Below are 72,089 nucleotides of genomic sequence, written 5' to 3'. Positions count from 1 at the left end.
TTCAACAAAGTCCGACAGAAGAAACGGTAGGCAGTTCCCATCTAACAACATAAACATAGTACTTAGACCAATAATATTATACGAGGACAATAAATATAGACACACAAAAAACACTATCTAGTTTTTGATACGTACAAGGTCGGAGGAGCACCCATCTGAATCCACTGATGGCTCATGCTAACTTGCCCTAATATCGCTTCGAGAAGTTTCTTCATGGAAAAATTTAAATGAGAAATTTTACCGATGTCCTGTGCCAAGTCCAAAGTTCTAGGAGGTCTCTAATCAATGATTGTACCCAAGGGATGAAAGAGATTACGAAAGGGAAAACGAGAAGCAGTAAGCCGAATAAACTCATTTTTCCACCCTCTAATGGATTCAGGGAGGCCCTCAGTGAAACTTTTTCCTCGAGAACAAAAATAAAACCATGAATCGTTGCTGCAAATCCAAAAAAGTACTGGAACAAAGCAACAATGGGAATGACAAGGAAGCATGACACAACAGTTCGAAGCAGATTATTTTCGAGATCGAGTTTGGTTTCCGTAAGCCTCGATAATCTACCCAAAAAGGGAGAATGAGGGACTCTCAAATCAACCTTACCGAAGGGAGGATGATCAATAGTACCAGTCGGACCATGAATATCAGCACCATCTTCATCGATAAGATAATACTTCTCAGTCACTTGGGCTAAGCGCTCGCGAGTAACAGTGGACGAAAGGATAGGCATAATAGAGCGCAACATTTTTACAGGAAGCAAGAAGCAAGAGAGAATACCAGAAGAAAGTAACCGAAAATGTAGTGGGGAAGAAACAACTGATGTGACAAGCATTTATAAGGGAATCAAGGTGGAAATACCAACTGTTGACTCCAATAACCACACGGACACAAAAGCGCATGTATCTAAACGCTAGACGCCTTGATAACCAGGCCCTCGAAAAGGCACATTTAACCCTAATTATTACAAGCATTTCAGCAACCGTCTCTAACAATTAGGCTGGGGGGCTTAATGGTGTATGGGGTCAACCCACACACAAACAATGAATAAATTAAGATCAGTCCACAACTAACCAATGGGCCCATATACTTAGCAGTTCGGGAGTCCTCATATCAAGCTAACCGACCATACAAAGACCGGATACCAACATATTAAAAGCAAAAGAAATTGTTCATATGGATTTTAAAGCAATATCCCAGAAAACACAGAAAAGACAACATTATAATATTAAAGGGTATTTCCCTTCCAACCCTTGGACATTTACAACACCCGTTTAGGAAAGCAAGCAACTGGACCACTTCTTTTGTATATAAGGTCGTTGATATGCATCAACAAGGTAAGGAACACAACTCATGCAATTTTATTGCCCCTTCTAAAAGACGTTTAACTTAGGCATTGAAGAGCAATACCGGGGTCCACCCCTCGGTTTCTCTTTCTAACACCCCCTCCCTTTCTTTGTATTAACCGGCGTTGCCCTCTCGACGTCTCTCAACGAGATAAAAAAATGATCATTTGAACGTTGGTGCAAACGGTCGAATTGAAAAATATCTATAAATACCTACCATCTCACCTAATTTTATTCACACCATTCTTTACTTTCTCTATATTTTATACAATTTCAAAACCTCTTCAACAAATAAAGGGAACAAAACCCAAATACCCCTTCATCAAACCCAAACCCACACTCGAACACAATCTCCCATACGAGATTTGCTGGATATGAGGGTTATATTAACCTACTAAACACCCAATGATAGCCGCAAATACCATACAAACAAATGTTTGTCAATACCGCCTCACATCCTACGCAATTTCCTTCACCAACATACTTCCAAAAAAATGTTTATGGGCAACGACCAAATTTATAACAAAACCTTTTTGGTATGCCATCTTCCGTACCAAATTTGCAATTCTTAGGACAAACACCGAAGGTGTGACACTCGACGATCTTGAAATGGTGCAAACGTTGAAGGCGAAGACTCGCAAAAAACTAATGGCAAAATTTAAATTGTTAGGATCGTTGTATGTTTTTAATTTATAGTAACTTTTTTTGGTCTTGTAATATTTTCATTTCCAATTTAAATGTTATGTTTTTATTTAAATAGTAAGTTTTTGTTCAAATGGTATATTTTATAAAATTATAAAATTTATTTTTTATAATTATTGAAAAAATGAAAACAGGAAAAAAAAAGATAGAGAAACTCGAAAAAAAAGACTTGGAAATTAAAGCGGTGTGGTAACTATTTCCATAAAAAATGGTGCTGTTTTGAGAGTGATGCAATGTTTTAAATAACTTTAGGATGACTTGACAGCAATATCAAATCTCAAGTTTTTACGAGCCGTGTTGAGTCATGTCGTTTGTAAGGCGTGCCTTAAGACGTCAATTATATATATATATATATATATATATATATATATATATATATATATATATATATATATATATATATATATATATATATATATATATTCAAATAAAAACCAGTGTTGCAGAAATCGGCATTGGCGGCCGATTAATTGCTTGGCGGCCTCGAATCGATTACGATTAGGGTGTTTGGCGGAAATTGGTCAAAATCGGTCAAACTCGGGCTTGGCGGTCCTCGGCGGTCATAGGCGGGAAATATTTAAAAAATTCAAAAAAAAATAATTTTCAAATAGTACACAAAAATTTTAAAATTCTAAAATTTTAAGCTTTCAAATTTTAAAATATTATACTAAAATTTTTAAAATTTCAAAATTTTAAAATTTAAAATTTCCAAATACTTAATTTTTTAGGAAATATTTTTTTTTAAATAATTTTATTAATAATTTAGGGTCCCCGATTAATCGCCGCCGAGTCTGATTAATCGTTTATCGCCAGTCGACCGCCGAGCTAACGTCGAACGATTTTTACAACCTTGATAAAAACAGTAAATATTGTGAGAACGTAAAAACACTATTTTTATGTTATTATTCTGTAATGAATATTGTATATGTGTATTGTTAAAGTAATTCTAATATGAATATTAACTTTTTATTAGTGATATATATTCATTACAATGTTATTATTCTATTATAAACTTATGTATGTTCATTATTGTAATAAATTTTAATTTTAGTTTTAAACTTTGATTATTCATTTATTCATTGCTGAATAATGACATAAAGCTGTCGATACCAAATTTATTGCAGAATAATAACATAAAAAAGTGTTTTTACGTTCTCACACTATTTACTGTTTTTATTTGAACTATTCCCTATATATATATATATATATATATATATATATATATATATATATATATATATATATATATATATATATATATATATATATTCTACTATTGTTCACTTTTATATACATATATAACTTAAGGCAATATTTTGTTAAAATGTGACGTCAAGTAAAAGCATCGGAGTCATGATGCATCATGGCGAAACCATAATAAGCTTTTTAGAACCTTGAAGTGAGGTAACATATGATGTGACACAAAATTGGTATGGAGGGGATGACCCATACCCATCGGACTTAGGAAGAATTTTGTATATGTTTTCTTAATTCTTAAAGACCAAAATTTATATTTTTCAAACTTAATTTCTAAATATCATATTTACCCTCTTAAGCCTTTAAAATATCATATTTGTCTAAATCTTTTTTATAATATTTATAATAGTTTATAATCATTTTTATATCTTTGAATTATTATAATAATTTTAAAAAGTTGACCATATTGTCCCTATGTCTAATTTGATGGAATGCCTATTTCTAAATTGTTGAACGTCGTTTTCATGAAAAATACATTGCATCATCTTCAGTCATTTTCCCAAAATGCATATATTGATTGCTTTCTTTTTATTGTTGTTGCTTATTGTTGTAAATAGATGATACTTTAAATATTATCCTTGATATTTTTATGTTTAAGGACTGCATATATGATATTTTGATATTTATGAACACATATAATATTTTTGATATTTAAAAAGGATATATACAAATATATAATATTTTAAAAGTTTACAAAAAATTAATATGATGTTTTGATGTTTTGAAAAAAAATATATATAAAATTCTTCTAATTTCTTAATATTTATGATTAGGAATCTCTTTCATAAATTGCACCATTTTTCAACAATATTCATGACAATTAGTTTTAACCATTGGTTCATATGTTCTCGTGTATAATAATAAAATATTCTAACAAAGTTTTATAATAGATAAAAGTCTATAAAACTATATTATACTTACATTTGGTTATAGATTAAGTTAGTATATTTTTTATATCTCTTACCATTCCTTTTTTAGAATCCTAAATAATTTCCCTTATCTAAAGGTCTTTCCTATAATTTGAATTTTGTTTGTTTTGTTCATCCTATTTGTGTCGGATTTTCCATTAATTCATTTTGCAACTTAACACCAATAAAATAAACGGATAATGACTTAGGAGGGTTATTAGGTTTATAGTTTGCCCGTATTATGTCACTAAGGTTTTTTTGTGCGTATTAGACCAATATGGTTGTTATTACCGTTTAGAAATAGTCCTTTTTACTGGTTTCTTACTGTTTAACCGGTAAAAATGGCTATTTCTAAACGGTAATAACAACCATATTGGTCTAATACGCACAAAAAAAAACCTTAGTGACCTAATACGGACAAACTGGAAACCTAATTACCCTCCTAAGTCATTAACCCTAATTTTAAAGACATTGAGAATATATGACCATCAACAGTAAACTAGTTCGTTTAGAACTCGCGTCGTCCCATATCGACCAGAAGAAGAACCTGCTACTCCTCTATATGACGAAGCTCTTCATCTATAGTCGTCCCTTCAGGGACATCCGATAAAATTGGAACGATACAGAGAAGATTAGCAATTCTTACGTTTCAGTAGATGAACTATAGAAGTCATGATCAGACAACATGTGGATTCCATGGTCAGATTGTTCTTCTTGTTGATGTCTTCAACCATTTGTGGCAAGTAAGGGTGATATTTCTTTCTATAAAGTCTCATTTAAGTTTTTTACTTTTTCTGTCATTAAGTTTCATGCTTTATAAACTTCCGTTTATGTGTTGTATATAGTATGTATGTGTTTGTTTATGTGTTGATTTTTTATTCATTTTGCAACTTCAGTTTCTTAGTTCATGTTGTGGTTTTGGTGTTTATAAAATAATTGATAATAGACATCCTTTGCAAGTCCCTGTTGGTTTTACATTTCCATTCGTTATCAAATGTAGACATTGATGGGAGGTCTCAAAGTGAGATTGTTTTTGTACATATGGATGTGTTCATGTAAACATTTAAATGGCAAAAAAGAAGTTATTGATAAAAAGTTGCATATTTATGTAATGAAGATCATCAATCATATGAGTTTTGGACTTGGAAATTCTGGAAGGGTCGTGTGATAAGTTTAAATGGAAGCAACTATTTTCAGTCAAACAAGTCAGTCACATTAATTAGTAAGCATGTTTTCTAAATAATTAGGGTTAATGACTTAGGAGGGTAATTAGGTTTCCAGTTTGTCCGTATTAGGTCACTAAGATTTTTTTGTGCGTATAGACCAATATGGTTGTTATTATCGTTTAGAAATAATCCTTTTTACCGGTTAAACAGGAAGAAACCGATAAAAAAGACTATTTCTAAACGGTAATAACAACCATATTGGTCTAATACGCATAAAAAAAAACTTTAGTGACCTAATACGGACAAACTGGAAACCTAATTACCCTCCTAAGTCATTATCCCTAAAATAAAACTTTATTTTCCTTTTCTTTTATTTTCTTGCTTTGCCTGGTTTCTTTAACAAAAAAAATTCGAGAACATATTATTAAAAGTCATTAGGCCACTGTTCATCCAAAGATGCCATGAGAAATTGAAAAAAAATATATATGAACAAAAGACATTATTAGCGGGACCCTTTGATTGTCCTCTTGTTATTGTATTTGTCTATTTGAGTAGTTTAGCATTTTGCTTAAATTATTGAATATACCAAAGTAGTAAAACCACTAAAATTTATTAAAGAATACCCAAGTAGTAAAATTATTGAAAAATACGGAAGGTGTAGGACCTCCAAAGTACACAACACTCAGATTTCATGTGTAGGTGGTTTTGGAATTTGGAGTTATCAATATTAATTTGAAAATTATTGAGTTTAGTTTTTTGTTATATTGCATGATCTGAAGGTGCACATTATACATTCTCATAAGCTGATTTGATCTGGAGATCCAGGGCGCTGCCCTCAGTGGGGGTTCTAATGGGCATAGCCCCTAGTGACGTCTAAAGGGAAGTGCTAGGGTCTAAGGGACAGAGTCCCTGACGTCAATCCTTCCGGCCAGTCAAGAGGGACCGCCATTGCGGTATGCAAGGCAGTTCCCCAACCTGAAAAAAATATATCTATAGCATAACAGGTATATCTCAGATTCCTTGATATTCATCCCCTTTTCTAAAACAGTCTTCTTTTTCTTGATAACAAATCCTAAGGACCATAAATCCATAATCCATATGAAGCAATCATTTTACATGGTTTGTTTTTTATGAGATCGAAGTTCATTTATTTTTCTTTGATAAAGTAAAAAAGATTGTCTTTATGAGAGGTACGTTATACTATATATGTAATTTTAACCAATAAAAATACCTTAAAAATTATATAGGGTGTCTAAATGATAAAATAAGGTGTCCATTTAGCCAACCCCTATATTTATACGTATTTAGGAGAGGATGACATGTATTTATGAGAATCAGAGAATGATCATTGAAGTACCGTGTTACAATCACAAAAGTGGTCCTCATCTTTATGTTCATTGATTTTGAGAACACCACGCATGTGAAGATGTCTATGTCTACTTGTTCTTTTACTTTGCTTTGTAACATCATTGTTGAGGACCCAATTTGAAACAATTATTTATCTGTACCATGTAATGATTACATTATTTAAAGTTTTTGCTTGATTTTAGTTCTTTTTATTACTCTTGAAAGTAATTTTATACATGAATTTGTACCCTGTAATGATTACACATGGTTTTTAACCTTGAGCAGATCCAACGTTAGCTCCAAGACGTTGGTCTCTAACTAGAAAAGTAAATGCTAACCAACTATTACAATTGCTAAAACATTGTGTTCATAATTTAACCTCAAAAATGAGTGCACCTTAATACTATCAAAAAGAGAATATATCACTCCATGCATATCAAACACGACATTATTACGACATCTCCACAATATTCAAACATTAGTGACGGTCATAACCTTTAACCACTTCCTTTTGTCAATCTCAAAATGACCATCATCAACCAAGACAGGTACTATCGAATGGAAGACGAGACATGCAAATTAATCTCCCGTAATCTCCCAAATCTAGACCAAATATCCACCTCCATTGAACACGTGAAAAGAACATGACTCACGGTTTCTACACCAACCCAACAAACCGAATATAAAATGGAATCTAACTCGAACCCTCGTTTAGACAAATTAAATCTAGTAAGAATCCTCTCCAATGAGGCTCTCTAAATAAAGATGTTGACTTTTATGAACCATTTTGTTCTATCTAGTTCAATGTTATCACCAACGATAGAAACATCATCAATGTGTTTTCTTGTAATGCTCACAAAGATATCACCCGAATCGTCCAACGACCAACACCTGGTTCGATATATAGCATAATCTCTATAGATTAACCAAATCTTCCAACTTAGTATGATCGGATTGTCACCTTATCCCTCTTCTCCACTACCACTCCCAGTTCTCATCAATTTAAACAACCAAAAGAAGAAGATTTGTTACTATCGTCTTCAACCAAAACAACCCATTAAACCTATATTTGAAGGCCAAATTCCCCATCCAAATATCATGTCAAAACACACAAGATAATTTTCATTAGTCTTCTTTCATACCAAAAATCATCCAAACAAAATTATTAGTAGATCAAAATATTGGGGAAACTTGTAACATGACATCTTTTCAATCAATAGATCTAGCCATTTGAATAATTGTAACTCATATACCATTTATTGTGAGAGCAACCAAAAAGCAATGAAAATCGACATAGATAATTAACATGATTAGGTCGATGTGACCTAAGACCACTTGCAGGAGTCATAGAACTCTTCTATTAATCAACCATTATGAAAGTGATACATTTGAAAACCTAGCTACAAATACTTATAACCGTAAAAACCCTAACAACTCTTGGGTCAGACCCATATAGGAAAAAATATGGAATAACCAAACACTTATCCATTCAAAATCAACATTCCTTTTTCTTCACTTCGTTCCGAGTTTGGTTATTTATTAAGATCACCAAATTCTAAGTCACACTCTAACAATAAATTTAATATATTAAATATATGTACTTAATATAGAAATTAAATCAGATAATGAAACTATTCATGATCCAACATCGTCTCAAGAAATATAACTGAATTAAAACAAACGTCTATAGGTAAAGAGATTAAAACTATTTTAATAAGGCTTTATATGTTTCTTATCCCAAATTGCTCATCAAACTTAACAACGAGAAAACAAACATGTATAACTAAAATAAGCTTAGACCATATCCCTAGTATTTATTATCTCGTGTGTTCTTTATTGATATTAGAATTGATTTTCTTCGGTTTTAGAATCGGTCAAAAGAGCCTCAGTTCTAGTTCTCGGATTGGCTTCGTAAAGCTAAGAGGGGTATTTGATGTTTACTCTTACTATTAAACAATAAATCAACATGATTAAAAATAAATAGTTATTTTGATCCTTATTAATTTGAGTGCTCTCTTTAAGATATATTATGATTATGTTATGATTGTTTTTCATAAACATGATGGACTTAAAAAATCTGAAATGTCGATACCATGGCGTTAAAGGAAAATGGTGGTTGGTGGTTGGTAGTGAACCATCAATCATGTGTGAAGCATTTTGGGCCTTGGCCCCTACCGACGGATTATATAAATACAATGGCCATAATCTATTCAATGTGAGGCACCTAGTTAAATTACATTATCTAGATGATTATTTTGTTAAATTATACTATTATATAGTATCTTGACTATGACATAATTACATAATAAACATATACCATTTTGGTTTGAGTTTTACAAAACTAAGACATTATAGTTTAAATACAAATTGTTATGAAGACATTAAAAAAAACAAAATAACTTAATCATCAATAACGTTAGAGTATGGTTTTAAGTTATTCCCAAATGATCCGGAAAGATGTTAGGTCTATATATGAATATGTAACACACTATCGTAAGTTTGTTACATACTTATGTTTTAAACGTTACATAAACAATATAATTCGAATGTTTATATTGTATACAATCAATGTCAAGTTTATATATTATGTTAAAAAAACAATGGTGAAACTAACTTCCATAAATAGTACGCATTGTCATAAATTATTTGCGGTGTGGGTCACCCCATTTAGTGGGAAAACATGTTCTTGGGCTCCACCAAATGGGTATCTAAAAAAGTTATTCCCACATAATTAAGAATAATTATAATTATCAAAGAGTTACAAAAGTTGCTCTTGAATTATTTAATCAATTTGTATATTTTTGTTTAAAAAAAGTTTACATTTTTACCTAAAATGATGGAACATATTCTGTAATGCACGAAAAATTGGAATGAAATCTTGATGGGAAAACAAAGTTACGATCATTTACATCGATGTATATGAGTTGGTAAGTAAATAAGAGATAAATTTAAATATGAAAAGATTTTAATACTTTAATTATGTTTCAATCGATATTTTATAATTTATATCAATAATATGGTCCCATTTTCTAGGCAACCCCGATATCAACACAGAGTTGACAATATCTAATGTTATCATAAATTGTTTTCCGCTTTTGGAATATACAAAAAGAATAAAGATAATTAAGTATTAATTTAATTGCACCATTTATTTTGCTTTTATTAGTGTCTACCCCATGATTTGATCAATATTGTTATTACAAATATCTGCTTGAAATGGTCTTGTTCCCACTCTTTTGGTTGATCAAAAAGTCTTTGTAAGTGTATTTATAGATCCGGAGGGGGTGAATATGTTCTAAATTGTTATGGTTTTTGTGTTCATTTTGAATTAAGTTAGATGAAAAATAATACATAAATACATGCATGCATGTACACTGTTTTGGTTGAAAATTAATGAAGTAAGAATCAATCAAATTGTATAGGAGGTTGTGGTGTTGTGATCAAAATGAATATGCTAATGAAGTATAAATGACACAAGCGGTTTACAAGAAAAGTCATTGATCATTGCTAGGATCTCCGACATAAAACATTGGGAGACGATAATGATCACTTGTCTTGTTGTGTTTGTTAATTTCAAAGTAGGTTTACAGTGATAATGAAAATAATATGAGTATAAGTGAATTAGTAGAGCTTTCATGTGTGTGTAGTGTGAGATTTACAAGTGGTATTTATAGTCTAAGCTAAATAACAAGAAGGACGATAATTCTAGGATCTTTGGGATGAATATTTACATGTTGTTTGAGTTGATATTCCCAAATCTTAAGTTTGGTTGAAGTGGTTCTCCGTTGAGAATGGGTCTTATGTTGACTAATTTTGTACAAGTGAGAAAAAGAAAGAAGAATATAGTCGCTAAAAGTGTTAGAAAATATTAATAATAATAATCAGGATCCTGTGATATGTTTAAGGATCTCGAGGCTTCAGAAATATTAAGGATCCTGAATATGATTATGGGATCTTGCCCCTAACAATTGCTCCCAAATTATACATGCGAAATATTAAGGTTAATTTCCAATATTGAAGGTATAATTTTTTTTTAAAATAAAAGAGAAAATGAATTTTAATTCAAACCCTAATTGGATAGGATTTATCGATATCATTATGCAGTCAAATCACACACACACACACACACACACACACACTCTCTCTCTCTCTCTACTGTCATTTAGGTTAAATAAAGGTAATCGGATGACTTCCTTTACCTTCCCCAATATTTCTCTTGATCATCTCCGGTCACCGTCACAAGTAATTTCTCTCTTCTTTTTCTTTCGTATTCCTCTTTTTCTGATGATGGGCAAGAATGCAACTCGTTCCCGTGCCAGCATCACCGTCCGTTCCGAGAATGAATTCATTGATCAAGGGATCCTGACTTATGATGCAATATGTTACTTTGATGATGAAGACATGCAGTCTCTCAAAGCCGACAAAGCTTTTCCTTCTTACGTAATCTTCAAGTCCTTCGAGGCTTCTATTAAGCTTGATTTTGTTTCTTCTTCCTGGGTATGCTTCCCTAAGTATCCCTTTTCGTTGGGTCTCAAATACCCTTTCTCGAGCATTGTTTCTGATTTCTTCCATGCCAACAACCTTTCGTACATTCAAGCTATGTCTGTTATCTGGAGGATTTTATCTTGGATTGCTCGAGTGAATTGCTCTCATAACCTAGACATAGGTCTTACCAAGTTGGCTTATGTTTATGATCTTTCTACTTTTGGGAATTCTCATTCTTTTGCTCAAAGTTAAAACCAATAAATCTCCTCTTATCCTGAAATCAAAACACAATGATGAAGCACGGAAAGAAAAATACTTTTTTGTGAGGCGTGACTTCATTGTTGGCGGGGATCTCTTGCCCACAGCTTGGGTTAACAAGGGTAGGATTTATTTGTTGATCTTGAGGATCCAATGATTTACTTTTCTTATTTTGTTCTTTTTGATGCAAGTTTCAAGTTTGGAAAAGCTTTTTCTGTTGCTAAGGACACTGAGGATAAGATCACGAGTTTCCTTGCTTTACCTGCAGACGTCAGATCATTCATGTTTGAGTACCCCTATCCTTCAAGAAGGTTCATCTACCATTACTTTAATGGCCACCGGTAAGGATCCTTCTTAGTGTATTTATCTGTTTTAACATTAGGATCCTGAACTTATGAAGATCCTTCTCAATATGTAGGATCCAAAGCTACTCGTTCTAGTGCTCGATTTTCCTTATCTGATCTTGAAGATGACATGTCTAGCGGAATGCTTGTGGTGAAGAAGGAAAAGATACCTCCCTCTCTCCCTCTTAAGATGACTCAACTTGATCTTGCTGTGAAGACCCCGACATCTCGCAAGAGGAAATCATCCGATGCCTGGGATCTTGAGAATCTTGGAACAGAGGAGGCGCTAAAGAAGCTGATCTCCTTCTCCCGATTCATAAGTATTCTTATGTTCTTTCCATTTAATTTTATTTTTTACTTATCCTTGCTCTTCTTAGGTCGTTGATCACGTCTCTTGCTCTAATGAGGATCTCAAGGCCAAGCTTGTTCAAACAAAGCATGCTCTGAGAAAGCAGGAGGAAATCAACAAGGAGCTCCTGTAGAGTGTGGAGAAGCTATCCAAAGAAAAAGCTACAAAGGAGGACGAGCATGTGGTTGAGATGGACGAGGTGATTGCGGAAGTGAAGAAGAGCGTTGTTGTTGCTATCTGGAAGGCAAAAATTAAGCTTGTGGAGGATCTTGAAAATGCGGGATCTTGGAATGTAGTTGGATGGCACGAGGCTCTGGACAAGTTAATTGGCAAGCCTATTGATGCCAGTTAGGATCCTGCATTACAGCCAAAGGAGGGAGGAGAGAAGAATAAGACAGAGGTGGCTCCGGGTGGTGGTGATCTATCTGTAGCTTAAATTTTATTTAGTTAAAAACAACTTTAATATTTTGGGTATGTAAGACAATATTTCACTTTTCTACGAGGTTGGTGGGCAACCCCTTTCAATTTTACGTTGTAACACCCAGTTTTTAAAGTACTCGGTTTTGGTTTTAGAGGCCAAGGGTATAGGCGATTCGGCCTTTTATGGGTCTCAGGTCTTATTCGGAAGGTTTTAGGCTTGGGGGTGTGGCTAGGAGCGTAGGGCTTCCCGCCACCTTTTCGTGGATATAAAGTTCGTCAGAAACGGACTTAGAATGAAGAAGTTATAGCACTTTGAAGTTATGGGCAATATTGGTCCCTAATGGAGAAAAGTGGAAAGAAGGTACCATGCATGCAAGGTGGCAAGCGCGGAAGTACGCCCATCATAAGCTGGGGGTACGCCCAGCGTAGAGGAAGCAAGTGGACATGGGTGTGGGAGGAGTACTCCCAGCGTACGCTCAGAGTTCCTAAACCCTAATTTTGGGGCTAAGCACTATATAAAGAACATAATGCCCTAGATATCAGCCTCCCTCTCATTCTTAGACAACCACAACGAAACCCTAATCCTTCCTTGAGTGTTCTTGGAGCTTAGGAGGCCATTAGAGAGCATTTTGGTGTTGTGAAGCCATTTTCCAAGCAAGTGAAGAGCAAATCAAGGTGGTGGTTCAAAGGAGAAGTTGTAGATCCGAGATTCTTGTTCCATTTCAGATCACCTTGAGGTATAAAGCCTTAAACTTTCCTCAAGTATGCTTAGATCTAGTGTAGTGATGTTTTGGACCATTTTGGTCCCAAGAATAGAGCTTTATGGTTCAAATCTGATTCCTAGGCTTAGAGTTGCCACTCTCAGTGCTAAATGAGTCCCTAAGGCAGAAAGTTGCCATCTTGGATGTCTTATTGGGTTCATGCATGAATTAAGATCACTTTTATGAAAATAGAATGCCATTTTGGAGTTTGGGCTTATTAGGGTCATGTAAAGTCACCAAGTCAGTGACTTTATATATTAAGATGTTGAAGAGGACTTGGATCTGTGATTATAGCCGTTGGAATAGAGTATTAAGTGCTTAATGGTAAAAGTGACTTAACAGAGAAGTACGATGGGCGTACATGCAGGTACGCGCAACGTACACACCATGCAGCCTATATGCTTAGCGTACAGAGGAGTACGCCCCACGTATTCATCAGATATAGGCTTGGCGTGTTTTGGGCCTCGGATTGGGCCATACATTGGATTTTGGTTCTTTGGGACTTAATGGGCCATCAGAAGTCAGATAATTTGGGCCAAGAATATGTTTAGGCTTAGGGTAAGGCCCATTAGAGGGATTGGGCCCAATTTAGCAAATTAGGCCATTAGTGGGCTTGGGAAGCTTACCTAGTGTTGGGCCTTTTTATATTATGATTTTGGGCCTTAGATATGGACCAAGTTGGACTAGGGGTAAAATGGTCATTTTACCCGAAGGAGAATTATTGGTTTGTACTAATTGTTATTTTGGGTGATGGTAGCTTGGGGATTCGAGAGATCGGCAGTTTGGGGATCTGCTAGCTAGCAGCAAGAGGTTTATTCACAGGATTCTACAGTCAGCTTGTGAGGTGAGTTTTCTCCTATAGGAACGGGTCTAAGGCACTAATGTTGGCCTGTTTATGTATGTTAGTGTATACCGGATTTAGATCCGATGTCGGTGTTAGCCCGATGTAGTTTATATGCTTCCGGATTACGGTCCGATGTTGGGCAAGGCCCGAGGAAGGTTTATATGTATGTTTCCGAACTACGGTTCGATGTCGGGTGGTACCCAAGGAAGGAATGCATGTTTAGTTATACTTGTTGTCTTTGTTATACTTGTATGTGCCTGGTAGGGAGGTGAGTGTGGGCGGGGGCCTGTATCTCATCAATAGCTGAGTGTGGACGGGGTTCCATATCTCATTATTAGCAGAGTAGGGGTGAGGCCCAAGATAGGCGGGGCCTTGAGATTAGCAGTTACAGTGTTGTGTTTGTCTGTTATGTACTAGTATGATTATGAATATATGTTTGTATGTGTATGGCGGGCGGGGCCCAGAGACAAGCGGGGCCTGATAGAAACAGATCTGTATACCGAGCGGGGCTCGATGCCAGGCGGGGCCTGATGCCGGATTCGTCCGATGTCGGGCGGGGCCCGAGGTAGCGGGCTAGGCCCAATGTATGTGGTTATGTGATTATGTATATGGTATGTGGTAGTTTGGGGAGACTCACTAAGCTTCGTGCTTATGGTTTTCAGTTTTGGTTTCAGGTACTTCTAGTAGTAGAGGGAAGAGCTCGGGATGACTGCATTGCACACACCATGATGATTTAGCCTGGGATGATTACTCTAATGTTTTGATATGATACTCTGATAATGTTTTGAAATGCTTGACTTATATTTTGATGAAATGATTGATAACTCTTGTTTATTAAATGGTTTAAAACGAAATTTTTGGTCTAGAATTTTGGGATGTTTCACACGTCATGGTTTTTTTATATTCTTGCTTATGTGGTTGATTTGCTTGACATGGTTATAGGTCTTCTGAGGATCCTTAGATAATGAAGATCCTAAAAAGTTCAAACCTAATAAAAACTTTTTAAGATCTTAATAACCTAAAAATAGTTAGTTATCAATTTGGGATCTTAAAATAGTTAAGATCTTTAGGGTAATAAATCTTCATTTATTATGTAGGAAAAATAATTCTAAAATATAGATAGAACCTGGTGATCTTTGGGTTTTATAATCTTTTGACATAGGAGAAGTCTTGAGTTATAATCCTTTGAGTTTCGTATGATCTTGAAGTTTGCATGTGGAAGGATCCATGCTTTAGGAGTTCAACGTAGAACATCCTTATTTGGGTTTTACTTAGTAAACCGGGGAGGATCCCACCTTAGGAGTTAACTGGGAATAATCCCAACTTAGAATATAACTGGGAAGGATCTCTATTTGTAACATGATAATGCGTTAGTGTTATAACATGATAATGTGTTACTGGGGAAAACCCAACTCCAGATAACACGTTAGTGTTATAAACCTTAGGTTTAAACGTCAGGACCTTAACATATGTTCAGAAATAAGAGGGTTGCCAAGTCACTGAAGCGTGAAATGATCCCCTTATTCACATCCCATAGTAAGATTTTGTGCATCCAAGCGAGGTGTAGAAACCTTAAATCGTATGAAAGAGGTAATTAACTCTTTAAACCTTAGAGTGGATTAAGTACCCTTAATCGTAGAAAAGATGATCAGTCTCTATTCGTAGTTACCAGGACACTTGTGTGACACAATCCTTAAGATAATAGAACGATGTAGCTATTGGGACCCTTGAGTGCTAGGATCCTCGAATGTCAGGATCCTTATTTATCAGGATCGTTGAGTTCCTGGACGAAACAAACATCGTCTTAGGGTGGGAATTAGCTTGGCTAATGCCCTTACGATGCTTAAGTTAGTAATGGTTTCTAGAAGAGTAATAAAAGAACTAGATAAAAGTATAGGGTAGAGAGAATGTACCTTGAGTTCGTCAAAAATGATTTATGCAACTTACATGAAATATGCTTTCAGATGAATGGCATTCCAGGATCTTGGTAAGATGTTCCTGTGACATCCCCATTTTCACTGCCAGAAAAGTTCGATTCTGTTTATGCTAGTTTGAAAATCAGAGTAACATTTTAAATAAAGGTGTTGCGGAATTTGTCCCAAAACAAAATATGATAAAGATTTATCAAAAGCATTTCCAAAGAAATGTATTTCATTAAAAGACTCGGGATGTCATGTTCGATACAGATCAAAAGCATAAACAGTACAACATAAGCCTTACTACATTATTTCGTATTTACAGGCCTATAATCTCTTATCTCTCATCCAAACATCTATGCTCATGCGCCACTACCTGTAATACAAGAAACTGAGTGGGTCAGGCTTGGGAGTCTGGTGAGCACATAGGGTTTTCAACCCACAATAAATAAGTTTATTAACTTTATCAAACCAAACAAACCCGATTACCCGTTCCCGTTATGCTCACTTTACGTCCCTAAAACATCTAACACAAGGGACCTAGTCTAAGGACTTTCATCGGGGTGACAAAACATGCTTCGAGGATTCCTCAGCAATTCATGTCAAATAAGGCAACCATGTGGGGGATGGAGTATTGCTGGTAAACACACAGTTCAAATAAACACCTACAGGCTGCGAGCCTTCTAGCGTTCCACTGGACTGTCTAGAATAGTCCGTGGTCGTCATCTATACTCCGCTAGATGACTGGATCATCAATAACATCTATAACGAGGCCTCTCCTTATTTTACTTTGTCACACAACAACTATTACATCTACCCATGTTTTACCCAACACATTTTGTAGATATAAAATACATATATATAGTTTAAATCATTTAAAACATGTATAAAATCGTTCATCCAGCATAGATAGCAAGTATACAGATAATATGCACACACAGCACATAATTTATATAAAATACTTCATATCTATGTGTAAGCTGAAAGTAACTATGCACTCACCTGAAAGGTGGTGACTCTGCACTCGAACAACGCTTCGTTATCTCAAAATAAGTTTCCCTCGACAAAACCTAGTACCAATACCTCTAGGGTTTAGTCTAACGTTAACCGCGAGTAATTTAATAGTCTAGCTATTATTATTATTATATAAGCGTTAAACAACACTCTATATAACTCATAATAATAGCCCAAATAATTATTTTAAGGTCCTAATAATGTTACTATAATTATATAGAAGCTATATTAAAAATTGCGTAGGCGTAGCTCACTTACAGCGGGTTTTCTTAAAAACCGCGCTTTGCTCGGAGCAGCGTTTCCGAACCGAAAGACCCTTTTTCTCGGGACTCCGGGAGCCTCGGGACTTCCTTCGGGGGCTAGGGTTTTCACCTAGGCTTTAGGGAGGATTAGAAACCCTAGAGAGAGAAAGTAGTGAGAGAAAGAATGAGTTTTGGTGTGATTTCCTCGGCAGCCTTCGCAACCCTTTTATAGGCGCCAGCCTCGGACGTACGCTGGGCGTAGTCCTTGGCTTACGCGGGGCGTAACTTTGGATAAGGGTCCAGCTCGAATACAGCTGGCTCGCAACCGGACTCTGAAGGGATAAGGCCGAGGTACGCTGGGCGTACCCAACCTCGGACGCGGGGCGTAGCGAAGAGTGACGCGTCGTTCATCGGATGCAAGGCTTGATCATCATCGGACGGCCCAGATCGAGCCACGTCATCACTTATCGCAACAGGTTTCGCAAATTGCACCCTCAACTTCAAAAATTCGTATCTTTCGCATACGAGCTCTGTTTTCAATGTTTTTTTTATATCCACGCGTAGGCGGGAACGTACTCTACAACTTTCATTTAGACTCCGTCGGCTAATTTTGACTTTATTTTAAAAGTTATATTTTTAACAGGCCGGGACATGATTGGTCCGTTAAAAATTCATAACTTCTTCATCCGACGTCCGTTTTCGTCTGTTTTTTTATCGTTACGCTACTATTAACGAGATCTTCGATTCTCGTTTAGGTTGTGTTGGCTAAAAACCATTCGATCTAATATTCGCACTTCGGGCTGTACAGCGCTAAGTCGAAACTTCGAAAAATCATAACTTCCTCATACGAAGTCAGATTTAGGCGTTATTTTTATGGAAGCTCTCAGTTTAACATATTCTACGACTTTCGTTTAGGTCTCTAAGGCTAAAACTTGCTCTATCGTAAATTCACTATTTACGCTTCCCGGTGTCGTGTCGGTTCCGTCGCGAAACTTCGACGGGTCATAACTTCTTCGTTATAACTCGGATTTCGGCGTTCTTTATATCCCAGAAATCCTTGTTTCGACCACTACAACTTTACGTAAAGACATCGGGCTTATCTCTCACTATAATTTTGACGCTTATTTTTATCCTTTATTTATTATTCATTTATAAATAAGTAATAAGCACACAAATACACATAATTCACTTAGTATTCAAATATTTCATCTTTATTACTTCAAAAGAGTTACAATAGGTGACCTAGACTATTACATCATATAAAATGCTTAGCCCTGAAACACGGGCGTTACAATTCTCTCCCCCTTAGGATGATTCTGTCCCGGAATCATGCATCAGCAAACAGATGTAGGTAGCGACTCATCATGTCACTTTCTGTTTCCCAAGTGAGATTCGACCCATTCGAATGTTTCCGTCGGACTAGCACTAGGTCGACCATCTTGCGTCGTAACTTCTTAGTCTTACGGTCAACAATTGCCTCGGGCTCTTCGATCAGCCTCTTATTCTCATCCATTCTTAACTTTGAGATTGGAATTATGTCAGGAACTTCTCCCGTGAATTTCCTCAGATAACACACATGGAAGGTGTTATGAATACCATCGAGTTCTTCAGGCAATTCCAGCTTGTAAGCTTGGTTCCCAATCTTCTGAAGAACTTTGAACGGTCCAATAACCCTTGGACTCAACTTTCCTCGTTTTCCAAATCTTATAAGTCCCTTCCATGGTGAGACTTTAAGCAAAACCGAATCCCCAACTTCGAAGGTCATTGGTCGTCTTTTCTTGTCAGCATAGCTCTTCTGACGATCCTGAGCTGCTAACATTCTTTCCCTAATCTCCTTCAACTTTTCAACAGTCTCATGGACTATCTCGGGGCCCATAAACTGCTTCTCTCCGACCTCAAGCCAACAAGACGGCGTACGACATTTCTGTCCGTACAAAGCTTGATAGGGTGCCATTTTGATGCTCGAGTGGAAACTGTTATTGTAGGAAAATTCTACCAGAGGTAAGTGCTCATCCCAGTTACCTTGGAACTATAGGGTACATGCTCTCAGCATATCTTCAAGCGTTTGAATCGTTCTTTCGCTCTGACCATCAGTCTGCGGATGGTAAGCTGTACTCAGACACAACTTCGTACCCAGTTCCTCTTGTAGGCTTCTCCAAAATCTTGACGTGAAACGACTATCACGATCTGATACAATCGTTAGAGGAACACCGTGAAGTCTCACAGTTTCCTTCACGTAAGCATTTGCAAGCTTATCCATAAACCACCTTTCGTTGGCAGCTATGAAGTGTGCACTCTTTGTGAAACGATCCACGACTACCCAAATCATGTCGTGACCGCTCTTCGTCCTGGGTAGTTTAGTCACAAAATCCATGGTGATGTCTTCCTATTTACCCATGGGTACAGGTAAAGGTTCTAAACTCCCATACGGTTTCTGATATTGTGCCTTAACTCTTGCACATGTCACACACTCGGCCACATACTTCGCAACATCGAGCTTCATCGTCGGCCACCAGTAGTAGGGTTTTAGGTCCCTATACATTTTAGTGCTACCGGGATGAATTGAGTACATGGTCTTGTGCGCTTCTTCCATCAGAAGTTCTCTTACTCCTCCTGTCTTAGGTACCCAAATCCGATCTTGGAATACCTTCAGTCCTTGACTGTTTGTACCGAACACTAACGTTTTACCCAAACGTTCTTCTTTTCGGCCATTCTTCTCTGAAGCTTCATCTTGAGCTTTCCTGATACTTTCCACAATCGTCGAGACAACTTCTATTCTCAACGCTCTTGGCCTTTTTCTCTCAAGGTTGACTTTTCGACTGAGATCATCAGCGATAACATTTGCTTTACCGGGGTGGTAAAGTATCTCACAGTCGTAGTCCTTGAGTAACTCTAGCCAGCGTTGTTGTATCATGTTCAACTCCTTCTGATTAAAGAGATACTGAAGACTCCTATGATCAGTGAAAAGCTTGCACTTTGTGCCATAGAGGTAATGCCTCCATATCTTCAAGGCAAAAACTACCACTGCCAACTCCAAATCATGAGTGGGGTAGTTCTTCTCATGCTCCTTCAATTGTCGAGATGCATATGTTATCACCTTTTCTATTTGGGTCAGAACACAACCCAACCCGACTCCAGATGCGTCACTATAGACCGCGAAGTCTTCAACTCCATTGGGTAGAGAAAGAATCGGTGCTTCACACAATTTCTTCTTCAACTTCTCGAACGCTTCTTCGTGCTTCTCACTCCATGTATAAGTAGCTCCTTTGTGGGTCAACGCTGTTAATGGAGAAGCTATCGAAGAAAAGCCTTGGATAAATCTTCGGTAATATCCGGCTAATCCTAGAAAGCTTCGAATCTCCGTGGGACTCTTTGGTCGTTCCCACTTCATCACAGCTTCGATTTTTGCAGGGTCAACCATTATTCCCTCCTGGTTAACCACATGAACCAAGAATTGGACTTCTCGGATCCAAAAATCAGACTTGGAGAACTTTGCATACATCTTCTCCTTCTTCAGCACTTCTAATACTTCCCGCAGATGCTTTCCATGCTCCTCTTGGCTTTTCGAGTAGATGAGAATGTCGTCGATGAACATTATCACGGATTTATCGAGGAATGGTTTACAAACCCTGTTCATCAGATCCATGAATGCTGCTGGAGCATTGGTTAGTCCAAACGACATAACCAAGAACTCGTAGTGTCCATATCTCGTTCTGAATGCAGTCTTCTCAATATCCCGATCTCTCACTTTCAGCTGATGATACCCTGACCTAAGATCGATCTTTAAGAAATAGCTCGAACCTTGTAGCTGATTGAATAGGTCATCAATCCTTGGCAAAGGGTACTTATTCTTTACCGTTTCCTTGTTCAGCTCTCTGTAGTCTATGCACATTCTCATGCTTCCGTCTTTCTTCTTTACGAATAGCACCGGAGCTCCCCAGGGTGATGAACTAGGTCGAATGAAACCGTTGTCCAACAGCTCCTGAAGTTGCGTCATGAGCTCCTTCATCTCCGTCGCAATCGGTAAGGTGCCTTTGCTATCGGTGTTGTACCTGGTAACAAGTCTATCTGAAACTTCGCTTGTCTATCAGGTGGTAATCCGGGAAGATCTTCGGGAAAGACTTCCGGATAATCACACACAACCGGTATATTCTGCACCTCTTTATTTTCCTTCTTAGCATCGACTACGAATGCCAAGTATGATGCACATCCCTTGGACAAACATTTTCTGGCTTTTATCAGGGAGATGATTCCAGAATTTGCTCGGCGTTTGTCCCCGTACACCATAAATGACTCTTTTCCGGGTGGGTTTACCCTTACTATCTTCTTTCAGCATTGAATCTCAGCATCGTTGGCGCTAAGCCAATCCATACCCAAAATGATATCGAAACCGTTCAAATCTATGGGTAATAGCTCTTCGTGGAATTCGTTTCCGTTTAGGTCGATGATGATGTTCCTAATACGGTTACTAATAGGTACGAACTTGCCACTGGCAACTTCCACAATTAGGGCATTATCAAGTTTTTCTACAGGCAATGCTAATTTCCCACCAAATTTATGCGACACAAAGGAGTAGTTGGCTCCGGAAACAAAAAGTATATTGGCAGGCAATCCATTTACAAGAAAGGTACCTGAAGCGACGTCTGCTGCCTCCTTCGCAGCCTCGAGCGTCATCTGGAAGGCTCTCGCCTTCGGCTTCGGTGGAATGTTGGGCCTTGCCGTGTCTTTCTTCTTCGGGCAATCCTTAGCAATATGCCCTTCTTCACGGCACTCGTAGCACACCCTCTTGTTGATGGTGCACTCATTGCCATAGTGCCCCGTTTTCCCACACTTGTAGCAGGTCACTTCCTCGCTACATTTTCCCGAGTGCTTCTTCTTGCACTTCTCACACCATTTTGCTTCGTTCCCTCCTCCTCCAAACTTCTTGGAACTGAACTTGCTCTTCTTATTGTTGGTTTTAGCAGACCCCTCAAATTTTCTCTTCTCGCCAACCTCAACCTTGCTGGCAGCCCTTCCTTTAATCATATCCTCCACAGATTTGGCAGCCCAGATAGCTGGCTCCAGAGTATATGCCTGACGTACTGGCACTGCATACTCCCATGGGAGTCCCTTAGCGTACTTGTCGATCTTTGTCAGCTCATCCGGGACAAGACGCAAGACAAACTCCATCTTCTCTGTGAAGTGGTTTGTGTATTCATCGATTGACATGCTTCCCTTCTTCAGGGTCAGAAACTGGTTCTCTAGCTCGAGCAAGTTTTGGGCTGAGCAGTACTTGCGCTTGAATTGTACTAAAAACTCCGCCCATGTTAGCTGCAGGGGCTCATTGGGGCTCAAGGTCTTCCCCAGGGTGTTCCACCAGCGTACTACTCCTCCTCGGAACTGGCGTACTGCCAAAGTGGTTTGCAGCTTGCCTCTGCAACCGCATGTCATAAAATCTAACTCCATTTCTGAGATCCAATCCATGACTCCGATCGGATCTTCCTTTCCAGTGAAAGTCGCTTGCAAGTCAGAAAATCTTTGTACTTGCATCCGTTTCTCTCAACTCCATCATCTTTGCCGTTTCTTCTATTTACTGGGGGATCAGCTTGGCCCACTGACCTACTGTAGTTTCCTTCCTCCGATTGTTCGGGAATCGGCTCCTGTTGTACAATGGGCACGGTGGCTTCGTCCCTATTCTCTTGCATCATCTGCCTCATTTCTTCCCTTTGTTCAGCTAACATAGCCTGCATCATGGCTTGTACTCCAGAAATGATGATTGGCTCAGGTGCAACTTCTACTACGACTGGTATTTGCTGTATCACTGGGGGTTGATCTCGGTTCCCATTTGCATTCACGTTTCCGCTACGGGTCCTTTCCATCTTTATCTATACACCGAATAAGGTGAATTTAGATCTTTATTTAGGACTGACGTTCAAATCATCCTTATCGCTCCGAAACGTTTAGATGTTAGTTCTAATATCGTAGTCGTACATTTAGAATCCTAAACACATAAGGTTTCCAGATCCGGTCGGCAACAGACCATAGATCCGAACAAATAACAGCATATCAGGCACAAAGCATTTAGCACATAAAAGCATTTTAGGCACAATTCCTAAAATAAGCTAGTGCTCACTCCTCACAATCATCGCTTAGCATTCTAAGTTTAAGTATAGAAATCCTACAAATTCCTAGTTCGCTTAAACTAATGCTCTGATACCAACTGTGACATCCCCATTTTTACGGCCAGAAAAGACCGATTATGTTTATGCTTGTTTGAAAATCAGAATAACATTTTAAATAAAGGTGTTGCGGAATTTGTCCCAAAACAAAATATGATAAAGATTTATCAAAAGCATTTCCAAAGAAATGTATTTCATTAAAAGACTCGGGATGTCATGTTCGATACAGATCAAAAGCATAAACAGTACAGCATAAGCCTTACTACATTATTTCGTATTTACAGGCCTATAATCCCTTATCTCTCATCCAAACATCTATGCTCATGCGCCACTACCTGTAATACAAGAAACTGAGTGGGTCAGGCTTGTGAGCCTGGTGAGTACATAGGGTTTTCAACCCACAATAAATAAGTTTATTAACTTTATCAAACCAAACATATCCGATTACCCGTTCCCGTTATCCTCACTTTACGTCCCTAAAACATCTAACACAAGGGACCTAGTCTAAGGACTTTCATCGGGGTGAGTGTGGGCGGGGGCCTGTATCTCATCACTAGCTGAGTGTGGACAGGGTTCCATATCTCATTATTAGCAGAGTAGGGGTGGGGCCCAAGATAGGCGGGGCCTTGAGATTAGCAGTTACAGTGTTGTGTTTGTCTGTTATGTACTAGTATGATTATGAATATATGTTTGTATGTGTATAGCGGGTGGGGCCCAGAGACAAGCGGGGCTTGGTAGAAACAGATCTGTATACCGAGCGGGGCTCGATGCCAAGCGGGGCCTGATGCCGGATTCGCCCGATGCCGGGCGGGGCCCGAGGTAGCGGGCTAGGCCCAATGTATGTGGTTATGTGATTATGTATATGGTATGTGGTAGTTTGGGGAGACTCAGTAAGCTTCGTGTTTATGGTTTTCAGTTTTGGTTTCAGGTACTTCTAGTAGTAGAGGTAAGAGCTCGGGATGACTGCATTGCACAAACCAGGATGATTTAGCCTGGGATGATTACTCTAATGTTTTGATATGATACTCTGATAATGTTTTGAAATACTTGACTTATATTTTGATGAAATGATTGATAACTCTTGTTTATTAAATGGTTTAAAACGAAATTTTTGGTCTAGAATTTTGGGATGTTTCACACGTCATGGTTTTTTTTATATTCTTGCTTATGTGGTTGATTTGCTTGACATGATTATAGGTCTTCTGAGGATCCTTAGATAATGAAGATCCTAAAAAGTTCAAACCTAATATAAACTTTTTAAGATCTTAATAACCTAAAAATAGTTAGTTATCAATTTGGGATCTTAAAATAGTTAAGATCTTTAGGGTAATAAATCTTCATTCATTATGTAGGAAAAATAATTCTAAAATATAGATAGAACCTGGTGATCTTTGGGTTTTATAATCTTTTGACATAGGAGAAGTCTTGAGTTATAATCCTTTGAGTTTTGTATGATCTTGAAGTTTGCATGTGGAAGGATCCATGCTTTAGGAGTTCAACATAGAAGATCCTTATTTGGGCTTTACTTAGTAAACCGGGGAGGATCCCACCTTAGGAGTTAACTGGGAATAATCCCAACTTAGAATATAACTGGGAAGGATCTCTATTTGTAACATGATAATGCGTTAGTGTTATAACATGATAATGTGTTACTGGGGAAAACCCAACTCCAGATAACACGTTAGTGTTATAAACCTTAGGTTTAAACGTCAGGACCTTAACATATGTTCAGAAATAAGAGGGTTGCCAAGTCACTGAAGCGTGAAATGATCCCCTTATTCACATCCCATAGTAAGATTTTGTGCATCCAAGCGAGGTGTAGAAACCTTAAATCGTATGAAAGAGGTAATTAACTCTTTAAACCTTAGAGTGGATTAAGTACCCTTAATCGTAGAAAAGATGATCAGTCTCTATTCGTAGTTACCAGGACACTTGTGTGACACAATCCTTAAGATAATAGAACGATGTAGCTATTGGGACCCTTGAGTGCTAGGATCCTCGAATGTCAGGATCCTTATTTATCAGGATCGTTGAGTTCCTGGACGAAACAAACATCGTCTTAGGGTGGGAATTAGCTTGGCTAATGCCCTTACGATGCTTAAGTTAGTAATGGTTTCTAGAAGAGTAATAAAAGAACTAGATAAAAGTATAGGGTAGAGAGAATGTACCTTGAGTTCGTCAAAAATGATTTATGCAACTTACATGAAATATGCTTTCAGATGAATGGCATTCCAGGATCTTGGTAAGATGTTCCTGTGACATCCCCATTTTCACTGCCAGAAAAGTTCGATTCTGTTTATGCTAGTTTGAAAATCAGAGAAACATTTTAAATAAAGGTGTTGCGGAATTTGTCCCAAAACAAAATATGATAAAGATTTATCAAAAGCATTTCCAAAGAAATGTATTTCATTAAAAGACTCGGGATGTCATGTTCGATATAGATCAAAAGCATAAACAGTACAACATAAGCCTTACTACATTATTTCGTATTTACAGGCCTATAATCTCTTATCTCTCATCCAAACATCTATGCTCATGCGCCACTACCTGTAATACAAGAAACTAAGTGGGTCAGGCTTGGGAGCCTGGTGAGCACATAGGGTTTTCAACCCACAATAAATAAGTTTATTAACTTTATCAAACCAAACAAACCCGATTACCCGTTCCCGTTATGCTCACTTTACGTCCCTAAAACATCTAACACAAGGGACCTAGTCTAAGGACTTTCATCGGGGTGACAAAACATGCTTCGAGGATTCCTCAGCAATTCATGTCAAATAAGGCAACCATGTGGGGGATGGAGTATTGCTGGTAAACACACAGTTCAAATAAACACCTACAGGCTGCGAGCCTTCTAGCGTTCCACTGGACTGTCTAGAATAGTCCGTGGTCGTCATCTATACTCCGCTAGATGACTGGATCATCAATAACATCTATAACGAGGCCTCTCCTTATTTTACTTTGTCACACAACAACTATTACATCTACCCATGTTTTACCCAACACATTTTGTAGATATAAAATACATATATATAGTTTAAATCATTTAAAACATGTATAAAATCGTTCATCCAGCATAGATAGCAAGTATACAGATAATATGCACACACAGCACATAATTTATATAAAATACTTCATATCTATGTGTAAGCTGAAAGTAACTATGCACTCACCTGAAAGGTGGTGACTCTGCACTCGAACAACGCTTCGTTATCTCAAAATAAGTTTCCCTCGACAAAACCTAGTACCAATACCTCTAGGGTTTAGTCTAACGTTAACCGCGAGTAATTTAATAGTCTAGCTATTATTATTATTATATAAGCGTTAAACAACACTCTATATAACTCATAATAATAGCCCAAATAATTATTTTAAGGTCCTAATAATGTTACTATAATTATATAGAAGCTATATTAAAAATTGCGTAGGCGTAGCTCACTTACAGCGGGTTTTCTTAAAAACCGCGCTTTGCTCGGAGCAGCGTTTCCGAACCGAAAGACCCTTTTTCTCGGGACTCCGGGAGCCTCGGGACTTCCTTCGGGGGCTAGGGTTTTCACCTAGGCTTTAGGGAGGATTAGAAACCCTAGAGAGAGAAAGTAGTGAGAGAAAGAATGAGTTTTGGTGTGATTTCCTCGGCAGCCTTCGCAACCCTTTTATAGGCGCCAGCCTCGGACGTACGCTGGGCGTAGTCCTTGGCTTACGCGGGGCGTAACTTTGGATAAGGGTCCAGCTCGAATACAGCTGGCTCGCAACCGGACTCTGAAGGGATAAGGCCGAGGTACGCTGGGCGTACCCAACCTCGGACGCGGGGCGTAGCGAAGAGTGACGCGTCGTTCATCGGATGCAAGGCTTGATCATCATCGGACGGCCCAGATCGAGCCACGTCATCACTTATCGCAACAGGTTTCGCAAATTGCACCCTCAACTTCAAAAATTCGTATCTTTCGCATACGAGCTCTGTTTTCAATGTTTTTTTTATATCCACGCGTAGGCGGGAACGTACTCTACAACTTTCATTTAGACTCCGTCGGCTAATTTTGACTTTATTTTAAAAGTTATATTTTTAACAGGCCGGGACATGATTGGTCCGTTAAAAATTCATAACTTCTTCATCCGACGTCCGTTTTCGTCTGTTTTTTTATCGTTACGCTACTATTAACGAGATCTTCGATTCTCGTTTAGGTTGTGTTGGCTAAAAACCATTCGATCTAATATTCGCACTTCGGGCTGTACAGCGCTAAGTCGAAACTTCGAAAAATCATAACTTCCTCATACGAAGTCAGATTTAGGCGTTATTTTTATGGAAGCTCTCAGTTTAACATATTCTACGACTTTCGTTTAGGTCTCTAAGGCTAAAACTTGCTCTATCGTAAATTCACTATTTACGCTTCCCGGTGTCGTGTCGGTTCCGTCGCGAAACTTCGACGGGTCATAACTTCTTCGTTATAACTCGGATTTCGGCGTTCTTTATATCCCAGAAATCCTTGTTTCGACCACTACAACTTTACGTAAAGACATCGGGCTTATCTCTCACTATAATTTTGACGCTTATTTTTATCCTTTATTTATTATTCATTTATAAATAAGTAATAAGCACACAAATACACATAATTCACTTAGTATTCAAATATTTCATCTTTATTACTTCAAAAGAGTTACAATAGGTGACCTAGACTATTACATCATATAAAATGCTTAGCCCTGAAACACGGGCGTTACAATTCTCTCCCCCTTAGGATGATTCTGTCCCGGAATCATGCATCAGCAAACAGATGTAGGTAGCGACTCATCATGTCACTTTCTGTTTCCCAAGTGAGATTCGACCCATTCGAATGTTTCCGTCGGACTAGCACTAGGTCGACCATCTTGCGTCGTAACTTCTTAGTCTTACGGTCAACAATTGCCTCGGGCTCTTCGATCAGCCTCTTATTCTCATCCATTCTTAACTTTGAGATTGGAATTATGTCAGGAACTTCTCCCGTGAATTTCCTCAGATAACACACATGGAAGGTGTTATGAATACCATCGAGTTCTTCAGGCAATTCCAGCTTGTAAGCTTGGTTCCCAATCTTCTGAAGAACTTTGAACGGTCCAATAACCCTTGGACTCAACTTTCCTCGTTTTCCAAATCTTATAAGTCCCTTCCATGGTGAGACTTTAAGCAAAACCGAATCCCCAACTTCGAAGGTCATTGGTCGTCTTTTCTTGTCAGCATAGCTCTTCTGACGATCCTGAGCTGCTAACATTCTTTCCCTAATCTCCTTCAACTTTTCAACAGTCTCATGGACTATCTCGGGGCCCATAAACTGCTTCTCTCCGACCTCAAGCCAACAAGACGGCGTACGACATTTCTGTCCGTACAAAGCTTGATAGGGTGCCATTTTGATGCTCGAGTGGAAACTGTTATTGTAGGAAAATTCTACCAGAGGTAAGTGCTCATCCCAGTTACCTTGGAACTATAGGGTACATGCTCTCAGCATATCTTCAAGCGTTTGAATCGTTCTTTCGCTCTGACCATCAGTCTGCGGATGGTAAGCTGTACTCAGACACAACTTCGTACCCAGTTCCTCTTGTAGGCTTCTCCAAAATCTTGACGTGAAACGACTATCACGATCTGATACAATCGTTAGAGGAACACCGTGAAGTCTCACAGTTTCCTTCACGTAAGCATTTGCAAGCTTATCCATAAACCACCTTTCGTTGGCAGCTATGAAGTGTGCACTCTTTGTGAAACGATCCACGACTACCCAAATCATGTCGTGACCGCTCTTCGTCCTGGGTAGTTTAGTCACAAAATCCATGGTGATGTCTTCCTATTTACCCATGGGTACAGGTAAAGGTTCTAAACTCCCATACGGTTTCTGATATTGTGCCTTAACTCTTGCACATGTCACACACTCGGCCACATACTTCGCAACATCGAGCTTCATCGTCGGCCACCAGTAGTAGGGTTTTAGGTCCCTATACATTTTAGTGCTACCGGGATGAATTGAGTACATGGTCTTGTGCGCTTCTTCCATCAGAAGTTCTCTTACTCCTCCTGTCTTAGGTACCCAAATCCGATCTTGGAATACCTTCAGTCCTTGACTGTTTGTACCGAACACTAACGTTTTACCCAAACGTTCTTCTTTTCGGCCATTCTTCTCTGAAGCTTCATCTTGAGCTTTCCTGATACTTTCCACAATCGTCGAGACAACTTCTATTCTCAACGCTCTTGGCCTTTTTCTCTCAAGGTTGACTTTTCGACTGAGATCATCAGCGACAACATTTGCTTTACCGGGGTGGTAAAGTATCTCACAGTCGTAGTCCTTGAGTAACTCTAGCCAGCGTCGTTGTCTCATGTTCAACTCCTTCTGGTTAAAGAGATACTGAAGACTCCTATGATCAGTGAAAAGCTTGCACTTTGTGCCATAGAGGTAATGCCTCCATATCTTCAAGGCAAAACCTACCACTGCCAACTCCAAATCATGAGTGGGGTAGTTCTTCTCATGCTCCTTCAATTGTCGAGATGCATATGCTATCACCTTTTCTATTTGGGTCAGAACACAACCCAACCCGACTCCAGATGCGTCACTATAGACCGCGAAGTCTTCAACTCCATTGGGTAGAGAAAGAATCGGTGCTTCACACAATTTCTTCTTCAACTTCTCGAACGCTTCTTCGTGCTTCTCACTCCATGTATAAGTAGCTCCTTTGTGGGTCAACGCTGTTAATGGAGAAGCTATCGAAGAAAAGCCTTGGATAAATCTTCGGTAATATCCGGCTAATCCTAGAAAGCTTCGAATCTCCGTGGGACTCTTTGGTCGTTCCCACTTCATCACAGCTTCGATTTTTGCAGGGTCAACCATTATTCCCTCCTGGTTAACCACATGAACCAAGAATTGGACTTCTCGGATCCAAAAATCAGACTTGGAGAACTTTGCATACATCTTCTCCTTCTTCAGCACTTCTAATACTTCCCGCAGATGCTTTCCATGCTCCTCTTGGCTTTTCGAGTAGATGAGAATGTCATCGATGAACATTATCACGGATTTATCGAGGAATGGTTTACAAACCCTGTTCATCAAATCCATGAATGCTGCTGGAGCATTGGTTAGTCCAAACGACATAACCAAGAACTCGTAGTGTCCATATCTCGTTCTGAATGCAGTCTACTCAATATCCCGATCTCTCACTTTCAGCTGATGATACCCTGACCTAAGATCGATCTTTGAGAAAGAGCTCGAACCTTGTAGCTGATTGAATAGGTCATCAATCCTTGGCAAAGGGTACTTATTCTTTACCGTTTCCTTGTTCAGCTCTCTGTAGTCTATGCACATTCTCATGCTTCCGTCTTTCTTCTTTACGAATAGCACCGGAGCTCCCCAGGGTGATGAACTAGGTCGAATGAAACCGTTGTCCAACAGCTCCTGAAGTTGCGTCATGAGCTCCTTCATCTCCGTCGCAATCGGTAAGGTGCCTTTGCTATCGGTGTTGTACCTGGTAACAAGTCTATCTGAAACTCCACTTGTCTATCATGTGGTAATCCGGGAAGATCTTCGGGAAAGACTTCCGGATAATCACACACAACCGGTATACTTTGCACCTCTTTACTTTCCTTCTTAGCATCGACTACGAATGCCAAGTATGATGCACATCCCTTGGACAAACATTTTATGGCTTTTATCAGGGAGATGATTCCAGAATTTACTCGGCGTTTGTCCCCGTACACCATAAATGACTCTTTTCCGGGTGGGTTTACCCTTACTATCTTCTTTCAGCATTGAATCTCAGCATCGTTGGCGCTAAGCCAATCCATACCCAAAATGATATCGAAACCGTTCAAATCTATGGGTAATAGCTCTTCGTGGAATTCGTTTCCGTTTAGGTCGATGATGATGTTCCTAATACGGTTACTAATAGGTACGAACTTGCCACTGGCAACTTCCACAATTAGGGCATTATCAAGTTTTTCTACAGGCAATGCTAATTTCCCACCAAATTTATGCGACACAAAGGAGTAGTTGGCTCCGGAAACAAAAAGTATATTGGCAGGCAATCCATTTACAAGAAAGGTACCTGAAGCGACGTCTGCTGCCTCCTTCGCAGCCTCGAGCGTCATCTGGAAGGCTCTCGCCTTCGGCTTCGGTGGAATGTTGGGCCTTGCCGTGTCTTTCTTCTTCGGGCAATCCTTAGCAATATGCCCTTCTTCACGGCACTCGTAGCACACCCTCTTGTTGATGGTGCACTCATTGCCATAGTGCCCCGTTTTCCCACACTTGTAGCAGGTCACTTCCTCGCTACATTTTCCCGAGTGCTTCTTCTTGCACTTCTCACACCATTTTGCTTCGTTCCCTCCTCCTCCAAACTTCTTGGAACTGAACTTGCTCTTCTTATTGTTGGTTTTAGCAGACCCCTCAAATTTTCTCTTCTCGCCAACCTCAACCTTGCTGGCAGCCCTTCCTTTAATCATATCCTCCACAGATTTGGCAGCCCAGATAGCTGGCTCCAGAGTATATGCCTGACGTACTGGCACTGCATACTCCCATGGGAGTCCCTTAGCGTACTTGTCGATCTTTGTCAGCTCATCCGGGACAAGACGCAAGACAAACTCCATCTTCTCTGTGAAGTGGTTTGTGTATTCATCGATTGACATGCTTCCCTTCTTCAGGGTCAGAAACTGGTTCTCTAGCTCGAGCAAGTTTTGGGCTGAGCAGTACTTGCGCTTGAATTGTACTAAAAACTCCGCCCATGTTAGCTGCAGGGGCTCATTGGGGCTCAAGGTCTTCCCCAGGGTGTTCCACCAGCGTACTACTCCTCCTCGGAACTGGCGTACTGCCAAAGTGGTTTGCAGCTTGCCTCTGCAACCGCATGTCATAAAATCTAACTCTATTTCTGAGATCCAATCCATGACTCCGATCGGATCTTCCTTTCCAGTGAAAGTCGATGGCTTGCAAGTCAGAAAATCTTTGTACTTGCATCCGTTTCTCTCAACTCCATCATCTTTGCCGTTTCTTCTATTTACTGGGGGATCAGCTTGGCCCACTGACCTACTGTAGTTTCCTTCCTCCGATTATTCGGGAATCGGCTCCTGTTGCACAATGGGCACGGTGGCTTCGTCCCTATTCTCTTGCATCATCTGCCTCATTTCTTCCCTTTGTTCAGCTAACATAGCCTGCATCATGGCTTGTACTCCAGAAATGATGATTGGCTCAGGTGCAACTTCTACTACGACTGGTATTTGCTGTATCACTGGGGGTTGATCTCGGTTCCCATTTGCATTCACGTTTCCGCTACGGGTCCTTTCCATCTTTATCTATACACCGAATAAGGTGAATTTAGATCTTTATTTAGGACTGACGTTCAAATCATCCTTATCGCTCCGAAACGTTTAGATGTTAGTTCTAATATCGTAGTCGTACGTTTAGAATCCTAAACACATAAGGTTTCCAGATCCGGTCGGCAACAGACCATAGATCCGAACAAATAACAGCATATCAGGCACAAAGCATTTAGCACATAAAAGCATTTTAGGCACAATTCCTAAAATAAGCTAGTGCTCACACCTCACAATCATCGCTTAGCATTCTAAGTTTAAGTATAGAAATCCTACAAATTCCTAGTTCGCTTAAACTAATGCTCTGATACCAACTGTGACATCCCCATTTTTACGGCCAGAAAAGATCGATTCTGTTTATGCTTGTTTGAAAATCAGAATAACATTTTAAATAAAGGTGTTGCGGAATTTGTCCCAAAACAAAATATTATAAAGATTTATCAAAAGCATTTCCAAATAAATGTATTTCATTAAAAGACTCGGGATGTCATGTTCGATACAGATCAAAAGCATAAACAGTACAGCATAAGCCTTACTACATTATTTCGTATTTACAGGCCTATAATCCCTTATCTCTCATCCAAACATCTATGCTCATGCGCCACTACCTGTAATACAAGAAACTGAGTGGGTCAGGCTTGGGAGCCTGGTGAGTACATAGGGTTTTCAACCCACAATAAATAAGTTTATTAACATTATCAAACCAAACATACCCGATTACCCGTTCCCGTTATCCTCACTTTACGTCCCTAAAACATCTAACACAAGGGACCTAGTCTAAGGACTTTCATCGGGGTGAGTGTGGGCGGGGGCCTGTATCTCATCACTAGCTGAGTGTGGACAGGGTTCCATATCTCATTATTAGCAGAGTAGGGGTGGGGCCCAAGATAGGCGGGGCCTTGAGATTAGCAGTTACAGTGTTGTGTTTGTCTGTTATGTACTAGTATGATTATGAATATATGTTTGTATGTGTATAGCGGGCGGGGCCCAGAGACAAGCGGGGCCTAGTAGAAACATATCTGTATACCGAGGGCGCTCGATGCCAGGCGGGGCCTGATGCCGGATTCGTCCGATGCCGGGCGGGGCCCGAGGAAGCGGGCTAGGCCCAATGTATGTGGTTATGTGATTATGTGTATGGTATGTGGTAGTTTGGGGAGACTCAGTAAGCTTCGTGTTTATGGTTTTCAGTTTTGGTTTCAGGTACTTCTAGTAGTAGAGGTAAGAGCTCGGGATGACTGCATTGCACAAACCAGGATGATTTAGCCTGGGATGATTACTCTAATGTTTTGATATGATACTCTGATAATGTTTTGAAATGCTTGACTTATATTTTGATGAAATGATTGATAACTCTTGTTTATTAAATGGTTTAAAACGAAATTTTTTGGTCTAGAATTTAGCCTGGGATGATTACTCTAATGTGGTTGATTTGCTTGACATGGTTATAGGTCTTCTGAGGATCCTTAGATAATGAAGATCCTAAAAAGTTCAAACCTAATAAAAACTTTTTAAGATCTTAATAACCTAAAAATAGTTAGTTATCAATTTGGGATCTTAAAATAGTTAAGATCTTTAGGGTAATAAATCTTCATTCATTATGTAGTAAAAATAATTCTAAAATATAGATAGAACCTCGTGATCTTTGGGTTTTATAATCTTTTGACATAGGAGAAGTCTTGAGTTATAATCCTTTGAGTTTCGTATGATCTTGAAGTTTGCATGTGGAAGGATCCATGCTTTAGGAGTTCAACATAGAAGATCCTTATTTGGGTTTTACTTAGTTAACCGGGGAGGATCCCACCTTAGGAGTTAACTGGGAATAATCCCAATTTAGAATATAACTGGGAAGGATCTCTATTTGTAACATGATAATGCGTTAGTGTTATAACATGATAATGTGTTACTGGGGAAAACCCAACTCCAGATAACACGTTAGTGTTATAAACCTTAGGTTTAAACGTCAGGACCTTAACATATGTTCAGAAATAAGAGGGCTGCCAAGTCACTGAAGCGTGAAATGATCCCCTTATTCACATCCCATAGTAAGATTTTGTGCATCCAAGCGAGGTGTAGAAACCTTAAATCGTATGAAAGAGGTAATTAACTCTTTAAACCTTAGAGGGGATTAAGTACCCTTAATCGTAGAAGAGATGATCGGTCTCTATTCGTAGTTACCAGGACACTTGTGTGACACAATCCTTAAGATAATAGAACGATGTAGCTATTGGGACCCTTGAGTGCTAGGATCCTCGAATGTCAGGATCCTTATTTATCAGGATCGTTGAGTTCCTGGACGAAACAAACATCGTCTTAGGGTGGGAATTAGCTTGGCTAATGCCCTTCCGATGCTTAAGTTAGTAATGGTTTCTAGAAGAGTAATAAAAGAACTAGATAAAAGTATAGGGTAGAGAGAATGTACCTTGAGTTCGTCAAAAATGATTTATGCAACTTACATGAAATATGTTTTCAGATGAATGGCATTCCAGGATCTTGGTAAGATGTTCCTGTGACATCCCCATTTTCACTGCCAGAAAAGTTCGATTCTGTTTATGCTAGTTTGAAAATCAGAGTAACATTTTAAATAAAGGTGTTGCGGAATTTGTCCCAAAACAAAATATGATAAAGATTTATCAAAAGCATTTCCAAAGAAATGTATTTCATTAAAAGACTCAGGATGTCATGTTCGATACAGATCAAAAGCATAAACAGTACAACATAAGCCTTACTACATTATTTCGTATTTACAGGCCTATAATCCCTTATCTCTCATCCAAACATCTATGTTCATGCGCCACTACCTGTAATACAAGAAACTGAGTGGGTCAGGCTTGGGAGCCTGGTGAGCACATAGGGTTTTCAACCCACAATAAATAAGTTTATTAACTTTATCAAACCAAACAAACCCGATTACCCGTTCCCGTTATGCTCACTTTACGTCCCTAAAACATCTAACACAAGGGACCTAGTCTAAGGACTTTCATCGAGGTGACAAAACATGCTTCGAGGATTCCTCAGCAATTCATGTCAAATAAGGCAATCATGTGGAGGATGGAGTATTGCTGGTAAACACACAGTTGAAATAAACACCTACAGGGTGCGAGCCTTCTAGCGTTCCACTGGACTGTCTAGAATAGTCCGTGGTCGTCATCTATACTCCGCTAGATGACTGGATCATCAATAACATCTATAACGAGGCCTATCCTTATTTTACTTTGTCACACAGCAACTATTACATCTACCCATGTTTTACCCAACACATTTTGTAGATATAAAATACATATATACAGTTTAAATCATTTAAAACATGCATAAAATCGTTCATCCAACATAGATAGCAAGTATACAGATAATATGCACACACATCACATAATTTATATAAAATACTTCATATGTATGTGTAAGCTGAAAGTAACTATGCACTCACCTGAAAGGTGGTGACTCTGCACTTGAACAACGCTTCGTTATCTCAAAATAAGTTTCCCTCGACAAAACCTAGTACCAATACCTCTAGGGTTTAGTCTAACGTTAACCGCGAGTAATTAATAGTCTAGCTATTATTATTATTATTATATAAGCGTTAAACAACACTCTATATAACTCATAATAATAGCCCAAATAATTATTTTAAGGTCCTAATAATGTTACTATAATTATATAGAAGCTATATTAAAAATTGCGTAGGCGTAGCTCACTTACAGCGGGTTTTCTTAAAAACCGCGCTTTGCTCGGAGCAGCGTTTGCGAACCGAAAGACCCTTTTTCTCGGGACTCCGGGAGCCTCGGGGCTTCCTTCGGGTGCTAGGGTTTTCACCTAGGCTTTAGGGAGGATTAGAAACCCTAGAGAGAGAAAGTAGTGAGAGAAAGAATGAGTTTTGGTGTGATTTCCTCGGCAGCCTTCACAACCCTTTTATAGGCGCCAGCCTCGAACGTACGCTGGGCGTAGTCCTTGGCTTACGCGGGGCGTAACTTCGGATAAGGGTCCAGCTCGCATACAGCTGGCTCGCACCCGGACTCGGAAGGGATAAGGCCGAGGTACGCTGGGCGTACCCAACCTCGAACGCGGGGCGTAGCGAATAGTGACGCGTCGTTCATCGGATGTGAGGCTTGATCATCATCGGACGGCCCAGATCGAGCCACGTCATCACTTATCGCAACAGGTTTCGCAAATTGCACCCTCAACTTCAAAAATTCGTATCTTTCGCATACTCTACAAATCTTAATATCCACGCGTAGGCGGGAACATACTCTACAACTTTCGTTTAGACTCCGTCGGCTAATTTTGAATTTATTTTAAAAGTTATATTTTTATCAGGCCGGGACGGGATTGGTCCGTTAAAAATTCATAACTTCTTCATCTGACGTCCGTTTTCGTCTGTCTTTTTATCGTTACACTACTATTAACGAGATCTTCGATTATCGTTTAGGTTGTGTCGGCTAAAAACCGCTTGATCTAATATTCGAACTTCGGGTTGTACACCGCTAAGTCCAAACTTCGAAAAATCATAACTTCCTCATACGAAGTCAGATTTGGGCATTCTTTTTATGGACGCTCTCGTTTTAACATATTCTACGACTTTCATTTAGGTCACTAAGGCTAAAACTTGCTCTATCGTAAATTCACTATTTACGCTTCCCGGTGTCGTGCCGGTTCCGTCGCGAAACTTCGACGGGTCATAACTTCTTCGTTATAACTCGGATTTCGGCGTTCTTTATATCCCCGAAATCCTTCTTTCGACCACTACAACTTTATGTAAAGACATCGGGCTTATCTCACACTTTAATTTTGACGCTTATTTTTATCCTTTATTTATTATTCATTTATAAATAAGTAATAAGCACACAAATACACATAATTCACATAGTATTCAAATATTTCATCTTTATTACTTCAAAAAGAGTTACAATAGGTGACCTAAACTATTACATCATCTAAAATGCTTAGCCCTGAAACACGGGCGTTACAGTTCCCTTCAAGGGTAGCTAGCCAATATGGTCCTTTTCCTGCTTCTGAGTCGATGAGATATGGCATTCCCATTTAGGTGACAATTTACCTGCGTTGGGATCCATGGTATTTTGGAATGTTTTCCTAAGAGCCAATTCTCCTACCTGGAATCTTCTGAATTTGATGTTCTTGTTGTATACCTTTGTGATCCTTTGTTGATGAGCTGCAATGCGGATCTTAGCAAGATCCCTAAGTTCATCGATAGTATCAAGATCCTAGGCTAGGACCTTATCATTGTTTTATTGATCTTACAATTGATATCTTGCTTCTAGGATCACCACTTCAGTTGGGAACATGACTTTTGTTCCAAATATAAAAAATATGGAGTCTGGCCTATGGCTATTTTTGAAGTGGTTCTATCTGCCCATAGGACGAAAGGGAGTTCTTCTGCCCATCTTCCTTTCTTTTCTTCTAGCCTTTTCTTCAAATTGTTGACTATGATTTTGTTGCTAGATTCTGCTTGACATTTGGCTTGAGGGTGAATATGAGTGGACATTATCATTTTAATTCCCTAACTTGTGCAAAAGTCTTTAGTCATCTTGCTTTTGAACTGGGATCCATTGTCACATATAATTTCGGCAGGGATCCCGAGCCTAATCAGGATATTACGTTTGATAAACGAGACCACTTCCCTATCTCTTACTTGGACAAAACCCTCAACCTCGATCCATTTCGAGAAATAGTCTGTCATTACTAGCATGAAGACTTTTCCTCCTGGCGCCTTAGGTAATTTTCCCACTGTGTCCATCCCCCACTTCATGAATGGCCAAGGGGAGGTGATAGGATGTAAAGGTTCCGCGGATTGATGTAAGATGTTGCTCTGTCTTTGACAAGCATCACATCTTTGAGCATGTAACACTCTGTTTCGGGTTGTTTCCTAATGCGGGGCCGCGACCTAAAGATCGAGTATCATAAGGCTTCAGACTTTGGGGAAAAAGAGCTTTTGACCCATTTGGTAATGGATAATGTAGGTTATGGGTACCGAGTGTTCGGTTTGTGTTTTGGAGCCAAAGGTATATCGGTAAATAATGATGCGTGCCTTTCATGAATTTTGGATTTAAGTTCGGAAGGTTTTAAGTCAAAGGATAGTGGATAGGATCATAGAGCTTCTCTGTGGATATAAATATCATCGAAAGTAGAGTTAGGACGCAAAAGTTATGGCCATCGATAGGTCGGTAAGGAACATGTCGTGTACGCTTGGCGTACATGGCTGGAGTGATAGCGAAGGCTCCTTCGCGTATGTTGGGTGTACTAGATGTACGTTGGGCGTACGCGACTCAGTCTCAAACCCTAATTTAGGGTCTTAGACCCTATTTGATGACATTAAATCATCTTCAAATCCTTTTATCTTCAACCTCCATCCCATTAAACCCTGATAATGAAACCCTAGCTTCTTCTTGAGTGTCCTTGAGCCTTGGTGGTTAACCTTTGGTGTTTTTGCTCACTTTGAAGAAAAAGGAGCTTGGTGCCCATTAATATGTTAGGAACTGAGTGCCCACGACATGGCGACTGGGATAAGGCTCGTCTGTTTTGTCGTTTAGCGGCCATGACGTGGCTAAGGATAACTACGACGTGCAAAAGTTGGAGGTTGAGTTTTGACCGTTTGATTGTTAACTTTAACCAAGTTTGAATTTAGGTCATCTAAGGTAAATTGGGTAGTATTTGAGTTGTGATTGAGGAGTGTTCCTTCTTTTGCTATATAGGTGAATTGTAGAGTCGATACTCGGAGATGTCTTCTTTTCAGCTATCATTTTGGTTTTTAGGTGAGTTTTCTCACTATGTCTATGGGTTGAAGTCACCAAAGTCAGCCCATTCGTTGTGTTATGTACTTGATGTAGGAATATTATATGATTAATTGTTACATGCATATGTCGACATATTCGGATGGTTGGGTTGAGGCGGGAATCCAACAAACCCAGATTGTTGGGTTGAGACTTTATGCCAACAAACATGGATGCTTGGGTTGAGACTCTATGCCAACAAAGCTGGATGGTTGGGTTGAGGCTATGGCCAACATACCCTATATTCATGCACTATAATATCTTTATTGTGGAAACAAACATGGATGCAGAAACAATATCTTTAATGCGAGTGTATAGTCCTGCCGAGCTCTTCTCATGAACAACCTGCAAAGCATTTAATCCATAAATCTAAGCATAAAACATTGTGATTTCCCCAGTATGTCGTATAATCCATCATATATACAATGCATACAAGCAAAGTTCTCAGCTCTAGCGCCAAAACACCCAAATCCCCTAATCACAAACATATCATACATAATGGTCCATAATGTGTGAATGCTATGGTCCTCTTACAGTCTTACAATCACTCGTTGATGCAGCCCTACTGTAGTCTTATTTGCTATGGTTCTCCCATAGTCTTACGTATGGTTGCCATGGTCCTCCCATGGTCTTTCTGTCATGGTCCTCCCATGGTCTTTCATACAATTTCCATGGGCCAAATCCTGGTATTTCATACAATACATAAAGTTATATGTAGTTAGGAATCAAATAGTAAGTCAAATAGATGATCCACCCGAAAGCAATAAATCAAACAAGAACCATGCAATAAGTCCTTGGGTCAAGAGTTTTCAGACTATCTAACTTGACAACATATAACCAACACTATCATTAACGTAACCAAACATGACACCTAACAAAATTATACAATCAACAGGCTAGCATACAATGACACTAAGTGTCCTACACAACACATACATAACAAGGAGTTAACATATTCAACCATCATATTCGTATTATAATAGTACCACTATCCTAACATACAAAGGATATATAATATCATATGTGGCATAGTGAGAAGACTCACCTCAATCGCAAAACCGGAGAAACACTGCTACACTCTCAACTCCTCACATTGATCATACTCGCGAACCAACAATCATTAAATAAAGATCAAGCCCCTAAAGTGTCTAGGTTGAACACCTACACCCCATACTAATAACTTTACTTATATTATTTCCATATAATACACGTATTATACTTTATTTATACTTTTAGTTCATATCCTTCTTGTATCATAATGTTGTACACACATTCTCATATATAATTATATTAGCGATAAACCACACACTTTTATACATCTCTCTACACTTAAGGGGTTGTTTGGTACAGGGAATCCGGAGTAGAGAATGAAACTTTTTCCATTTCTCTTGTTTGGTTAGTACTTAAAAATGGGGAAATGGGAAATAATTCAATTCCATTTCCACTTAATTAATTCTCTTTATTTTATAGAGAAAATGAGAGAAACAATTTCTGGGAAATAGAAAAAAAAAGCGGAGAATTGGGCTCCAAAAAATTGGTCTCACGTTCGAATTTTCTCAAATGATTTCCGATTGAGTTTGTTATGAATTCATAGAGTTCGATCATTCCTCATTCATGTAATTCTTCACCATAAACCCTCCTGATGCTCTGCGGCTTCCTCCCTCACGTTAAATAGTAATTGATCAAACCCTACTCCTGCTTCTATTGTCGATCAATTGAAGGTATGTTTTATTTCGTTCTCATTAATAGAAATTGTTCCTGTCTTTTTTCTTATTTGGTTCCAATTTGATTTTTTTGAAAACCAATTGTTTGTTAGAATCTGTTATTGTGATCCAATTTGAGTTTCATGTACAAAAGCAATTTCACTGTTCAATTTGCGGAATTTCAATTTGCTCCATTGGAATGTTCACGACTTCACTTCTTCTTTGTCGATTATGTCACCATCATCCTCCAATTCAAGGTATGACTATTAATCTTGCTTTGATAAAACCGATTCTTGATGTTTGAATGCTATTTTTATGTTATTTGAAGGTCAATTTTGAGTACTACATTCGATTTGATCTGTAACTGGTTTGTGATTGAGTTTCATGTAGAAAAGCAATTTGTTTTTTACAATTTCAGTTTTTTTATTTTTATTTTTTTAAATTTTTTTTTCTCTTCTTTGAACAACCATAAAATCTTCATATGATATCGGAATGAGTAGATTGTTTTTCTAGATTGTAGTTCTCTATATTGACATTGTTTTAGGCTTAAAAATAGCTTAATTGATTAAGATATGGTTGAGTTATACAGCCGTAAACAAGCGTTGTTACGACTATTGTAAACTATTTCAGCATTTTGTAAATTTTTTGTCCAATTTTGAACTACCATAAAATCTTCATATGATATCAATATTAGCTGTTTTTTTCACTACATTGTAGGATAAAAAAAACAACTTAATTGATTAAGATTTGGCTGAGTTATACAGCCCTAAACAAGGGCTGTTAGGATTGTTGTATAATATTTCAACATTGTTTTGATTTTTTGTCCAACTTTGAACCATTATAAAATCTTCATATGAGCTCGGAATGAGGTGATATTTGTTCCAGATTGTAGTCCTCTGTCTTTTCGACGTCTTAGGCTCAAGAAAAAACTTATTTGGTTTAGTTTTGGCCGAGTTATGCAGCTATAAACAATGGTTGTTAGGATTTTTGTACAATATTTCAATATTTTTTAATTTTGTTGTGCAACTTTGAACCATCATAAAATCTTCATACAAACTCGGAATAAGGCAAAAAAAAATTTCCAGATCCTATGTATTGTCTACGCTTTAGAATCAAGAAATAGCTTATTTGGTTTAGTTTTGGCTGAGTTATGCTATTATGATTTCTATACAATATTTCAGCATTTTTTAAGCTTTTTTGTCTAACTCTTCGTTGTTATATATATATATATATATATATATATATATATATATATATATATATATATATATATATATATATATATATATATAGATGACACAATCACCTTTGCAACAACGGATTGTAAAAACTAGTATGTTTACTGATTGGAGTGCAAGACATGCCAACAATTAATTGCTAATATTATGTTTACTGATTGGAGTGCAAGGCGTGCCAACAATTAGTTTATTCCATGTTTTTATGTAAACTTCATTATTCATTATGTGGTGTTGATACTATGTTTAATGATTGAACAACTCTATTATTATTTTGTTATTCTTGTTTATATTTTGTATTCATTATGTGGTGTGATAATATTTCTTTAAGTTTGGATCTATTTGCAACTTATTCATTCATATTAGAAATATGTTTTCATTACAAGATGTATATAAAATAATATTAACCGACAAGAAAATAAATTATTTGGTAAAAAGTTATGTTAAAATGAAAAATTATAAACATAAAAGATGCAAATTTTGACAAATTAAGATGTACATCATAATGCATTTTAAAAAGAAAATGTTGTTTGAAAATGAATAAACAAGGTAAAAAATCCATTTTCATTTCTTTGCTTAATACAACCAAACAAGAGATATAATTCCCAGAGGCATTTCTCTAGTGGATTCTCAGTTATACAAAATAGTGGAATCAATTCTGTTTCTCCTACTTAATTCTCTTTCTTTGCATTTTTATTTTTTGTTGCAATTCCATTTCTCTACTCTTTCTTTGCATTTTATTTTCTATTGCACCCTTATATTAGGCTATGTATGGTTCAAATATATATACTTGGGTTTACACACATACAACCCTAAACTAAGCTTATTCGTGGTTTGAAGCACTTGCACCCAACCAAACTTATAAAACATGATATGAGTTGTGTTTTAACAGCAAAACTTAGTTCAAAATCAGATTTCATGGACAAAGAACATCATCAAATTGTAGTTTTTTGGTTTGAAGGTTTCTAGGACAAAATTCAAGTAAAAAGGTGTTGTTTTCTTGGTTCTAGGTGCCAACACAATGCTAAATGAATAAGATAGCCAAGCATAATCCCTAGCAACTTAACACAAGATGTGAAACAGATCCAAGAGCTTTGAGAGGAAACAAACTCGTTTATTACCAAAAATGACCCGAACTGTGTGTTTCTGAGGTTTTGCAAGCATTTGAGACTAAATTCTTGATTCTAACTGACCACACTTGATCTTAATTCTAAAAGGAGTTAACAAGGTTTATAACCCATTAAACCGACTTCAAAACCTCAAAACAGAAAATCTCGACTTATGATGTTCATGAGAAGTTTTGCAAGTGAATGAGGCTATATTCACGATTTTTACTGTCCATACATAACTTTAAGTGTTAGAGGAGGTGAAATACATCTTTAGAGATGTTTGAAAAGATCTATAATTCATAAAAATCGATAGCAACATTAAAGAATACCAAAATCCTGCAAGGAAGAATTTTGGCGAACTTGAGGTTTGTCGGAGGCTGCTCCGGCCTCCACAGCGCCGAAGTAGGTTCTTGAGATCAATATAGACGAAATGGAGGAGGGACTCACCTGATTTGATGGCTTGGACCGAACTCACAAACGATACCTCCCTTCAAAACCCTCAAAATCGCAATCTATCAAACATGTTGGTGTTAATCCAAACCATGTCAAAGCCATGTCTTTTATTCAGGGGCATTTTAGTCTTTTGTTAGAAGTTTGAATAAGTAAAGGCCATGTTGGCCACGTTTTTGCAGATTTTTAGAATAGGTTAGATAGGGTTAGTTAGCTTCTGATTTGTTGCTTTGACTAGGTAGACGTGGCTTTTCAATCCTCTATATATTGTATGTTGTTGTATGAATGATATGAAGCAAAAGAGTTTAGAAAGATGTAGTCCTACGTATGTTTTGGGTTTGTTCATAGGGGCTGATTCCTACAATTGGTATCAGAGCACCCAGGTTCAAACCTGGTTCTCAGCAAAAGGAGATGATGAAAGCAAGAAGTTTGGTGATATGAGAATCGATTGATCTGTAGCAAGAAAGCAAGCAGTAAGCAAGAAGAAAGACCATTGCACAACAACAAATTAGAAAGAAGAAAGAAGAATGAAGAGAAAAGAAAGAAGAAAAACAGAAAGGTAGAAAGAAGAAAGAAGAAGACAGAAAGAAAGAAAGAAAGAAGAAAGAAAGAAAGAAAGAAAGACAGACAAGAAGAAAGAAGAAAGTAGAAAGAAGAAAGAAGAAATAAGAAAGAAACACAGAAAGGAGGATTGAATCAGGGTGGTTCTTGGCTGTGGTGTGTTCCGGCTCTGCTGTGGAGTTAAAGGCTCACAGTGGTGTTGACAGATGAAGGTCCGGCTGTGATTGTTTGATCCCGAAGATGGCAAGCAGGCGGAGAGGAAGAAAGTAAGCAGCAAGAATGAAAGCAAGCAGCAAGAGCGATTTGTTTTGATCGAGGAAGAAAGAAAGAAGCAAGACCAAATGAGAAGAAGCAAGACCGAATGAGAAGGTTCTAGACCGGGTGGCACCTAGACCGAAGACTGAAGACCACCGAAGACCGAATGAGGTAAATGAGACCGATGGTTTACCTGAGAAAGAGACCGAGAGAAAGAAAGAAGTTTGGCAGGAACCGGTTTGGATTAAGGGGGAGAATGTTGGTGTTAATCCAAACCATGTCAAAGCCATGTCTTTTATTCAGGGGCATTTTAGTCTTTTGTTAGAAGTTTGAATAAGTAAAGGCCATGTTGGACACGTTTTTGCATATTTTTAGAATAGGTTAGATAGGGTTAGTTAGCTTCTGATTTGTTGCTTTGACTAGGTAGACGTGGCTTTTCAATCCTCTATATATTATATGTTGTTGTATTGAATGATATGAAGCAAAAGAGTTTAGAAAGATGTAGTCCTACGTATGTTTCGGGTTTGTTCATAGGGGCTGATTCCTACAAAACACATATTAGTATAACTCATGAGATTTAAGCTAGAATGAGTTAGATAGATTCATGAGTCAAAAGGGAAAACATTTGAGAGAGGAGGGCAGAATACTTTCTGAGTTTTGGGGTATAGCAGGTGCCAAAACGAGAATGAAAGTCCTTTGCAATCGCTATAACATGAAACAGGAGGCAGTTTTTTGGCTTTTGGCTCATAAGGTCCCTCGGGTTTGGTCATAGCAACATATTCCACCCCTCCGCCACTTCTCTTAATGATATGGTTTCTAAAAATTGCAATCAGACCCCTTAGACACACACACACACACACACATATATATATATATATATATATATATATATATAGTAGGTTAAAACCCGTGGAACCCACAGGTGTTAATTTTAAATAGAATTTAAAATTTAATTATGTAATAAAATAATATTTTATTAATTTAGAAAACTTATGAATTATAATATTGTATTTTTTTAATAACTTTGTGATTCGCAGGATTTTCGTTGAACATACAGAGATGATGAGACAACCACAAGGGAGCGAGTGAGAAGAAAAAACGTTTGTTGGCTAAAACGCCACTTTTGCCATTATAACTTACCATCCCAATAAAAGTCATGACTTTATATAATGCAACATACGTTTGAGTAATGACAAAAAAACCCAAAAAAAACATCATGATTTGATACAAAACAAAGAGAACATGTATGTAGTGAAATTAACATAAAAAGAATTAAATATGTAATTATAAATAAATAAATTAATATTATGGATGAAGTGTGATTTGCTAAAAATGACTAAATGATGCTACAAAAAAGTTGGTTATAAATTGCGAAAAACTTCCTTATAAACAACATTGGAAGTTTTATTTGTGAGTCTACCATCTTTATATTAATAATTTTAATCCCTCTCTGCTTTGAACTCTAGATAAGGCAACATACAATTGCCCATGTGAAAAAATCGGATCTTTGAGAAACAAACCAACCTTCGATAACGATTGTCCTTGACTCTTAATAATAGTCATTGCAAAACATATGACCAAAGGAAACTGTCTTCTTGTGAATTTGAAGGGAAATGTTTTTTTTCTGATGGACTTAAAGACATTCTTGGAATAAAAGTCTGGTTTCCAATATTAGTTCCAGATATTATACGTGCCTCAATAATATGTTTTCCCAATGATATCACATGTATTCTTGTGCCATTACATAAGCCGTTTTTGTGATCAATATTTCTCAATAACATTACCAGAACACCAATTTTTAAAACTAACTTATGATTTTGTAAACCGGATTCTTTGAGACCATTTAATACATCAGGCGATTATAAATTTGCATCAAACTGTTCACGGACAAATTCGGACTCACATATGCTATCTGAACTTAAATATTCAACCTCATCTCCCGGAAACTTCTTAAGCAAACAGTCGTTTATTTCCTGAAGAACTTCATTCTTTGGAGAAAGTATCGCTATTTCTTGGAAATATTTTGTACTACTATACTTCTCCAAAATTGAATGATATACAAACTCAATTAATAAATCTATAGGATCATCTGGATCATTAATGAGAATATCATCCGGAATATCGATAATCGTTTCACCGTCGTTCGGACCACCGAGTTTGCCTTCTCCTATATCCAATAGCCAATTTGCAAAATCTCTTATTTTTTCTATATCAGATTGATCGCTTCCAACAGTTAGCCTCATGTTTTTTGTTAATCTATGGACTTTGCAATGTTGCCATAAATATGAAGAACTCAAAGAAGCATTAATAATGTTCTGTCTACTGCCAAATTGAAGCAAACTCAACAGCAATATACCTGATCCAAACCAATATACAAAAATTTACTGATTTACTGATCTAATGAAGCTAAGAAACTAAAAATACAGATAAAAAGGGTAAATTGATAAAATGGTAAACTCACCCTCCTCCAAGTATAACTACACGCTTAAGTAGATTTTCCAAGCTCAAAGGCTCATTTGAGGTTATAGCCAACTCCTAAATTGACACACACTCACAAAAAATATAAAATGAAAAAGGGTAAAATGGTCATTTATACTGCAATACCTGGAGGTTAGGAAGCAGAAGAGACTTTAATCCCAATTATCATTCTCACTTTATACAGTGACCAAAAGAGTCTACATCCAATCATCCTTCCATGTTCAATGCAACCAAATTGTATAAGAGACATCCAATGCCTGCAGTTTCAGATGAAAAATTAGTAAACTTGATAAACAAATACCATTCTTGTTTAAAAATCCAAAAAGTATAAGGTTATACCTCCAAAATCCCATATATGAAGTTGCATCTGAAGGAATACAATTTGAGTAAACGGGAGCATGTATGTAAGTCCCAAATCTGCTTGTGTATCAATCAGATCCGTTTGATGGTGCGGAATCCCAATCAAACGGATGATGCCAGATCAAAATAGAAGAGAAGAAGAAGAAGAAGAATATGAATCTATGATGTATTCAAGATTGGAATGATGAACAATACACAAGATTCACACACACTTGCACCTTCTCTCCTTTCTCTCTCTAGAACACCTTAGAATACACACACGTAAGCTCCTCACAACCGTGCACTCTCATGCACTCCTCACCCTATATATATGAGACATGGGTCGTGCACAGGTTCACGGCCGTAAACACAACTGTAAACACACATACAACCGTAAACACCAAGTTGTTTACGGTCCTAGACTGAAAAATACATTTTCCTAGAAAAGTAAAGTATAAACCAATATTTTAGACCCAACAATCTACCCCTTGGTTTATAGCTTTCTTTTCTAATGACCCAACAAACTCCCCCTAAAATGTAGCTGGCTCTTCTTGTCAATCTTCATTGGGAGCTTGGCTTTAGCTTTAATCTTCAATTTCTTCACAGCTTCAAGATGAACTTGACGAATCTTCAATAAATGACTTCATCTTGAGCAGTTGGATTTTTCTTCAAAATTTGACTCTGAAAGCACTTTGGGTGAGGAGGCTTCTTGAAAAACTCTCTTGAAAGATGGCGCTTTCAGCTTGAGAATCTTTGTAGCACCTGGTTCCTGGTATGTATTTTATTTAAGTATTTTGCGTTTTTGGTCTGGGACTCGGCGAGTTGAAGGCCCAACTCGTCGAGTAGAAACGGATTTGATCCGGGATTTAAATGACGGACTCGTCGAGTCGGCTTCCAGACTCGACGAGTAGACTCTGACTAGACAAAACCCTAATCTAAGGGTTTGCACCCTATTTATGCATCTCATTCGGCCACCCTTCATCCCTATTGCTTCCAGAAACCCTCCATAGCAAACCCTAACTGTGTGTGTGAAGATCTAAAGGCATTTGTGGTGATTCTTGGTGGTTTTGATCACAAGGAAGAAGGAAGGGCCTAGAGAGGGAGTTCAAGTTTGTGCATCATTTGCAGTTCCCAGAAGGTATAAAGTCGATACCTTGCTTGTTCATTTGCTAGATCCCTTTTTGGGGAGATTTAGGGCTTTTATAAGCCGTTCTTGGTAACCAACCATGATTGCAAGCATGGTTGGGGGTTGAGGCTTCGGATCTAGGTCCATGGAGGAGTTACAAGGCAGAAAAGGGTTGCTTTTGCACCCATGGAAGCCCCCATGCAACTTAAGAGCCTCTTTTAGAGCCTTTTTGGCTCAAAGTCCCATGCATGCACGTAAAGTTCGTAACTTTACGTGCTAGATCGAGTTTAGGGACCTAGATCTATCATTTGGACAAGAGTTGCACACCAGAAATCGAAGAAATAGACTTGGACTGTATCGACTCGGCGAGTTGTTCTTGGGACTCGGTGAGTCCGAGGTTAGACTCCCCTTTTCTGTTATGGTTCAAGAGACCCAGTCGAGTGTTAGAAAGGTTTTTGAGGGTCCAGGGGAGTGACTCAAACGTATTGGGATAAGCCATAGTCCTGGAGTTCATAGGACTCGTCGAGTGCATGAGCCGACTCGGTGAGTCCAAGGCAACCTCCCAACTCTTGAAGATGAACTCGACGAGTTGTTCATACAACTCGGCGAGTCGGATGAAGGTTCATTCGGGGTTGTTTTAGAAGGAGAACTCGTCGATTCGTTGCTAAACTCGACGATTAGAGACGTGGATGAGGACAGTTGAAGAGATAGGGACTCGACGAGTTGGCGGCCCAACTCGGCGAGTCAGGTCAACTGGAAGTTGACTTTGACTTTGATTTTGACTTGGACTTGGTCAGGGGTAAAATGGTCATCTTACCCTAGGAATAGATATCAGACTCTGATTAAGTGTTTTGTGGGGATTATAGCCGGAGGATTTCCGGAGCAACAGCAGACAGAGATTTCTCGCGCAGATTATCAGCAGCTACTCGTTCGAGGTGAGTTACCTTCCAGTAGGGGTGGGTCTAAGGCCACAATGACGGCCCACCAACCATGGTAGTTGTTAGATAATTGTCTTTGTGATAATTATCTTGGTATGGTTATGTGCTTTGGTCATGGGATATGCCTGTATGAAATGTTGTGTGTGATAATGGTAGTGGTAGGGATTAGTTTTTCCCTGGCATCGGTCTTTAGGATCAAGGGGGTAGGTCAGTACCCAGTTATGCCTGATTGTATGATTATACCTTGTTATTGTATGATAATGGTAGGGGGTGAAATAGTCCCCAGTTACCGGTTGAAAGATACCGATGACAGATACCGGTTGAAAGATATCGATGACAGTTACCGGTTGAAAGATACCGATGACAGATACCGGTTGAAAGATACCGATGACAGTTACCGGTTGAAAGATACCGACGATATTATATGGTATGTGGTATGATGGGGGAACTCACTAAGCTTTGTGCTTACAGTTTCAGTTTTGGTTTCAGGTACCTCTTCGTCTAAGGGGAAGGAGCCGGCGGTGTAGCAGCGCATCACACATGATTTTCCGCAATGAGCTTCTGGGATTGTACTCTGATTTCCATCACTTATGATGTTATGATTTTGAGACACGACATTGTGGTTTAAACTTGATGTAATATTGGCAATGTTTGGTAACATATTTTATGACTTGCTTAATTTAAAAACAAAATTTTTGGCCTCAAATTTTGGGATGTTACAAGTTGGTATCAGAGCCCTGGTTTGAGGGATTCGGACACACCCTCGGGGTGTCTGGACTCAAACCGAGGGATTAAAAGATTTTATAAAGAAAATGGTTTCCTAAAAATCTAAATTAAGGGTTTTTGAGAAAGAACAAGGTGTGTGATGCGTGCTACCGGCCGAGCTCAAGTAAGTTTTCCCCAAGATACCCATACTTGATATGCTATGTTATATGATTTATGATTCTGAAAACTGCATGCTAGATTAGGGCTAAGGATCTAGGAAGGATGCCTTATATGCCTGTTGTATGAGCTGTATGCTAGGGCTGTTTAGTCAGCAGTAGGATAGCCTGATTAGGTTATGCCTGATGTGGTTACTCGATGCACGAATACTGCTTAAGGGGTCCTGGCTAACTTTAACTAACTAGTGACGGATATGTAGCAGTACTCGCAAGCTAGTTAGGGAAGGGAAGTAGGGACTCCTAGTGCAGCTGATGGCGGAGGGAAGGTCGGGGAGTGCCCTAGGAAAGCCTAGGACGAGATTAGTAGAAACGGGTATCGGTAAAGGGACTTGGTGAAGTTGAAGCAATCCTTGAGGAAAGTGCGGATAGATGTGGAAGGTAGTATGGGCCCGTACTACTGAAAGCAGAGGATCCGTACTCGAGTCAAGGAGGGCCGAGATGGAACCAGGAAACTTGGAGAGTGCGTGAGACCTCTCAGGGGTATATATGATCCTGACGTTTATGTGTTTATTTTCAGTATGGCGATTACACGACATGGAGCAGGATCTGGGTCAGGATTAGGGTCAGGCTCGGGGATGGGCGCGGGATCCGAGCAGGTTGATGACGGGTTACGCGAGTTCATCGCATCTAAGATCACCAGAGGTATCCTTGAGTCGACCCCCATCATCTTCGGGTCGATCAAGGAGGGGATTATTGAGTTGATGGAGGATCGCCTCCAGGCATTCAGGAGGGATGCGGCGTCCAGCCAGTTGGGTACGCGCACGCTGTCCTTCAAGGACTTTAGAGGAAGTGGTGCGCCGGACTTCCATGGGGTGAAGGACCCCATTGCTGCTAGGAGATGGATCGCAGACATCGAGTCTGCGCAGTTGACGAGCTTCTGCTCGGAAGGGTCGAAGGTCCGTTTTGCTGCAGGATGTTTGAGAGATCGAGCCAGAGATTGGTGGGAGTTGATTGGTTATACATTGGGAGCCCCAACCATCGAGGCTATGACATGGTCAGATTTCGTGACCCGATTCAGGGCCGAGTTTGCACCAGCTGTGGAGCTTCAGCAGCTGGCCAGGGAGTTTTTGGATATGAGACAGACTACGGAGACTGTGGCGGAGATCACCGCCAAGTTCCGAGAGAGGACTTTATTGGTGCCCTAGTATGCAGGAGATGAGGATATGAGGAGGACCCGCTATCACGACATGTTGAAAGCCGATATCAGGGAGCACGTCAGCTTCTCGGAATGTCCGACCTTGGACTCCATGATTGCCAGGGCGCGGGAGAGAGAGATCGATCTGGAGCACCTCAGGAAGAGCAAGACAGAGACTGTGCAGGTTACGGAGGTTTCGGGGAAGAAAACCAAGGGATTCGACTCTAGGTCGAAGGGCCAGCAGGGCCGGGACCGCTGTGGAAAGTACGGTCGGTCACATGAGGGAGTTTGCCGCACTGGGCCGGGTTCAGGCTGCTATAAGTGCGGCACAACAGATGTTGCGGCACCGGCAGTGGCGCCAGATTGACGACAGATGTTGCGGCGCCGGCAGTGGCGCCAACTCCGGCGACTGCGCGGGTTATGGATGGCCGGAAGGTCAAGACGGAGGCTCCAGTGGTACAGAGCCGAGCATTTCTGCTGACAGCCGAGGAGGCACGCGCTGCACCCGATGTGGTGACGGGTATGATTTCTTATTTACGTTTTTATGTTATGTCGTTGCGATTTTGATATATTATGTATGTGCGTTGTTAGGATCGTTCCATGTGAACGGTATCCCAGTTCAGGTGTTGTTTGATTCGGGTGCTACCCGATCGTTTGTCTCTCTTGCGCTTAGCAAGAAGTTTCTTGAGTCTTCGGGCATGTTGGATTGCCCTCTAGAGGTCGAGATTGCGGACGAGCGGTCAGTGCGAGCATCAGAGGTCTTCAGGGACTGTGTTTTGAGATTGTTCGAGGAGCGTTACCTGGTAGACTTGGTTCCTATACCTTTGCGGGGGGACAAGGTTATTATCGGTATGGATTGGCTGAGCCCCAATGGGGCAGTGATCGACTGCGCGCAGCAGCTGGTGAGGATCAGGACCCCAAGTGGGGGAGAGCTGGTGGTTCAGGGCGAGAGGCCACAACGAGGACCAGCCTTATGTTCGGCAGCTAGAGCTAGGCGCTACCTCTAGCAGGGTTGCGCAGGATTTGTCGCCTATGTTATGGATACCCGGGAGGCGGGTAAGGCGACGGTGGGCGATGTGCCAGTGGTGCGAAAGTTTGCGGACGTATTCCCCGAGGAGTTGCCAGGGATACCTACGGAGAGGCAGGTAGAGTTCAGGATCGACCTAGTCCCTGGTGCGGCTCCGACAGCCAAGGCACCGTATCGGTTGGCTCCTCCTGAGATGCAAGAGTTGTCTACACAGCTGCAGGAGCTGTTAGACAAGGGGTTCATTAGACCGACCAGTTCACACTGGGGTGCCCCGATTCTGTTTGTGAAGAAGAAGTACCGGTCGCATCGGATGTGTATAGACTATCGGGAGTTGAATAAGGTAACGGTGTAGAACCGTTACCCCCTTCCGAGGATTGATGGCCTCTTTGACCAGCTACAGGGTGCATCTTGGTTCTCCAAGATTGATTTACGCTCAGGATATCATCAGATGAGGGTCAGAGAGGAGGATGTGCAGAAGATTGCGTTCCGGACGCGCTATGGCCACTATGAGTTCGTGGTGATGCCTTTCGGGCTCACCAATGCTCCTGCCGCGTTCATGGATCTCATGAACCGCGTGTGCAGGCCGATGTTGGATCGGTCTGTGATAGTTTTCATCGATGACATCTTGGTTTATTCCAAGACGCGAGAGCAACATGAGGAGTGATGACGTGCCTAAGACGGCACGACAGAATCGCGCCTAGCCAAAACGCTGAGCGTTCCAGCCGGGCTAAGCCAAGCAGGCTCAGCGCCCGCCTGCGCCTCTGGGGACAGGATGCCTAGGCGAAGGGCTCGCGCCCGCTGAAGAACGCTCCCAGCTCCAAGACAAAAGAGACAATCAGGGGACAAACAGTGGATCATACCATTACCGCCAGAGCCAATAAGAGCGCCCTGACGGTTGAGGATGCACGATCCTCCAATCAGCGCCTCTGATCTTGTCTCCCCAAAAAGCGATCCTGTCCAGTACGGACTGGGCAGCAGCGCTAGGTATAAAAGGATGCACCCTCGGACTCACGAGGTAGGCTCTTCTCTCCTAAAGAAGACACCCAAAACCCTAGATATCTCATAACTTGACCGTCGGAGCGTTCTTCCGGGAGCACCCTCGCGGAAAGCGGCTGACGACTTCTTTTTCTTGTGATCTTGCAGGGATAACGAGTAACCTGATCCACCAGTGTTAATCCAGTTGCTGACTAGGTCACATCATTTGGCGCCGTCCGTTTGTGAGACGAAGAACACAAACTAAAAGCAAAAGACTGAAGAATCAATGGCGTCCGACGGCAGTGATGGACGCGACGGCTCTCAGGCTAGTCCCATACGCTCCATGGCAACGTTGGACGAAACACCGCCACCCACGGCGGACAACAGAGCAACCCTAGGTGAGGGAAGTTCTATGATAGCCACCAACACCGCCTCGCAACTGGCAACTCACCAACCGAGAACAACTCCGGCGGGGCCACCAACGCAGTGTTAATCTAGTTGCTGACTAGGTCACATCATTTGTACCACCAACGCAGCAACCACCGTCGGTCCACCTGAGCGATGCTACCACCAAGCCAAGTTTTCAACAGTCAACCGCCGTTTATGGTGACACCGTTCAACCAAGTGACGGGTGGATTAGGCCCAATGCAATCCCTACCCCCACTGGCGCAGACTATGGTGGCTCATACGCCACCTATCTACTCGATGGCAGGCACGTGGGCCGGACCGACCATTGCCTCCAACCATAACCTCCAGCAGGCCTCGACAATCAGCCCCTTAACACCAATACACCCCTTCTCCTCCGGCTATCCTCTCCAGTTGCCATTTCAACAACACTCCTTTTACAGACCAAGTCCAGGCTATCATGCATCGTCGTCATGCGGTTTAAGCCTCCAACACCAGTCACAAGGCACATCAATCCTCCCAACCCAAGACTGCCTTTCTCGCAGCGTTACATCCCCGTTCGTCAAAGAGTTGCTAGACTACGAAATACCGAACACAGCCAAACTGCCAACGCTCAAAACCTATAATGGCACTACCGACCCGGACAGCCACATTGACACGTATGAGTGGACAATGACGTCTCTGAAGCTTGATGAGAGGTTCTGGTGCACATATTTCCCGACGACTCTCGATGGCAATGCAGGCGGATACCAAGAACACGGAACGCCAGAAACTTGAAGAAGTTTTTCTTTTAAGGGCAAAATGGCAAATAGCCCTAGTTGTCCACCGTCGTACTTAGCATACCACATTTTTAAGTACTTAGTGTACTTGATTTCATGCTCAGAGACATGATTCTCATACTTAGTGTATTGGAGCCCACAGTTAATGTAATCGAATGATTGATATGCTAAATTTTAATACTCAGTGTATTAAATCTTGAAGTGATTAAATACTTAAAACATTGAATTTTATTGTTGGGTGCTTAGAGAACCCAGTCGTGACACTTAGCGTGTCAATACTAATGTGGGCAAAATAAAATGCTTAGTGCATCAAAATACCATTAGAAGAAAGCAATGCTTAGACCATGCAACTGGACACCCAGTACACCAAACGTTTTTACATACAATCAAAAGAGTAAATTTTTAGCAAAACCCATACATCACGTGTCCAGATCAAAACAACAAAAAATAAAGGAAACTAAAACAACCATAGAGAATATTTTCACGCCCCAGGAAGGGTAGCACACGATGCCAGGGCATCTTTGTTTTCATCACCATTGTGTCCATCGCCAACAACCATTCCCACCACCACATTATCACCACCCACCCCAATGTCACGGTCGCCATCATCCTCAATACCCTGCCCACCCTGACCAGCATCACCTTCGATCACCTGCATAATTTCATCGCCTCGAACCACCATACCCTCAGGGGTACCATCTGAACCAGAGAAAGAACACAACTCCCGGAGGCCCCCAATATCCAAATCTCCCAAGCCCAATAAAGATGCATGATCCATACTCGCAAACGATAACAGAGCATCATTCACGCAAACCACCGGACCAGTGGAAGGAAGACGAGCACCAGCATCATTAGACCCAGCTCCAGCGGTCACCTTCTGAACGGATTCAATCCCAGCCACAAAAGCAGCGTGTCGAATGAGACTTATAGCATTCGTGAAATCCGGATGCTCAATCAACTTATCCACAATACGAACGACACCCACACGCACTAACCAATCCAAATCCCGGCGAGAAGCACCCGTATCTGCTTGCAAAGAATAGATTAACTTTTCACGATCAACATCATCGCGCTCAAGACTTTCCACTTGAATCATCAAGCCTTCATTCACTTGAGTAAGGGAGTCGACCTTGGCCTCCAAATCGGCTCTAGCTTCGTCAAGGATAGCCTTCTCAGATACAAGGAGCTGACACTTTTGTTCAGCTAGTTGGAGGTCTTCACCAAGCTCGCCAACGCGACGCTCCAGCCCCACCACACGCGACTCACATGTGGCATAGGTGGCCTCCATCTCGCTAAGGGAGTGGATGCGTCGAGAGCCGACAACAAGGTAAAACATGTCTTGCACGGCGACGTAAGCCATATTGTGGGCAAGAGCAGGATTACCCATAGCCTCCATGTCACTAACTGCAACAGGAGGAAAAGCATGGCGAGAGAACTCCAGAGCGTTGGCACAAACAGATAACCGGGAGTCATTGTGGAGATTCCACGAAGGGGAAAAGACAGGGGCCCTGGCAGAACTCTCCCCGGTAACACCACCCAGAGGGAGTGACGCCTGGTCGGGATCACTAGAGTCCTTGACAGGAGAAAGCTTCGAAGGGAGAAACGGAACACTCGGAACAGGTAAAGGAGAGATAGACGAAACAACGGGCTGATCACGCGCCCCATGGATCCCCTCGGACTGTTGCGCGTCGTCATCGGGGATCACAACCACGCTGGTTGGCATGGAAGCCATAGAACTCAACAGGTGGGAAAAGCTACGCCTGGTCTGAATTCTTTTGGCAACAGTAGGTGCGCCGGTAATCGGCTCACCCATGGCCAAGATGGCTTTCCTCTTCGCCTGCATACGCCGAGCGTCAGCAATGATACCCTCTTTGCTATCCTCGCTACTCTCCATGGAAGAGGAAAGGGTACTACCCAGAGGCATGACAGCAGAAATAGGGCGAGCATGGAAGGGATTCGTCTCCGACGCCGACTCGCCTATAGGGGAAGTAGAAGGAGCAGCAGTCAAAGCAAGTTGGACCAACCGGCGAGGTGGAGGGAGCCGGTCAACTAGATCCACCTCGCGGTACTCCAACTTGCCCCGGTAGCATTTCCGAAGAACCTCATCCATAGACAAAGAAGATTCAGCACCTGGGAAGGACAGAACGCGAAGTATCAGAAAAAAAAGAGAAGAGGGAGAACAAAAAGAGGAAAGGAGAAAGCCAAGCAAAGCACTTACCGTCAACGTTGCAAAAGAACGCCGCCATTTTGCTACGTCGCCTCCAAGAGGGACTCATCCCTACACCAGAAAGGAGGGCCTCAGAGTAGTCCTCAGGAGATACTTGGACGCTCTTAAGGTAATCAGCAACGCCCTGGTTGTGGGGGAAAAGCTTAGGGATGGTATCAGCAAAAGTATTCGCATGATACCGACCGCTCCCAACCAATTCTTGATTCACCCATAGCCACTTATCTTGCCAGTTCTTGGGGGTTCGTCCGTCGGGAACTAAAGCATCCCCCCCCCCCCCCGCCGGACTGAAAAGGTGCATTTATCTCCGGTGACGCAGAATCTGAAGAAGTACTTAAACACAAAGTAATCGGGAAGATAGCCATTGGCCCTGCAGATCATCTCGAATGTTACCACTTTGTTAACGGCATTCGGGGTCAGCATCTGCAAACTACAGCCATCTTTCTGCAGAACCTCTTCCTGAAAGTCCGTCAACGGGAAGCGGATGCCGGAGTTTAGGGTTTTCAAATAAACCCCGATTTTGCCAGGAGGGGGGATGAGATGCTAGAACCCGGAGAAGGAAATTCCACACCCTCCACAGATGACAAGCCATACGAAATTTCAAGCTGGCGGTATTCAGCGGCGGAGGGAACGATACCAGGAAGACTCGCCATAAAGGAGGAGAAAAGAGAAAAACTCAGGGAAAGGAAGACGAAGAAGGATAAAGGAAGGGTGAAGGAGAAAAGGAAACCCTATAAGTGTTTTTATAAAGGAACGGAAAGGGCGGGGCATTTAAAATGTCTGTCATGATGACGTAACTGCCAGCCATCATGCGCAGTCACGTCGCCATTAAGGGCGGAACGGCGGGTAAAGAAAAACCAACACGTGTAAGCTAGTTAAGCCCGGAACGCCGTAACTAGCGCTGCAACGCCACGGCTACCGAACTGGGGGACTTGATGACGTGCCTAAGACGGCACGACAGAATCGCGCATAGCCAAAACGCTGAGTGTTCCAGCTGGGCTAAGCCCAACGGGCTCAGTGCCCGCCAGCGCCTCTGGGGACAATATGCCCAGGCGAAGGGCTCGCGCCCGCTGAAGAACGCTCCCAGCTCCAAGACAAAAGAGACAATCATGGGACAAACAGTGGATCAGACCATTACCGCCAGAGCCAATAAGAGCACCCTGACGGTTGAGGATGCACGATCCTCCAATCAGCGCCTCTGATCTTGTCTCCCCAAAAAGCGATCATGTCCAGTACGGACTGGGAAGGAGCGCTAGGTATAAAAGGATGCACCCTCGGACTCACGAGGTAGGCTCTTCTCTCCTAAAGAAGACACCCAAAACCCTAGATATCTCCTAACTTGATCGTCGGAGCATTCTTCCGGGAGCACCCTCCCGGAAAGCGGTTGACGGCTTCTCTTTTTTGTGATCTTGCAGGGATAACGAGTAACCTGATCCACCAGTGTTAATCCAGTTGCTGACTAGGTCACATCAAGGAGCACTTGCGAGAGGTGTCAGATACTTTGAGGAGGGAGAGCCTGTATGCCAAGTTCTCCAAGTGCGACTTCTGGTTGCGCGAGGTGCAGTTTCTTGGGCACCTTGTCAACCAGGACGGGATTTCGGTTGATCCGGCCAAGGTGGAGGCCGTGATGAGGTGGGAGGTTCCGAGGTCTCCATCCGAGATTCGGAGCTTCCTGGGATTGGCAGGCTACTATCGGAGGTTCATTCAGGACTTCTCGAAGATAGTCGTGCCTCTGACCCGGTTGACGAGGAAAGCCGTGGTATTTCGCTGGGGGCCTGAGCAGCAGGCTGCATTTGAGACATTGAGACAGAGATTGTGCGAGGCGCCAATCTTAGCTCTGCCAGGGGGCATGGAGGATTTTGTCGTATACTGCGATGCATCCATCTCGAGTTTGGGCGCAGTTTTGATGCAGAGAGGACATGTTATCGCTTACGCTTCGAGGCAGCTGAAGCCTCACGAGGCGAATTATTCGACGCATGATTTGGAGCTGGGGGCGGTTGTTTTTGCCCTCAAGATTTGGCATCATTACTTCTACGGGGTTCGTTGTACCATTTACACGGACCACAAGAGTTTGAGGTACCTCATGGATCAGCCGAATCTGAACATGAGGCAGCGTCGGTGGTTGGATGTGGTGAAGGATTATGACTGCGAGATCCTTTACCACCCGGGGAAGGCCAATGTGGTGGCCGACGCGCTTAGCCGCAAGGCAGCGCCGATCAGGGATGTCTGTATGCGGATGACCGTGGTGATTCCGCTGCTGGAGCAGATCCGAGAGGCCCAACAGGAGGCTATGAAGGAGGAACATCGGAAGAGCGAGCGTATTGTGGGTCAGGTTTGCTCATTCGAATATGATAGCTGAGGGCTGTTGACCCTCCACCGTAGGGTGTGGGTCCCCTATCATGGAGGTGTGCGTCAGACATTGATGGAGGAGGTGTACAAATCCAGGTTTTCTATCCATCCCGGGGCGACGAAGATGTATAGGGATCTTCGTCTTGACTACTGGTGGCCCTACATGAAGCAGGATATGGCATGGTATGTGGAGCGGTGCTTGACCTGCAGGAAGGTCAAGGCCGAGATTCAGATACCACACGGCTTGATGCAGCCGTTAGATATTCCCATGTGGAAATGGGAAGACATTACGATGGATTTTATCACGAAGCTTCCCAGGAACGCACGAGGCGTAGATTCGATATGGGTCATCGTCGATCGATTGACCAAGAGTGCCCATTTTATTCCGATTCAGGAGAGTATTTCAGCCGAAAGGTTGGCCGATATCTACATCAGGGAGGTGGTGGCGAGGCACGGGGTGCCAGTTTCGGTTATTTCAGACAGGGATGTGCGGTTCACTTCCAGGTTTTGGAAGAAGTTTCATGACGAGTTGGGTACTCGTCTGCACTTTAGCACTGCATTTCACCCGCAGACAGATGGTCAGAGCGAGCGGACCATCCAGACTTTAGAGGATATGCTGCGGGCGTGTGTGTTAGATTTCGGTGGTAGTTGGGATACTTACCTCCCATTGGCTGAGTTCTCGTACAACAACAGCTACCACGCGAGTATCGACCGTCCTCCCATCGAGATGTTATATGGGTGGAAGTGCAGGACCCCGATATGTTGGAGTGAGGTTGGCCAGAGGGTCATGGGGAGCACCGAAGTGGTGCTCAAGACGACAGAGATGATTCAGCAGGTTCGGAGCAGGCTTCAGACTGCTCAGAGTCGCCAGAAAAATTATGCCGACAAGCTCCGATCAGACCTGGAGTTTTAGGTCGGGGATATGGTTCTCCTGAAGGTGTCGCCATGGAAGGGCATCATCCGATTCAGGAAGCGGGGCAAGTTGGGTCCCAGGTATATTGGACCCTTCAGGGTTATAGCCCGGGTGGGCAAAGTGGCGTATAGGCTGGACCTGCCAGCCGAACTCAGTCAGATTCATAGCACTTTTCACGTCTCCCAGTTGCGGAAATGTTTGGTGGACGATTCGGCAGTGGTACCTTTAGAGGATATTCTGGTCGATGACAGCCTGAATTACATCGAGCGGCCTGTAGCGATCCTCGACCGAAAGTCGAAGGATCTGAGGAACAAGAGGGTCGAGCTGGTGAAGGTGCAATGGCAGCACCGGAAGGGCTCGGAATGGACTTGGGAGCCGGTGGATGAGATGATGGAGCATTACACAGAGCTTTTCCAGGAACGAGCAGCAGACTTCGAGGACGAAGTCTAAAATAAGTGGGGGAGATTTGTAGCACCTGGTTCCTGGTATGTATTTTATTTAAGTATTTTGCGTTTTTGGCCTGGGACTCGAAGGCCCAACTCGTCGAGTAGAAGCGGATTTGATCCGGGATTTAAATGACGGACTCGTCGAGTCGGCTTCCAGACTCGAAGAGTAGACTCTGACTGGACAAAACCCTAATCTAAGGGTTTGCACCCTATTTAAGCATCTCATTCGGCCACCCTTCGTCCCTATTACTTCCAGAAACCCCCCCATAGCAAACCCTAACTGTGTGTGAAGATCTAAAGGCATTTTTGGTGATTCTTGGTGGTTTTGATCACAAGGAAGAAGGAAGGGCCCAGAGGAATCAAGAGAAGACCAAGGGAGTTCAAGTTTGTGCATCATTTGCAGTTCCTAGAAGGTATAAAGTCGATACCTTGCTTGTTCATTTGCTAGATCCCTTTTTGGGGAGATTTAGGGCTTTTATAAGCCATTCTTGGTAACCAACCATGATTGCAAGCATGGTTGGGGGTTGAGGCTTCGGATCTAGGTCCATGGAGGAGTTACAAGGCAGAAAAAGGCTGCTTTTGCACCCATGGAAGCCCCCATGCAACTTAAGAGCCTCTTTTAGAGCCTTTTTGGCTCAAAGTCCCATGCATGCACATAAAGTTCGTAACTTTATGTGCTATATCGAGTTTAGGGGCCTAGATCTATCATTTGGACAAGAGTTGTACACCAGAAATCGAAGAAATAGACTTGTACTGTATCGACTCGGCGAGTTGTTCTTGGGACTCGGCGAGTCCGAGGTTAGACTACCCTTTTCGGTTATGGTTCCAGAGACCCAGTCGAGTGTTAGAAAGGTTTTTGAGGGTACAGGGGAGTGACTCAAACGTATTGGGATAAGACATAGTCCTGGAGTTCATAGGACTCGTCGAGTGCATGAGCCGACTCGGTGAGTCCAAGGCAACCTCCCAACTCTTGAAGATGAACTCGACGAGTTGTTCATACAACTCGGCGAGTCGAGGACAGGACTTGTTCATAGGATGAAGATGAACTCGACGAGTTGTTCATACAACTCGGCGAGTCGGATGAAGGTTCATCCGGGGTTGTTTTAGAAGGAGAACTCGTCGAGTCCTTGCTAAAATCGACGAGTAGAGACGTGGATGAGGACAGTTGAAGAGATAGGGACTCGACGAGTTGGCGGCCCAACTCGGCGAGTCAGGTCAACTGGAAGTTGACTTTGACTTTGATTTTGACTTGGACTTGGTCAGGAGTAAAATGGTCATCTTACCCTAGGAATAGATATCAGACTCCGATTAAGTGTTTTGTGGGGATTATAGCCGGAGGATTTCCGGAGCAGCAGCAGACAGAGATTTCCCGCGCAGATTATCAGCAGCTACTCGTTCGAGGTGAGTTACCTTCTAGTAGGGGTGGGTCTAAGGCCACAATGTCGGCCCACCAACAAGGGTGGTTGTTAGATAATTGTCTTTGTGATAATTATCTTGGTATGGTTATGTGCTTTGGTCATGGGATATGCCTGTATGAAATGTTATGTGTGATAATGGTAGTGGTAGGGATTAGTTTTTCCCTGGCATCGGTCTTTAGGATCAAGGGGGTAGGTCAGTACCCAGTTATGCCTGATTGTATGATTATACCTTGTTATTGTATGATAATGGTAGGGGGTGAAATAGTCCCCAGTTACCGGTTGAAAGATACCGATGACAGATACCGGTTGAAAGATATCGATGACAGTTACCGGTTGAAAGATACTGATGACAGATACCGGTTGAAAGATACCGATGACAGCTACCGGTTGAAAGATACCGACGATGTTATATGGTATGTGGTATGATGGGGGAACTCACTAAGCTTTGTGCTTACAGTTTCAGTTTTGGTTTCAGGTACCTCTTCGTCTAAGGGGAAGGAGCCGGCGGTGTAGGAGCGCATCACACATTCACACATGATTTCCGCAATGAGCTTCTGGGATTGTACTCTGATTTCCATCACTTATGATGTTATGATTTTGAGCCACGACATTGTGGTTTAAACTTGATGTAATATTGGCAATGTTTGGTAACATATTTTATGACTTGCTTAATTTAAAAACAAAATTTTTGGCCTCAAATTTTGGGATGTTACAATCTTCAAAGAGAACAATAGAGAGATGTAATCTTCTGGATCACTTCAGTAGGTTCATAGATAGCAGCAAATTGATTGAGGAGGCTTCAATGCAATTTGTCACATAATCTTCAAGTACAGCTTGACCTTGCTTCTGGGGTTGAAAGATTGAATGTTGGAAGAATAATCTTAATTTCTTGCTCCTTTGAATGAGAATTCTTCGATGATCACGGACGAAGCCTTGGCTTAGAAATTTTCGACACAGACTCCATGAGTTTCATCTACATCTGATATCACTTTTCAAGACAAAACAAAACTAAAAGAAAACTTAGCACATAATATTTTTGGATTTTTCATATTTTCTAAAAATTAAAACAGAATCAAAAATATTTTTGGATTTTTGATTTTTTTAATAAAAAAAATAAAACAGAAATAACACTATTTTTGGATTTTTAATTTTTTGATTTTTGTTTGATGGATTTTTGTATTTTTTTTAATTCTCCCCCTAAATTTGTGCATAGAGGAAAACTATGAACAAATTTAACAAAAACAAAAATAATTGGGATCAAAGTTGTGAGACAGTCTTAACTTTTTTTATCAGTACTTTCACCTTCATGAATAGATCTGGTCAATTGTTGGTATTGTGGTCCACTTAAACACGAAGGATATCGACAAATTTTTCTAAATAAACCATTTAGCTGACGACGAACACGAGTATTGTTGTCCACTTAAATTAAGCAGCGAGATCTACAGACAACCTCTAAATGGTTCAATTTTAGTTGCACTAGAACGTTTTCCCCACTTCCCGATATACCCTGGTTATCAAGAACTTCCAAAGAACTCCTTACTTTAGGTGAGTAAACAATTATTAAGAAGGAAGACAGAATTAGAGATAGGTGCATATGTTGTGTCCCGGGTCGGACCTCTTTCAATCACGCAGAGGGGACAACATATGACCAACAAAGATAGAGGGTTATAGAGATAATAGGGTGCATATGTTGTGTCCCAGGTCGGATCTTCCAGTTACGCAGAGGGGACAACATATGGCTAACAGATAGAAAGAATTTCATAGATAAGGAGATGCGTAGAAACAGAGTTGCATATGTTGCATTCCAGGTCAGATCTTTTCCAATCACGCAGAGGAAGCAACATATGACTGACAGATAGAAAGCAAGAAAATAATTTTCTACAGACCTACTTTATCAGTACCCCCCAGTTTCCCTATCAGAACTAGAATTAAGGACATAAGTCCGTACATCAAGGAAAATTTGAACCACTGTTCTAGATGCGTATTAATTTAGTGTATCCCGTGGGTTCCCGTGTTTATCTCACTGCTCAATCTACCCGAGCGTCGTATGGTCAGTCCAAACAATCCTATCTAAATCTACATTGTCAAATCCTTCGTGCCTACCAGCACATTCAACATAGAATCTGGACAATTCAGATTCTGTCCCTTACACATGTTTAGACTGCCTGTTATCACTTTCTTGATATCACTTCCCAAACAATACCTACTAAAGAAAAACTATAAGAAAGAAAATAATTCTCTTCAAAACGAATCAGTGTAAGATAAACTCAGGAGTATCGAGAAGAAAAATCAAACCGTAAGTCACTGATTGAATTTGCATCCAGAAGGTCTGCGAACAGCACGCATAATCTCAGAACATATCCGAAAATTCTTCACATCGTTAAGCACAAACCCCATGTGTAATCCTTTCCTTTCTTCCATTCCCGCAAAGGACACATACTCTCAAACAATGTTCTGAGTGTTGTACAGTTGAGAGATGCCTCACATCATGTGCCTGGAACAGCCACTATCAACAAACCGAAGTCTGATGATATGCCTCCATAGCTGCTCCGACACATAGCGAGATCAGTTGGTCTTTGGAACCCAATCCATTTTGAAACTGGGTTGACCTTTGTCATCTACGCAAGGAACTCTCTCCCACGACATATCCTGCTTATCACAAACAGAAGATGTAGAAATATTAGAAGCATTAGGAGATTTAGGAGATTGAACCTTTGGTACCCATCTGTAGTTGGGTTTAACCCATTTCTTGTTCGATCCGATGGATGCCTTGTCGCTTGATTTTGAATTTGAAGCCGATCGCCGAGATGACTTTGACCTAGCCGATCTTGGTTTCGTTGGATCATCTCTTGAATTGTCCTTTTCGGCCGGCATTCCCTTCTTGACCTTGGGATTTTGATTCTTGGTCGTGGGAGTTGAACTCTTGCCCTTGTTGGCATTCCAGTCGCCATTTCGCGATTTTTACCTTGAAGGGCTTCTTTTCGGGTATCTCCCTCTTGGCGCGTTCTGCCAGCCTTGTGCGTAGTAGGGAACGTATGCGCGATTAGGAAAACTTCTAGCAATGTGTCCAGGTGTTCCACAGTGAAAACATGTCTGCTTCTTCACGTAGGAGTTGTTTCTTCCTGCCCCTGGTGGTGTGTCCTTGCCTTGTTTCTTATTGTTCCGACAAGCACACTTGCAGCAAGTCGTCGGTTTCGGTTGTTTTGGAGGCTTGTATTTTCCAACAGCAGGTTTAGAAGTAACTGAGTTAGAAGCAAAAAATTCAGATTTCAAGGAGTCATTTGATTGTTCAATAGTTTTCTCCTTGTTCTCATCTTTTGCTACTTTACCTACACATGAAGTAGAAACATTAGAATCTTTCATCTCAACACCCTCAGTTGGCCCAGATTGTTCAGTCTTAACTGAAGCTGGTTCAGGGGTTTGGCCAAACTGAGTAGGAATTTCTTCCTCATTTGTCTAAAGGGGTGGGTTATAATTGTCATTGAAGGGAAGTGGTACACTATGATACCCTAACCCCTTATTTTGATTATCTTTGAATGTTAATTGTTTTTCAATCATCGATGCAACTACCTCACTTGATACATCAAATTTCTTAAAATTGAATTCAGCATCATTATATTTTGCTTTTAATGCATTAAGTTCGGCAGTCACAGCATCAAAATCTTTCTTAAGATATCTATAATGAATGCATTTGTCACTGTACTCTGACTGTAACTTCTTAAAGTCATTAGTCTTGGCCTCTAATTGTTCTTTTAATTAGGGGTGTTCGTTTGGATGAATCGGTTTGATCCGATCCAATCAAGTGAATCCAAACTGATTTCGGTTTTCAAAACATGGATCCAAATAGTCCAAACTAAATTCAAATCCGATCTCATCCGATCCAATTACAATTCGGTTGTATTGGTTTTATAATTCGGTTTTCAAAAACCGAAGCATTTGAAAACGACATATAATTATAACATTACCCAACATTACACAAGAAGCGAAAACAAATTATTTAGTTGTGATTTGAATTTTATAAACAACTACTAAGAAGATATATTATAGTTAAATATTTTATAGATAGAAAACTTTTGAAAAAAAATGCATATTAATGTTTTTTTATCGGGTGAAACGTTTTGAACGTATTTGAAAAAATAAATTACAAAATTAATAAATAACTATAGATATATATTATAAATAAATAAACAATAAATGTTTATTCGGTTTTTTTGGACTATTCGGTTCTTATTTTATAAACCAAAACCAATCTGGAATCCAAAATAATAATTCAGTTTTGTTGAAAACCAATCCAAAGATCCGAATATCCGAACCAAATAGTCCAATCCAAATTGTCAAATTGGACAATTCGGTTTTATTCGGATAGTGAACAGCCCTACTTTTAATGGTTTCAGACATTTCCTAAGTTGGTACCCCTCATATTTAAGTTCCTCATTTTCTCTTTTTAATAAATCGATGTGTTCATGTAAATTTTTAACAGTTTTAATGCAAGTTTGAGAGCACGAAATTTCAGTGACTGGGATTTTTGAGGAACTCATTTATTATTATTATTATTATTATTTAAATATGCCCTTTGACTAAAAACTCAAAAGTCAACCTTAAAAGTCAAATTTAGAAAATCAAACTTAAAAGTCAAACATGAAAAAATCAAACTTAAAAAGTCAAACTTAAAAAGTCAAACCGAAAAGCTAAATTTGAGAAATTGAAAGTTAAACGAGAAAGTCAAAGTTTAAAGTCAAATGTCAAACTTGAAAGTAAAAGTCAATTTTTTAAGATCAAAGGTCAAAAATAAAAGTCAAAAATTAAAAACTAAAATTTTAGGCTGAAAATGAAATTTAAAAATAAAAGAAATTGATTTTTGGACTGAAAGTGTCAAAATTGCAAAATTGGGTTCGAATGGGAGTCTTTTTGAATTAAATTCGGAAGGAGTGAAACATGTCGCTTCCTAGTCCAACTGGTAAGGCGCTTGTTTGAAGAAGGGAGGAACCCGACTTTGATTCCAGGCAAGCGCAAAAATCGTTTCCTATTTTTTAAATGAACGTTGCTTCGCACAAATGCTGGCCGTGAACAAAGCTAGCCGCAAACTCCTAGCCGTAAACGAGCCGTAAACGCCCCTAGCCGTAAATGGGTTTACGGCCGTACCCATCAATGGCCGAGAACCCTTCAACAGTTACGAAAAAAAACGACGTTTTTCACTATTTTTGCTCCAAAACTCGATCAAAAACTCGTTTTTATCAAAAATGCAAAGAACAAACCCCCCTTATTTTGTCAAGATCTATACAAAAACGCAGAAATCCTTCAAAAATAAGATCAAATACGCTCCAGATCTGACAAAATTGATTGATACAATCCAAGCTCTGATATAACTTGTAAGTCCCAAATCTGCTTGTGTATCAATCAGATCCGTTTGATGGTGCGGAATCCCAATCAAACGGATGATGTCAGATCAAAATAGAAGAGAAGAAGAAGAATAATAATATGAATCTATGATGTATTCAAGATTGGAATGATGAACAATACACAAGATTCACACACACACTTGCACCTTCTCTCATTTCTCTCTCTAGAACACCTTAGAATACACACACTTAAGCTCCTCACAACCATGCACTCTCATGCCTCCTCACCCTATATATATGAGACATGGGTCGTGCACAGGTTCACGGCCGTAAACACAACTGTAAACACACATACAGCCGTAAACACCAAGTTGTTTACGGTCCTAGACTGAAAAATACATTTTCCTAGAAAAGTAAAGTATAAACCAATATTTTAGACTCAATAATGTATCTTGCATTTATTCTAAAATAATATACCTTCATTACATTTACACCGAGGTAAACAATGTGCACTGCCAATTGAAGGTCTAACATCATACCTACACCACCACACATCTGTTACTGTAACTTATTTATCGCAAAGAAATTTCCTTTATATAGAAAAGTCTCTTATTTTTTCTAAAAACAAAGGGCAAGAAGTCAACAATGGGACGACATGTCAATTTTGGCATCCACATCAACAAACTAAATAATTAGGTATGTACACCACATAAAAGACATCGAGATCAAGTGATTTTATGTTGTTTGGTGAATGGAAATCATATGCAAAAGATGGCACTTTGGATTATCACGTCGTCTCCACTTCCATGAAAATTCTCTGCAATAAAGACACAAGTAAAAAGAAATCAGAGAGAGTAATGTATCTTCTTGATTTCAAGATGATTAACCTAATAGAAATTCATACCGACTACAATATTACATGTTTAAGCAATTAGATAATGAGAAAAGTAGATAATAAAAAAGTGAGGTATGAGTGAAAGCAAAACACATAAGTGTTATCATTGAACCCATTTGTGACCTGCTTAATCCCAATCCAGGTGAGTTGTCCAGACCACTTTCCAACAGAAAACGATAAACTTCAATTTTTAAATCAGAAAAAACCTGACTATTTTTATTTTTATGTTATTCTTGAATAAGATGGATGGAAACAATGTGATAAAGGATGTTGAAGAACAGATGTGCTAATAAATTTTTGTAAATATTATACATTAGAATGAATTCCCAAATACATAGTAAATGATGACATAATTTATTTAACAAAATTAGAAAACTCTTAACACGACTTTCACTTGGGCATTGTATCAAATAGTTGGGGTGTAAAGTGGAAGTAGAAAGAAACATTAAATTACCAGCACTGCATCTCCAAGCACAAGACCATTATGCGCACCATTTCGCAATTGAACTGGTGAGGAGTAATACACGTTGTCTTAACTAAATAAAACCTTCCCTGCAACAAAGATGTAAGATGAAAAATGGCTTTGGGAAGAACAATGTGATAAAGGTCGCAATTCAACTAAAGCCCTAGTATACCTCATTCAGTGGGTGGAGGTGTCACCCTTAAGGTCATTGGAAGCAGGAGAAAAAAAGAAGAAGAAAATGATTGATATTGAAGATTAGGGGAAAATGTAACCTGCTGAATTCATTTGGGATTGTTTGAATTTTGATTTAAATCAATACATTGGCACTCTTTGTACATCTTATCGAACCATAAAAACCTACAAATTAACCTGAAGCCCTTCCAAAAACGGAATTGGCCGATTACTGATTTTTGAATGGTTTGGATGGAAAAAAAGAGAGGAAGAAAATGATTGATATTGAAGATTAGGGGAAAATGTAATATACCTGAATTCATGTTACGAGTTTGATTTTTGATTTTGATTTAACGGAGAAGAAGAATCATCAAAGAAGGATCAGAGGTAACATATGGATAATCGTAACATCGTAACATAAAGATAAGGGCTAAGGAGAAGGGCAGTGTTGGTATTTCACTTTAAAGATTGGAGCGGGAAATATAGATTGGAAGGGGCTTAGAGTATGCCACGTGGCAAGAAAGCTCTTATTTATTAGGATAGGATATATATATATATATATATATATATATAGAGAGAGAGAGAGAGAGAGAGGGAGAGAGAGGGAGAGAGAGTTAAGTTCATGTGAGAACACACAAATATAAGCCAATCAATATATATAATTTATAAATTAAAATTTTTACATGACTAAGGAAATTTTCGGCTAAGCACAATTTATTTAATGACTAATTCAATGTTAATTTCCTATAATTACGATAAATTAAATATTCCGTAATTTCCACAATAACAAACAATTCAATTAGAACTAGTCAAACCTATTATAGTGTATCCATTTTCATCTTCAACGTGGGTTATTATTTTTTACCATGAAAATTATCCGTTGCCTTTTACAATTTAATTATGTCCTTGGTTAATCATTAACGTTTTCATTTTAAAGGTATTTTGACTAAATATGTATTTTTATTATGTTTGTCGCAAATAACAGTCAGAACTCATTTATGTATATTTTATATACTAGTCAACAATGTCTTTAGTTTATAATACCCAATGAGTGATTACATTCATATATCTTATTCATGATAAAAAAAACTTATTCGATCAGGAATGTTATGTACTTCATAATCAAATATTTTACCATACTTCTAATTCTCTTACATTCACCTTCAAATAAATGTTAAGCAACAAGCTTATTAGAAACCATTGTTTTTACTGAACATATTTTTATTAATTTTGTTAAACAGGAAATTAAAGTATACAAATTAAATCCATTTACATTTGTTAATCAACAAACACATACCTTCAAAACAGAATATATTGACATTCAATACAGAATATTGTATGATGAAGATTGTGCCGACACAGAATCAACCTAAATTTTTGGAAATTTGTTGAAGATTTTGCTGATTCTTGCTAACCGAATTGAAAAATATTTGGGGAGATATTTATGGGAGTGATTATCGACTTATGTTTGACTTTTGCTAGAGTTCCCTTCTTTATCACAAATGTCATTTATAGAATTACCTTATATGCGTATAAATCAGTGTGGAATATGTTTTTATACTTAAATCATGATAGAATATAACTTTATATATATATATATATATATATATATATATATATATATATATATATATATATTCAAAATAAAATGGATTTATCTTTATTATTACTATCAATATTACGATTATTATTATTATATATATATATATATATATATATATATATATATATATATATATATATTAAAAATGTTCAAAGTTAGGAAACAGTAAAATTGATGGTTTTTGGCAACTTTGGTCCACATAATTGCTGAATATCTAAAGAGTTTTTGACATTGTAGCACATCAATGTTTGGTCAATTTGCACATTTAGTCACTAAAGTTTTTTTGTGCTCAATTGATCCTTAATGTTAGTAAATACCGGCTAATTAAAGGAATGGGAGAAAATGTTACCGGTTTAAGGGTCATCGTTGACGTGTATTGGCTTATGTGGACAAGCATTTGACCATGTCATCTTTAACGTCGAAACCTTCCTTAATTGAACCTTATATTGAACCATCGACGATACTTTGTTACCCCAAATTAGGCCAGTGCCTCCCTCCCGATACTCTACACTCAATCGATATAACCAGAACAATGTCTGCCTCTTCCAGTCGATCGATCAACGTCCTGCGTGTCGGAAACCTTCGTGATGATGACCCCTTTTTACCTTGCGATTGTCAAGACGCAATAAGCGTGGAAAGGACTGCCTGGACCGACGATAATGTAGCTCGTAGGTTTTGGAACTGCAAAAACTCTTTGGTGAGTATTCTTTTTGTTTACTTACACCGTATTTGTTATTTTGAGCTGGGAATGTACACATTTTCATTAATTGCAATCCTAACCTTAACTCTGGTTTTCCCTTTTAATCAGTCAACTGAAGGTCCAAAATGCAAGTTCTTTATGTGGAAAGACAAAGAAATGGAGGAGGGTTACTACAAAGAACAGCTTCGCAAGATGAGGTTTGAGCTGAAAAGGAAAGAAGAGTTTAGTGAAGTTTCGAAGGTTCAAAAGAAGTTGGTTAAGCTGCAGCAAGATATGGAAGCAGATAAGCAAGTGTTTGAGACACAGTTGATGGAGTTGATGAAGCAAAACAGAATGTTGATGTGTGGGATCTTTGTTATGGTAATTGTAGTCGTTGCCATGTGGTTGAAATGACCTTGAAAAGTGCAGCTGATCAAATAGGTGTTTATGGTTGATGGTATATAATTCCAACCAGTTTTTTGGAAAGTGTATGGGTGGATGTTAAAAGTTGTTTGCTTTTTAGGGAA

General features: G+C 39.9%; 1 protein-coding gene and 1 pseudogene across 1 annotated transcript; one reads left to right on the top strand and one right to left on the bottom strand.

Annotated features, from left to right (window-relative positions):
- The first annotated feature begins 4,791 nt into the window (after window positions 1–4,791).
- Window positions 4,792–4,842, top strand: LOC145122949 (U6 spliceosomal RNA; annotated as a pseudogene).
- A 41,936-nt stretch (window positions 4,843–46,778) lies between these two features.
- LOC145122106 (uncharacterized) lies at window positions 46,779–47,162 on the bottom strand. The gene has a single exon (XM_079057766.1). The coding sequence runs from the start codon at window positions 47,160–47,162 to the stop codon at window positions 46,779–46,781; it is 384 nt and encodes a 127-aa protein (XP_078913892.1).
- Between the last annotated feature and the right edge of the window lie 24,927 nt (window positions 47,163–72,089).

Source organism: Lactuca virosa, chromosome 6 (assembly GCF_052849685.1).
Source record: "Lactuca virosa cultivar CGN04683 chromosome 6, Lactuca_virosa_CGN04683_v6, whole genome shotgun sequence".
NCBI lineage: Eukaryota > Viridiplantae > Streptophyta > Magnoliopsida > Asterales > Asteraceae > Lactuca > Lactuca virosa.
This window is presented reverse-complemented; position numbering and strand designations above follow the sequence as displayed.

What these genes read in the sequence shown, in the direction of transcription:
- LOC145122106 (XM_079057766.1), bottom strand. Translation starts at nt 47,162, where the DNA reads ATGAGGCTAACTGTTGGAAGCGATCAATCTGATATAGAAAAAATAAGA.